We start from the raw sequence: 63,419 nt of genomic DNA on the forward strand, positions 1-63,419 counted from the left end.
AAAGGCCCTGTTCATTCGGTGTGAATACCCCATCGCACTCTCCGCCATTCTCTGCTTTAAGCCTACGAACCCCGATAGCAGTTGCGATCCCGACCGTCTCTCCCCAAAGGTCTCCATAATTAGATCCAGCACCTTATCTGGATCTGATTGGATGGTTTTATCGTGGCATTTGACCTCTGCCCTAACCGTCTCTCCTATACTGCCCATCAGCAGTCTTAATCTTTCCTCTGGTGACATGTGTCTCGAGGCCCAGGCCGCTTTGACCTCTTCACTGAACCTGTTGGTTAAAGCTGGATCACCGTCCCCGTAAAATTTGTTAATGTGGGACTCTCTGGGCAGGACCACAATATGGGTCTGCTTCTCGTCCAGAGTAGACATTTTATTCCTTGAGTAAAAAAAAAAGAGTTCTTTCTTACCGTGTGTGTATGAAAAATTTTCCTCGTTCCTCAATTTTCACTGTTCCTGAATGTCCGAATTCACACACACACGAAACACAGTTATGAACAAGGTTGACTATGGGTGCCTCAAGCGGCAAGTCTCGTTGAATTCATCCTGTCCGCAGCGCCAAATGTAACGAGACTATTTGCCTAAAGCGGCTGGTCTAATTGGATTCCTCTGCCGACGACGCCAAATGTAACGAGTCTATTTGCCTGTAGTGCCAAATGTTAACGAGTCTAACCACTCATTCTATACAACATCGACCACAGTATAGATACTCGAAGATGCAGGTTCACTATTGATCCTTTTATTACATGAATCAAAGAAATGTTTCACAATAATATAATGAATCAAAAGAAATGCTTCACAATAATAGTCGGAATCAACTGACCCCCAACAGTCCTCACTAGTCTTCACATAACTGAATGCACATGTCTATCGTCCTTCTTAACACAATACGGCTAACCCGTTCAATAACCAACTTGATACTGCCACACTGACTGACTGATCGAGAGAGAGAGAGCCAGCTCAGCCGTCGCCTTCCTATATATCCCCTTCGTATTCGTAATCGTATTCGGTTCTATCATAATCGTAATCGTAATCGATTCTAATCGTTGCATCAGAATGTTAATTACGCCGCTTCTGTCGTACAGTCCGATTTAATAAGCCATCTGCATCCTGTCCCATCAAAGTTGACAGACCGTATTGCGTTCTTATCGTATCGCTTCCCAAGATACTACGCCTTGGCTTTCTGATCGTTATCAGCCAACACCTGCGTTATTGCATCAGTCGTGTCAAAGTTGACAGCGCTGTACTGCGTTCTTATGTCTCTGGTAACTTCCCCTAGTTACATCTATATATATATATATATATATATATATATATATATATATATATATATATATATATATATATATATATATATATATATCAGTGGCGTAGCGAGGTCGGGTGTCACCCGGTGCGGCACTTAATGGTGTCACCCCCCAGAGGCGTTGCGACCCTTACCGGGGACAAACTTTCTAGTTTTCGATTTGCACCCCCCCCCTCAAGTTTTTCTCTCTATATTTTGCCATTTTCTGCCTTGGTGTCACCCCCCTAAATGGTGTCACCCGGTGCGGTCCGCACCCCCGCCCCCCCCCCCCCCCCTCGCTACGCCCCTGATATATATATATATATATATATATATATATATATATATATATATATATATATATATATATATATATATATATATATATATATATATATATATATATATATATATATATATATATATATATATATATATATATATATATATATATATATATACATACATATATAAACAGCTGTCCCATAAGGACGGATCGTCCTATAACCCCTCCCCCCCTACCATGCTATATCATCATCATCTCATCAACTTTTACTGTTTGTGCCCAAGACACATTGGGCAGATGAAGTAGAGTTCATCTATTTCAATGACCTCGGTATACAAGGGCTAAAGTACACCTTAATGCCTATTTACTGTTTTAGTAATACTATTACTGTTGTTGTTTATTTAATATATATGGTTATTCGATATTTTAGAAATTTTGTTTTCGATTTAATTTCATTCCTCACAATAGAAATGTGTGTCTTTTATAGGGTCTGCGGTGTGGCACTTTTTGTAGGATGTGTGAGATTAAGTTATAAAGCGGCACCGTCAATTTATTTCTAGAAACTGTTTGTAGAAATGTTTTATATATAGATCTATAATTTATATCTTTATACAGCTTGAATCATCCTCCACCAATGCCGTGGTCGATGACGTCTGAATCTGACGTCACCAATTAGGACTGCATTTGTTGTTTTTAAAAGGTCATGAGCCTCTCCATTGATGACCGTCATGTGATATTCTTCACGTGTCATGTGAACACAAAAAAAAATGTGTGAATCACTTCACTAACATGCCATCAGACGTCACCCACGTAATCAAAATGTGATACCTTTTTATATATCAGTCTTTTTTTAGCATAAATACAAACTCGAGTTACATTTATGAAATCGTCGAGGGTTTATCTAAGCAGGGGGAATAAGCAAAAGACTGAGGGTTATCTAAAAAGGGGGAATAAGCAAAAGAATGAGGGTAATTAAAAAAGGGGAAAAGCAAAAGAATGAGGGTAACTAAAAAGGGGGAAATAAGCAAAAGAATGGGGGTAACTAAAAAGGGGGAATAAGCAAAAGAATGAGGGTAATTAAAAAAGGGGGGAAAGCAAAAGAATGAGGGTAACTAAAAAGGGGGAATAAGCAAAAGAATGGGGGTAACTAAAAAGGGGGAATAAGCAAAAGAATGAGGGTAATTAAAAAAGGGGGAAAAAGCAAAAGAATGAGGGTAACTAAAAAGGGGGAATAAGCAAAAGAATGAAGGTTATCTAAAAAGGGGGGAAAAGGTTGAGGGTTTACTAAGGAGGAGGAACAAGCAAAAGACTGAACGTTTACTAACGGGGGGGGGGGGGGGAATAAGCCAAAGACTCAGGGTTTACTAAGCAGGGGGATAAGCCAAAGACGTATCTATGATGACGCTAATCCCTCTCTTTCTACGCTGAAGTATGCTAACTCTAATTATAAAAATAGCTAATATTACAGTAATAAATAAACTGCTAGACGTCCTTGTGTGGAATAAGGTGGAGATATGTCATTCATTGGGTCTTGTCGATATGGTGACACGGGAAACAAACATGTTTCGGCTTTTATCCAGAGCTGACAGCTGTGCCATTTGTCGGCTTTGTAGAGGGGGGGGGGGGGATAGCGGGGAGGAGGGCTGACAGATTTTGCAGGAATTCGATTTCCAGTCGGTCTCTTAGCTATTGCAAAATACATAACATTGCTGGTCATCTCGATATATATATATATATATATATATATATATATATATATATATATATATATATATATATATATATATATATATATATGTGTGTGTGTGTGTGTGTGTGTGTGTGTGTGTATGTGTGTGTGTGAATGTGTGTGTGTGTGTGTGTGTGTTTGTGTGTGTGTTCATCTCTTATGTCCCGGATAATTTTAGAAGTGGCGAAATTAAGGGTTGTGCGGTGGGGAATGCAAGATTTATCCACCCTTGCAAGAAGAAGAGTGTGATTGTCTATTGAAATTAAACACAAATAAAATTTGATCGCCTTGTTTACTAATTTTCTTAGGCACATACAAAAAGAGTTTTAAAAACTGTCTGTCAAACTATGAAACAAATCATATAATTTCATAACACACGCAGAAAGCCTTTGAGTAATTGAGATGTAATTGGCCCTCGAAAAACAACAGAAAAATATGCATTTAGAATTCACTTAAAATAAAAAACATTAAATTTAGTTTTGAAACCTACACTTGAATTAAATGTATGTCAAATTTGACAACGGGAAAACACAAACACACTGACCAGCATAGGAACATACACACACGGCTATAAATCACCAAATAAGTTAACTAGCAGTTGACAAGAAAATCGATTTTTATCTACTGAAATAATTGAACTCCCAGGGTGTGCATGTGCTGGGGTGTGTGGTTGTGTGGGGGGGGGGGTTGAGGGACGACTAGGATGTCTCACGTTTTGCATCTTTTTTGTGCTAAAGCTAATGGTAGGGGGGAGGAGGGGTGGTTCAAATACACGGTAAATACGTGCCATGCTTAAACAATAAGGATCTCATAGAGTTAATTATCAAAGTAGAAAGAGGGGTAAAGTAAATAGCCAGGAAGAATATTTTCTCCATAGACCTATTTCAGAGCTTGAAGTCAAAAGTGATCAATAAGCAATTAACAAAACAGTGTGACTCCCAGCTCCAATATCAACAGAATTATGAATTAAACACACACACATACACACACTCATATATATATATATATATATATATATATATATATATATATATATATATATATATATATATATATATATATATATATATATATATTCAACCAGTATCAGATGCCTGTGCCCATCTGCAATTTCACATTGCAATAGTCAACTGAACTTACGTTCATGGATGGAAAAAAGGCTATGAAAGAAGGTAGTAGTCGAGATTAACCAGCCCTATTACACTAAATACGTAAGATTTAATTGTGTTGGAGGAAATCACTTCCAACATTACAGTTAAGTTAGGAAAAGAAAAAGAATGTCAGAAGGGTGTCTGTGTTAGTAAATAAAACAAAACAGAATGCCACTAAAGAAAATATTTAAAAAGAAACTATTAATTAAAACGTCATGTTCACTTGTTAACCCAATCTTTACATCGTTTTGAAGGCGTACAAAGAGTCGGAATATAGCTTGGAACCCATCTAGGATAGATAAATCTAAAATCACACAACTGCTGCCTTGAAACTTCACCCCGATAAAACCAAGTCAATGTTTATTACAACTCATCAGAAACACCTTCGTCTTCCATCCACCGCATTAAACATTACTATAGACAATTCAAACATTGAACAGGTAGACAGTTACAAATGCCTAGGATTGTTTATAGATCACAACCTCACTTGGTCTGACCATATTCATTTTCTAAGAATGTCCTTATTAAAGACAACCTTTCAATTAGCAAGGATAAAAAACTTTCTCAACTATAGGAGCAGGCTGGTTTTTTATGAGGCTTTTATTCAATCCAGGTTGGATTATGCTTCTGTAGTGTGGAGCGGCAGCTTTATAACTAAGCAGCGTCCTCTTCTTTCTTTACAAAAAAGGGCTATAAAACTGGTTACTGGCTTGTCTAGTAGTCTGGATTCTTTTCTTACAACTAAAATACTTCCATTAAATAAAAAGATAATATATACTAAATCAATTTTCTTATATAAAATATTCCACGAAACAGCCCCCTCTTACTTATCAGATCTATTTTCTTTTAACATAAAATTAAATCGTCGTCTTAATTTACCATTCCCTTATTCAACCTTTTTCCAAAAACATAGCTTCGCCTACTCTGGTTCTAATTTGTGGAACAATCTTCCTAATAAAATAAAGCTATCTAGATCTGAAAATATATTCAAATCTAAACTAAAACTAAAATTATTTAATGACCTAACTGACTCATTGTAACATTTCTCATTCATCTATATATATAATTCTCCTCTTCGAGCCGTTAGAAAACAAGCTGCAAACGCTCTCCCTACCTCCCCACCCCTACATGGTTTTAGTGAGCTGTGTTCACTCTAAATGTTTACAAGCAGAGCCAACGATTTTAAACGTAGGGGGGGGGGGGGGGGGGGGGGAGGGGGGGGAAAGGAAGGGGGGGGGTTATGAAATATTTTCAGTGTCAGCGTTGGTACTGTCGAATTCACAAATTATGAATTATTGAAAATTAGAAACAACTAAATAGCGGCGTATGTTATGCCGCGGGCCGGCTCGTCTATTATATTCTCTTTTTTATCTCATTATGTATGATAGCTATGTACCATTGTTTCTTTATTCCACATTTTTACTTTCTCGTATATAGGCCCTACGTAGTATAGAGAAAGTATTGTAATCGTGCAAAAAAAAATCGAGATTTTTACAAATCTCGACGTTTTACACCTCACTGATACGGAAAAACATAATTTTGCAATCTTGTCCGTATGTCTGTGTGTGTGTCTGTGTGTCCGTGTGTAAACACGATAACTTGAGTACCGTTACAGCTAGGTTGATGAAATTTCATATATAAGTATTATATCAAAATCGTAGATCCGTATCAACTTTTGAGCGATTTCCGACAACCGGAAGTGGTACTTTTTCTACTTTGAATTTTTCAAAAGCCTATAACTTGAGTACTATTTCAGATAGATAAATGAAATTTCACATGTAAGTAAAAGATCTAATTCTCTACCTTCTGTTAAATTTTGAGTAATTTCCGTTGACCGGAAGTAGTAATTTACGCTACTTCCGATTTCTCAAAAAACTAATGTAAATTTTTAAAGTACTAATAATATTGCGCACTATTATGCGTTTTTTATTTAGCGTTCACTTGGTGTGCAATTAATTTGTCTACGAGATTTTATTCTATTTTTAAAACTTTAAGTATTTAAAATGGATTAAAAATCATTTCTATAGCCCGAGTTCCCATCCCTTGTTATTTTATATAAGAATATTCGAGAAAGTTTAGGGGAGATCACTCCCGGTTTATTAGTGCTATGTGTTACTGCTATGTGTTATTGAATTGTTTTATTTGTTTAAACGGCCAATGTGAAAAAAGGCCTTTGTGCCTACAATTCTAACCGTTGTTTGAATAAATTTGAAATTTGAATAAATTTGAATAAATTTGAATTTGTTCTTGTATAAACAAAGGATATGGTAGCAAATCCAAAAAGAAAAGCAGGCTTGAATAGGGGTCAATGGAACTGGCCATATTGCGCATAACTTGTTGATACGCAATACTTAATTTTGTTGGGGAAATCCCGCCAAAAAAAAAATAATAACGAAGAAAAAAAGAAAGAAGGCGTATAATCGATTGACTCTTGAGATGGCTCTTATAAAAATGATAATACCATATCGGCTTGATAAAAGTGTTAGGAGTGTTAGAGATTGATTAGGTTAGGATAGTGTCATTTGTTTATAGTTTAAGTTAAGAACCATTCTTTTCCACAATGTCTATTGTTATTGATGTTATCTGTTAACAGCTTGTGCAGAAACCGTAAAAAATAATTCGTTAATTATCTAGACTAATTAGCCCACCTGCACCCTTACCACAATACATACCGATACTAGTAACATACTTACACCGAAGCTTATACCAGATAAGCAGAACTTATCTTATTAACATTTTATCTACCACGACTTTTTTAAATATAAATGTCCAAAGTTCGTGTTATTTTTATACTCTGTTGTTTTAGTGATAATAAGCATGGTTGGGTGGGAACTCAAAAGACCTGAGTTCGAGCCCTTGTAGATGAGGAGAGAAAACTCTGAAATAAAACAGGAGTTAATTCCCTTGAAAGAATTACGAACCAAACATTCCTTTTAGCCTGCGCGGTGCGACGCTAAGTTGTATAGGTAGTTCTCTCCCTTAGACCCATCAGCTGTGTGGAGAGAAGGGCCTAATATCATCATGGGCAACAACTGGCACTTCCTATCTTGCTGCACAGTCCTTGCAGGTGCGCCTGGGTTTTCAATCAACCCAATCGTCCATCACAACTATGGGGCCAAGTATTTTATTTTTAATTGTTTGAATCAGTGGCGTAGCCAGGATCGTCTCATGGGGGGGGGGGGGTTCAAATTTTTTCCCGCATTATAAATGTATATATCAGAGGAGTAGCGTCCCCCGAGGACAAACTTTCGATTTTGCACCCCCCGCTCAACCTTTATGTATCTACCGAGGGGTCTATGGGGGGGGGGGGGGGGTCTCCAATAACGTTATTTATCCCACAAATGTTACATGTTTATGTTGTATGTGGGGTGGGCTTCTTTGGGTTTATAAATGTGAAGTGGGTTTGGGTTATGTAGGCTTATATGTGTTAAATTTGGGGTGGGTTTATGTATTCTTATATATGTTAAATTTGGGGTGGGTTTATGTATTCTTATATATGTTAAATTTGGGGTGGGGTTATGTATTCTTATATATGTTAAATTTGGGGTGGGGTTATGTATTCTTATATATGTTAAATTTGGGGTGGGGTTATGTAGGCTTATATATGTTAAATTTGGGGTGGGGTTATGTAGGCTTATATATGTTAAATTTGGGGTGGGGTTATGTAGGCTTATATATGTTAAATTTGGGGTGGGGTTATGTAGGCTTATATATGTTAAATTTGGGGTGGGGTTATGTAGGCTTATATATGTTAAATTTGGGGTGGGGTTATGTAGGCTTATATATGTTAAATTTGGGGTGGGGTTATGTAGGCTTATATATGTTAAATTTGGGGTGGGGTTATGTAGGCTTATATATGTTAAATTTGGGGTGGGGTTATGTAGGCTTATATATGTTAAATTTGGGGTGGGGTTATGTAGGCTTATATATGTTAAATTTGGGGTGGGGTTATGTAGGCTTATATATGTTAAATTTGGGGTGGGGTTATGTAGGCTTATATATGTTAAATTTGGGGTGGGGTTATGTAGGCTTATATATGTTAAATTTGGGGTGGGGTTATGTAGGCTTATATATGTTAAATTTGGGGTGGGGTTATGTAGGCTTATATATGTTAAATTTGGGGTGGGGTTATGTAGGCTTATATATGTTAAATTTGGGGTGGGGTTATGTAGGCTTATATATGTTAAATTTGGGGTGGGGTTATGTAGGCTTATATATGTTAAATTTGGGGTGGGGTTATGTAGGCTTATATATGTTAAATTTGGGGTGGGGTTATGTAGGCTTATATATGTTAAATTTGGGGTGGGGTTATGTAGGCTTATATATGTTAAATTTGGGGTGGGGTTATGTAGGCTTATATATGTTAAATTTGGGGTGGGGTTATGTAGGCTTATATATGTTAAATTTGGGGTGGGGTTATGTAGGCTTATATATGTTAAATTTGGGGTGGGGTTATGTAGGCTTATATATGTTAAATTTGGGGTGGGGTTATGTAGGCTTATATATGTTAAATTTGGGGTGGGGTTATGTAGGCTTATTTATGTTAAATTTGGGGTGGGGTTATGTAGGCTTATTTATGTTAAATTTGGGGTGGGGTTATGTAGGCTTATTTATGTTAAATTTGGGGTGGGGTTATGTAGGCTTATATATGTTAAATTTGGGGTGGGCTTATGTAGGCTTATTTGTGTAAAATTTAGGGTGGGGTTATGTAGGCTTATATGTGTTAAATTTAGGGTGGGGTTATGTAGGCTTATATGTGTTAAATTTAGGGTGGGGTTATGTAGGCTTATATGTGTTAAATTTAGGGTGGGGTTATGTAGGCTTATATGTGTTAAATTTAGGGTGGGGTTATGTAGGCTTATATGTGTTAAATTTAGGGTGGGGTTATGTAGGCTTATATGTGTTAAATTTAGGGTGGGGTTATGTAGGCTTATATGTGTTAAATTTAGGGTGGGGTTATGTAGGCTTATATGTGTTAAATTTAGGGTGGGCTTATGTAGGCTTATATGTGTTAAATTTAGGGTGGGCTTATGTAGGTTTATATGTGTTAAATTTAGGGTGGGCTTATGTAGGCTTATATGTGTTAAATTTAGGGTGGGCTTATGTAGGCTTATATGTGTTAAATTTAGGGTGGGCTTATGTAGGCTTATATATGTGAGATGATGGGGGATCAGTATAGACACATGTTATGTAGTCTGTAATGAAATGTGGTTGGGTTCTGTATACACATGTGAAGTGGGGTTGGGTTCTCTAGGCGTATACTTGTGAAGTGGGTTGGGTTCTGTATATCTACACATGTGAATTGGTGTTGTGTTCTGTAGGCCTATAAATATGAAGTGTGGTAGATTCTCTAAGTCTCTAACATAAAAACTTGATCTCTTAAAATGGGTACAATTGTAATTGTTAGATAAATCAATGTTATCTAGGTTAATTCTAATTTTATTTCTGAAGAATGCATTTTATTTGTGTTAATTCATATATATATATATATATATATATATATATATATATATATATATATATATATATATATATATATATATATATATATATATATATATATATATATATATATATATATATATATATATATATATATATATATATATACGTATTTGTTTCTTATTGTTAAAAATGTTAATCGAAGATGTGATATTGTGAAGTGGTATTAAAATTAAAGCTCCGAATGATGTTAACTTTTGAAAGAAAAGACAAGTGTAAAAAGGGACGCAACCCTTAAATAAATAGTCTCTATAAAATATTTGGATTATTCCCATTTGATACGTGTAAATAGGTCACGGCAGGTATGTCTGGATCATAAAAAAAAAATCGATGACGGCTGGTGACGCTACGCGAGTGTCAACTTGGCCTGGTGTGTGTGTACTTGCTGTGTGAGACTTATAGCACACAACATGGCGGCCAGTGGCTGTGGCGGAGGGGGGAACACGGAAATCGGATCAAAATTGAGTTTGAATTCGTTGGATTTAAGTGAATTCGTGAGGACCTTCGCTCTACCTGAGTGTGTTTGTGTGACGGACGGAAGTTACTTGAGTAAAACCGTGCAGATTTCAAAAGGGGACGTTATCCTTCTCAAGTCCTGCGACCCCGTTAGGAGAGTTACCGTGTCGTACAAGGATGAAGGTTCCCGTTCTTGGACCGAGGTCCGGCTTCCCTTGGACTACCCCCACAAATTTTTGGTCCTACCCCCGAAGGACTCCGGGTCGGATAACCGAGCGGTGTCCATGATCTCCTACCCGACGGTGTCGGATTTACTACTAGACAGCCCGACGTATTTCGAGGCGACGACCCTCTATGAAGATCCTTACCTTCCAGGTCATTCGGTCAAGCCCGGGGATAGGTTTAGGTTTGTGGAGATCGTTAAGGATTTAAAAGACGGTCAAGATGGGTTGAAGGTGAAAGACGAGAATGGACATTACATCACTTTGTCCTCCGAGTGCCGGGGTAATTTTTTCCCTCTGAAAGACGAGCGTGAGTACTCACTCAAGGAGCTGATAGAACTCGCTCCCGTGCAGCGGAGGTTGAGGCTCGTCGAGGGTGATTCACGCGCCGGTGTAAAAATAGCACCGGAAATTTCCGATGAGTACACGGCTGTGATCAAACCAAAAAAACTTTTAGATTCGTCGTTTTCGTCGTCGGTGTCTTCTTTAGGCGAGGGCGGAGATTCCCTCCCCGCCGGGTATACGGGCGTGGTCCATCTCCAGAAACCCGAGCCCATGTTACTCGTGTCCCCGTACAATGACCCCGACACGGTGTGGAACATTCCTATCTCATCCAACCTCTGGGTCAGGCCTTACTCGGAAGACGAGTACGAAGTTCCGGCCCCGAAGAAAATAACCCACCCCCTTGTTCCGTTACCGCTCCCCGCGTCTTCCCATGACCAACCCCCTCCCTTCCAAGCCCCCAGTGACTCACCCGCTCCGCCTAAGCTGGTCCCTTTAAAGATCACCAGCTTCGTTGACGCTCACCTGCCGTCTTTTCCGGTCAAGGCCAAAGTTCTCGACACCACAGAGGCGAGTCCGTTTTTCAGAAAAATTCTGAGAAACGTCGATGACGTCATCGTGTACCGTGTGGACGAAGCGAAACGCCTGTTCGTGAAAGACGCGAAATCTGACAATGTATTCAGCCTTTCACACGATCTAAAACTCTCCTTCATCGAGTATCCGGAAAAATTCAAAACGGTTCTAAATCTGCTCCATCTGCCAGCCGGCACTGAGGTTACAGTTCTAGAAGACATTGCCGCCGATTTCCCCAAACCGTTTTCGTTAAGATTCGGCGATATCTTACGCATCGCTGCCAACAATCCTTACTTCATCAAGATGAAACATGCCGCTCGGGACTGCGAGGTTCTCAAATGTTTCAGATTAGACCCCGACGGCGGAGAACCCACAAAACTAAAACTGCCGTTAGATTTTGAAATCAACATGGCCATCACCACCGACCACAGCAGCAGGAAGATGGTAACACTCCAAGACCTACTTTCCGGCGCGGCGCCTATCCCTAAGCAAGAGGTCGCGTCTTTCCCTGACGCGTCTGAAAGTGACATTCTCAAAGAATTACCAGTTGATGTTCAGATTCTGAAATCGATGAAAGAATTGTTCCTTGTTGTACAATCCAAAAAACCTGTTCATACACCTTCTTCGACTTGGTCGCGAAAAGCAAAAACATCGTTATTTTCACCCAAACAGAAAACTGAAGCTCCGTTGCCCTGTGAAGCAGCGACAAACCCCCTGCCATCTCCAAAAGACGAACTACCGTGCGTGGTTTCAGATAAAGCACCAGAACGACATAAAAACATCGGTCTTCCTGTAAACAGCGGGCTAGTTCTGGGGTATGTGGAGCGTCTGGACATCTTCGAGTTGGACGTGGAGGCGTCCGAGGCAGACTACATCCGGGCGCCCATAGAGAGGATGACCATGGCGGAGTACGAGGAGCGAGAGAGGCTGAGGAAGCTGAACATTGAGTACGAGGATGTGGAGTTCGGATCCAACAGCACGCTTGATGAGACGGGAGAGAGGGGGCATCTACCGAGGGCTGGGTCCACTGGGTAAGACATGTACACATCTGCATTTACACTTTATTTATTTACACCACGATTTACATTTGTACCTGTTTCATTTACACTGCCTGTCTTTATTTACACTACCATTTACACTCTACCTATCTGCATTTGCATCACGTGTCTTTATTTACACTACTGTTTACACTATACATGTCTGCATTTGCATCACCTGTCTTTATTTACACTACCATTTATATTGTACCTGTCTTCATATACATAACCTTTATTAGTTACGTAACCATTGACACCGTACCTGTCTTCATTTACATAGCCTGTCTTTATTTACACTACCATTTACACTCTACATGTCTGCATATACACTGTCTTTATTTGCACTATCATTTAAATTGTACCTGTCTGCATTTACACCGTACCTGTCTTCATTTACATAGACTGTCTTTATTTACGCTACCATATACATTGTAGCTGTCCTTGTTTCCAACATACCTAAGTTCAAGTGCATCGAACCTGTCTTAGTATACACCGAGTCTGTCATGTATTTCTTTCTATAAGTGTGCATACTTTGAACGAAGATGCTGCATGATATATTTTTCTCTTGTATTACTCTACCTGTGTCCCAAGGTTAATCCATGTCTCAGGCTGTCCCAAGGTTAAAACATGTCAGACTGTCCCAAGGTTAATCCATGTCTCATGATGTCCCAAGGTTAATCCATGTCTCAGGCTGTCCCAAGGTTAAAACATGTCAGACTGTCCCAAGGTTAATCCATGTCTCATGCTGTCCCAAGGTTAATCCATGTCTCATGATGTCCCAAGGTTAATCCATGTCTCAGGCTGTCCCAAGGTTAATCCATGTCTCATGATGTCCCAAGGTTGATCCATGTCACAGGCTGTCCCAAGGTTAATCCATGTCTCATGCTGTCCCAAGGTTAATCCATGTCACAGGCTGTCCCAAGGTTAATCCATGTCTCATGCTGTCCCAAGGTTAATCCATGTCTCATGATGTCCCAAGGTTAATCCATGTCTCATGCTGTCCCAAGGTTAATCCATGTCAGGCTGTCCCAAGGTTAATCCATGTCTCATGCTGTCCCAAGGTTAATCCATGTCTCAGGCTGTCCCAAGGTTAATCCATGTCTCAAACTGTCCCAAGGTTAATCCATGTCTCATGCTGTCCCAAGGTTAATCCATGTCTCAGGCTGTCCCAAGGTTAATCCATGTCTCAAACTGTCCCAAGGTTAATCCATGTCTCAGGCTGTCCCAAGGTTAATCCATGTCTCAAACTGTCCCAAGGTTAATCCATGTCTCATGCTGTCCCAAGGTTAATCCATGTCAGGCTGTCCCAAGGTTAATCCATGTCTCAGACTGTCCCAAGGTTAATCTATGTCTCAGGCTGTCCCAAGGTTAATCCATGTCTCAGACTGTCCCAAGGTTAATCCATGTCAGGCTGTCCCAAGGTTAATCTATGTCTCAGACTGTCCCAAAGTTAATCCATGTCAGGCTGTCCCAAGGTTAATCTATGTCTCAGACTGTCCCAAAGTTAATCCATGTCAGGCTGTCCCAAGGTTAATCCATGTCTCAGGATGTCCCAAGGTTAATCCATGTCAGGCTGTCCCAAGGTTAATCCATGTCTCAGGATGTCCCAAGGTTAATCTATGTCTCAGACTGTCCCAAGGTTAATCCATGTCTCAGACTGTCCCAAAGTTAATCCATGTCAGGCTGTCCCAAGGTTAATCTATGTCTCAGACTGTCCCAAAGTTAATCCATGTCAGGCTGTCCCAAGGTTAATCTATGTCTCAGACTGTCCCAAAGTTAATCCATGTCAGGCTGTCCCAAGGTTAATCTATGTCTCAGACTGTCCCAAAGTTAATCCATGTCTCAGTCTGTCCCAAGGTTAATCCATGTCTCAGGATGTCCCAAGGTTAATCCATGTCAGGCTGTCCCAAGGTTAATCTATGTCTCAGACTGTCCCAAAGTTAATCCATGTCTCAGTCTGTCCCAAGGTTAAAACATGTCTTAGACTCTCCCAAAGTTAATCCATGTCAGGCTGTCCCAAGGTTAATCTATGTCTCAGACTGTCCCAAAGTTAATCCATGTCTCAGTCTGTCCCAAGGTTAAAACATGTCTTAGACTCTCCCAAGCATTAATACGTATGAAAGGAAAGAAAACATTACTACAAATTTTAAATTTCAACTGAAATTCCTTAACGGTTAATGTTGGATTTTACCTGAATTTCATAATTGGCAAATTTTGTATTCAAATTTATATTATTTGATACTTATGTAGTAGGCCTACAATTGTAACTTGGATTGGATAAACTAATTTTATGATTAATGTGTTTTAATACAATAAAATTCCCAAATTAAATTTTAAACAAACCAATTAATCATATTAACAAACAGAGGTATTGTTTTAGATAAAATATTAATAATTAGGGTTAGGTTTTGAGCTAGCGTTAGCTTTGGGTCCATGTATAGTTTTCTTTAGTTAGCTGCCACTACGGAAGAATAAAAATCGCGTTTGTTTTTGCCCAGATTCAGCGGGCTTCCAATATTTGGCGGCGTTCAAAAGTTCGTTGTTGCCGATTGGAATGTTTACATAACACGTCTGAAGCGATTGCCAGATTTCTTAAAAGTCGCCAAAGCACACACACACGACCCGCGTCGCCGTGTTTGGGGTCACACGTTTTTCACACACCGCATGTGGACCGTGTCGTGTCACCTGCACCCCCCCCCACACACACACGCCCCCCCCCCCCACCTCTGTAACATAATGTACACAAAAGAAGACCAATGTTGTGTCTACCGAATGGCTGATATAGGGGGGGGGGGGAGTAATGTCACAGTTCATTATATTTTTTTGAGCTGACCTACATCAGCAATGACCTTCAGTCCTATACGTATGGCTGCGTGTATACTAGTGTGTTGGTTGGTGATAATGTGTGTATGCGGTTATGTGTATGTAGTCCAACACTTCAGGCGTATGACTGCTTGTACGCCAGTGTGTTGGCATTGTATGTGCATATTATTGTATGTAGTTCCAAACGGCAGGCGTACGGGTGCTTGTACACCAGTGTGTAAGCCAGCGAGTGTGTGTACATTATGTGTGCATGCACCGTAACATGCTAAATTTAAAACCGTTTCCATGAACAGACATTTTGTGCAGAATGTTCAACGACTCCCCCTCCCCCCCCCCCCCTCCCGTCCCGAGAGGAAACAGTTGACAGGTGCTGACTGCATCAAGCCAGCCCATAGACACGTCGCACTGATTGTTCTGTTAATTTACAGGTCTACAAGCATGTTCAGTGTTACCACGCACAAATCCACGCTGACACTGACGATTCTCCTACATTTTTAATCCCTGTCCTTACAACCTACTATAGTGTGTGTGTATATATATATATATATATATATATATATATATATATATATATATATATATATATATATATATATTGCAGTGCCCGACTTAAGGACACTTTGTAGCTTACTTCACATCCGCATTGTACACTTCTGATTTTATAGTTAGTAGAAGTTCGTAGATTTTTTTTCTTTATCGTTAAACTATTTGTTTCGTTTTACCATGAAAGTGAAAGTAGGAATTTATTTTATTCGATATCCCTATCTCAAGAACTCGGTAAATATATCTAACTACTAAACCTTTACCTATATGCTACAGCCATTTTGCCTATTTATAGCACACAATGGACGCGGTAATATAAGAGAAATGACATTGGATCAGTGACGTGTTGGGGTCACGTGGGATGTGTTCATTGTAAATCAGTTCTTTGTTTCGTCTACTGTGTAGCTGCAGTGTAGCTTCCTCTGGGGCTTGCTTATTGTCGTCTCAGATCTAGTCTGTAGGTAGCAATCGTCAACGTTGTGTCAGTTCCTCCCATATTAAATGTCATGTTGTGTCACCTCCCCCTCCCCTCCTCCCCCATGTCAATGTTGTGTCACTTCCCCTCCCCTCCTCCCCCACACCAATGGTCAATCTTGTGTCCCTCCCCCCCCCCCCCCCCCCCCCACAGCAATGATCAATGTTGTGTCACTCCTCCCCCCCCCCAATGTTCAATGTTGTATCACTCCCCCCTCCCGACCCCCCAGTAGCAATGGTCAATGTTGTATCACTCCCCCTCCCCTCATAGAAATGGTCAATGTTGTTACCCCCCCCCCCCACACACACACACGCACAAACATTTATCTGAAGAAAAGATAACAACAGCAACACTTCGCAATGGGGTGGTCGAGTGGTAGAACTCTAGACCTGAGTCCGGTGATTTTCCTAAAGGATAGGCCTATGGGATTCGAACCGGGGGAAAATAAACAGCAGCTGTGCATGAAGCTGACCACACAACCCCGTCACTCTGGCCATGATCGCGATGGAACCGAGCCAAGTTTGATCCCCCACCCCCCTCCCTCCTACCGCCCGACGGTACATAATCTTACATTCCTCAGCCATCTCCCTCTGACTCTAGCTAACCGAGAACTAGGTTGTAGTTGTAGTTCAGACAATGTCACACCCGTGTTGTTGGAGGTTGGTGTAGTTTGCTCAGTGTTGCTCGGCCCAACATGTTAAGGTTAGTAGAGGCACCTTACCGTTATTTTACGCTAAGACTTGGTGATCTTGATTGTTCTATGTTAGCCGGTAGGGCTATACGGTATTGGTGGTGTCGTTTTTTAGGCAAAGGTTAGAATATGGGTAGGTGCAGTGTTATGCAAGCTTTATCCCCCGACCCTCCTTTCTTTTTCTTAGTAAAAACGGTCGATTTCAATTCAGCCTAACTAGGGGCACACAAACTACTATCTTTAACTTTTTTTTAAAAATTACGAAATGATGTATTTCTGAAGTTGGATTTACGACTCTGGTTTTAGTGCTCCCGTGAAACACGATACTGTAGTTTTATTAACACTACTAACCGAGTTGATCATAGGTAGCATCTTGGGGCGTCCGATGGATATACATATATATATATATATATATATATATATATATATATATATATATATATATATATATATATATATATATATATATATATATATATATATATATATATATATATATATATATATATTTATTTATTTATTTATTTATTTATTTATTTATTTATTTATATAAGCCCAACGGCGTCACGAGGCGGGGGGGGGGGGTACAGACACTACATCGAAAATAAATTTTAAAAATACCTGCAATAGCGATGTTAAAAAAATGGATTATTTCGAGGAGTGTCGCTAAACCGAAAATGTTAAATTGTTGGAGGGCAGAGTGACACCCCCAGTAATCGCACCAGGTGACACACGTCCTAGTGACGCCACTGTATTGACCTACTATACATGTATAATCTTCTTAGCCTAAGCTGTTTATAAAAAAAAATTAAAAAGAAGAAGAAAGTACACCATACTACAGAGTACAAATAAACAGCAACAACATAGTAGTGGACTTTGGCATTTCTCTTAGAGCGTGACGTCACTTGATACCACCCTATGGGTGTCATATTTCAACACGTGGTTTAAAGGGAACAAAAATAGGTGTCTTTTGTTTGGCGTTCTTACAATCTATAGCCAGTGTGTGGAAATAATTATTTTTATAATGACATTACAGCTTTTAAAATAACCTCCTTTACTTATTTAAACAAAATGGTTCTACGTATACTGTTAATTCTTTTAGTTGTATTTTTTTAGGAAGGGGAGAAATAAATTTTAAAATATACACATATTGATCTTTAACTGCACATAGAAGTTCGTTTTAATTACAAACATTCAATTTAATTTCTTATTCTTTAACATATTCTCAAAAAAATAAAATACAAAATAAATTTAAAAATCATTTATAAACTTTTCAGTTTGTCTTTCAAACAACAATCGATTTATTTTATGTATAGGTGTGTGTATGGGTGTGTGTGTGTAGGGTGGGGGGGGGGTTAAGCAACCCTATCCATACACTTAGGTGTCATCCATAAATGACGTCACGGTTTTTGGGACGATTTTTACCTCCCCCCTCCCCTCCGTCACACAATGTCACAAAAAGCCAGACCCCCCCCCCCTCCTCTAAAATGACGTCACACCTCAGCCTACAACCCCCTTCTTAAATTGCAGTTGAATTTTTCTTAAAACATAGATATTTTTCCAAAAACTCTGTCAACATTAAGTATTTTAATCAATTTCTATTACAATTTATTAAAACCGTTTTCTAAAACGCGAAATAACGGCTAAAACTCGTTTAGTAACATTGCTTTTTTTTTTATAACTCAAAAGTGTGACGTCACACCATCTGAACCCCCTCCCCCTCACCACTCACCGTCACAAAATTACGGCTCCCTCCCTCCCCCTACGAATGTGACGTCATTTATGGACGACCCCTAATAGATCCGCCTTTGGTTCTATTTATGTTGTTAATCATTGGTTGATCGATATCTTCCTGATAACATATTGTGATAATCGGGAGACCAAGTAACGCTGGCACATCCCAAAGTTAAAGATTTGGACCAATTATCATGTGAGTTTTGTAGGAACCCCAGCTACAACTCTTGTTTCCAACAGGAATTGAGCTCGGCACCTTAGTAGTTTCAACCGTCATGCAATAGACTTTTTTTTTGCCTAAGGGCGGTCACTCTGTTGTTTTAAACTGGAATACGTATTTGGATAATCGTTACTGAGTTAACCAGTTCATTATCATCTTTTTTTCCCGTTCGTGCGCAGATGAAGTAGAGATTTATCTGTTTTAATTACTTTGGCATTACGAGCGGATAGTGTGGTCAGCACTGGGCCCAATTATAGAGTTACTCCGTTTAAATATCTTATTTGTTTCCAGACCGAATACATTACACGAATCAGTGGCATAGCCAGGATCGTCTCAATGGGGGGGGGGGGGGTCCAATTTTTACCCGGGGACAAACTTTCGATTTGCACACCCCCCCCCCCCCAGACTTTTGATTTGCAACCCCCCTCAAACTTTATATATAAACCGAGGGGTCTATGGGGGGGGGGGGTTATGACCCCTCTAACCACCCCTGCCTACGCCACTGACACGAATACTTTTCACTTGCGTTGACTTGGTGTTTAATTTTTTTGTGTTGAAAACCACGAAGCAGCTGATTGGACCTATTTTAGGGGATTGTGGAAGTTCACCCACGTACAATGTGACTGTAAGTTTCGGTTTACACTTGAAGTTGTTCAAGTTTCGTTATCAAAGCTCTATAGATCTAGTTCTGGTCATTTCGTTCATTATTTCAAAGCTCAATTGCTTTTACTTACTATATGTATTTATGAACACAGTTAAGTTTAGGTCATAATGTTAAGGGGTATGTGATATACCAGTGTCCGATAATGCCAAAATATTTTTTTTTAAATACTTATCCCCCCTGTCATAACTCCCCTCAATGTTAATCACACCCTCTCGAGAATACTGAAATATGTCTATAGAGTAAGAAGCCCAGTATGCTTTAAAATGCCAAAAATGGGCTTGCAGAGTATACAATAAATCGTATTTCGTACATTGGCTAGGCAATCTCAAACCTTAACCCTAACATTAATTTTCGATTAGAGATCCATTTCATATTAGGATTAAGTTTAGGGTTTAAATTCCACGGGCAGGATAATTAACAAAGGGGAAATTAATCGGGGGCATTCGTGTTATATAATGTGCAGGATCCCAAACCCCTGCATTTCTTTACTGTCCGTAACACGTCCCTACATTTGTCCCATTCAAAATGATCTCAAACACAACCCGCTGCGTGGCCACGCGACGTTACGTTTATCAAAAGGATTACGGTAGATACACTTTTCTTGCCCGTGTGAATTCAAAGAAGCAGACGCAACGCTTTCAGTACGACACTCGCGTACAATCAGAGTGGAAAAAAATGAAAAGTTGTAAAACATCTTAACCGACTGCAGTAGATTGTCTTAAGTTGTCATTCATTAAAAAAATTATATTATGTTATTTTAATGAAACAAAAAAATACTTTAGAAAATGTTAGTCTATTATAAAACTACTATCATTCTTGACCAGTTCGTCAAACTGGTGAGGTACTATTTAATACGTGGATAAAGGACCATCACGTTTTGACTGCCTCTATGAATGGGTTGACTCAATTTGCAACGAGGTCGTTTTAAAATCTGGATGTAAAATGTAACGAAAGAAAAAGTTGATCATTTGCAAGTAATACATTGGTCAGTGTGTGTCGTAGTTTTTCGGAGATGGACTGTTACACATTTTTGTGTCAGCAGTTTTTGGATTTTTCAGCTCTGCATAAAAAGTTCTAAAATATATAAATTATAATTTATAAATTAAACATAAATAATACGCAGTCAGTTTTACCATTATTTTTTTCCCGATAAATGTAAGGAGATTGTGAATATCTACTGAAGTGAAATTTGTGTATTCTGCTATGGAAAGGAAAGACGTGATAGTTTTTATTTGTTTTTTGATTACTCTAAGTTTGATACAGTTTACTGTAACGTTTTTTAGTTCATGTTATTTATTTGCCAGATAAATGTTTAAGAAATCGGAACAAAATATTTTAAAAGCAAACTTTTAAAAATCACCTTAGACTGGCTTTTAAATTTTTTTTAATTGAAATTCAAATAAGTCGACGTATTTACGTAAGCTACTTTATAGTAAGGTATTAAGCAGTTAAGGTTGTTAAAATTGCGTGTGAAAATTAAGTTGGTGAAACGGAAAGATGGCGACGGCACCTCCCTTGCCACCGCGGCCGCAGGCGGCTCCCAGACAAAAACTGGCTCGAGTCAGACCAGTGCCCCGACGGGAATCTGTTCGAGTTCTGCTGCCCACACGGGCCAAGCGCTCCATCTACAGGAGTGTCCGAGGCAGGTTAGAGTGAGTCTTACATGCATGTGTATACTAATTATGTTGGTCCACTGGTGGTCAAATGTCAAATGGTCAGCAACACTGGGTTGTTGTTGTTATGTTGTTGTTTTTTTTTTTTTTTTTGTAGTCTTTAAAGTTTATTAATTGTAACTGTAACGTGCCTATCAGCATGGGATGGCTTGGTGAGACGGTAGTGAACACAACTGCTAACCAGAAAGTCTATATTGTTACCCCCCCCCCCTCCCTCCCCATTCTAGAGTCGTTGCTACCCCTCCTGGCGTCAGGAGCAAACTTTCAATGTTGCCCCCCCCCCCCCCCTTTTTAAAAAAAAAAAAAAAATTATATATAGTTATTCAACTCTCGCGTTAGGGGTCGGCGTTGTAGAGTCGGTAAAAGCTCATGGTTGCTAAACCGAAAAGTCTCGAGTTCGAACCCCCGGGCAGATGAGGCTCGTTAGCTGAGGACAGCCTCTCTTCTAGAAGAGACAACTCCAAAATTAAACAACTGCTGTCTTGTAGTTTGTTCTTGGTTGGACAAAGGCTATGGAAGCAATATCCAAAAAGAAAAGTAGGCTAATATCGGAGTCAAGGCCTCAATGGCGCATAACCAGTTGACACGTATCCTTAATTGTGTTGGAGGTGTGGTCGAGTCGGCAAAAAGTTCATGGTTGATAAATTCGAAAAAAAAGTCTCGAGTTCAAACCCTCTGGCAGATAAGGCTCTATCCCTTCCAACACTAAAAATTAAGAACGAAGAAGAAGAAGAACTCTCGCGTTGTAACAGTTACTATCTATCACGTAACCCATTTTTTTGTGTGTCACACGTTAGATTGGGTGTAGAAAACAGTTAAAACAGTCTGTAAATGCAAGTAGCCGTCTATTTTCTTTACTTCGACTTTTTGAGGGTTAGAGTTGTCGCGATTGGAGTAAAAATCAGCTAACATGGTTTAACAACTTATATAGGCTGTAGTGTGACATTTTGTATTGTCATACATCTTATATAACGACGACCCCTAACCCCAAGAACAAAACAACATCGGGCCATCTTAAAAGGTCACCTTATAGAATTCAAACCCAAATCGCTTTTTTTTTTTAATTTTATTTAATATATTCTTTTATGAACCAAACATTATAGAAGATATCCAACAAACCGAGCCTATGCTATAAATATACTGTAACTAAAAATAAAATGTTACGGTATAGTGGCGCCACCTGGGGTCGGCTGCTTATACATTCACTTCAAAGAATCTATGAATTAAACTTTAAGTTCCGGTGTGTCAGGTTGTCGTTGCCCTCTATCCCAGAGGCGTAGCGATGGGGGCAGGGGGTACATATGTCCCCGGGCGCCGACCTTAGGGGGCGCCAAAATGGGTTGTAAAAACAAATTAAAATGTCATTTTAGCTGCATTTTTGCAGTTTGAGGGGTGGGGGTGCAAATCTTAAGTTTGAAGGCGAGGTGCAAATCGAAAGTTTGAGGGGGAAGGGGGTGCAAATTGAAAATTTGTCCCCGGGCGCCGGGAAGGGTCGCTACGCCTCTCCTCTATCCATCAAACTAGTCGATGCTTACAACAGGTTTACGCTGACGTGGTAAAGTTAGATTGCTAGTGCTAGTTTAAGCTTGGGGTAGGGGTATCGATATTCTAGACAACATAATAATGTACGACAAGGAAGGACAAGTTCACAACGGCTCGTCTGTGAATGATGTTACACAATTTGTACCGAATTTACTCCCTCCCTCTCTCCATGCCTAAAGTCACGTGTCAAATAAGGCCCGACAGCCCCTTACCCCTCCCTCTACAGTATTTCTTCAACTTTTTCCCCGGGGGGGCACTTGATATTTTCGAGAGCTAAATTTTCCGGGGGGGGGGGGGGGGAACGACGACGACGGTCGCAGGCAAAAGTATGTTGTTTACTATATAAATTCCATTGTGTTCGGGGGGGGGGGTCAACTTTCTCTGCCCCTCCCCCCCCCCCCCCCCCCCGGAGAGATGCCTGGAAAAAACTCCACCCCCTCTCTAAAGATAATCATCATCATAATGCTGAAATAAAGTGACATTTTAAATAACTTATTTTTCTTAAAAATAACGTTAAAAAAACGACGCATATTTCTGAACCCTCCCCACCTAGCACAACACCACAATGTCTACCCCTCCCCTCCCTTTATCCCCCCCCCCCCCCCCCGTAGATGCGTGACGTCTCTTATAATTAAAATACAGGCGCTAAAACCAAAATAAAGTACACATATGCGTTTACAACCCTTCTTTTCAGTAGCGTAGCGAGGGGGGGGGGGGGGGCGGGCGGGGGGGGGGACATATGTCCCCGGGCGCCGACCTTAGGGGGCGCCAAAATGGGTTGGAAAAATAAATTGAAAGGTTGAGGGTGGTGCAAATTGAAAGGTTGAGGGGGGTGCAAATTGAAAGTTTGAGGGGCGTGCAAATCGAAATCTCGAGGGAGGGGGGGTGCAAATCGAAAGTTTGAGGGGAGGGTGCAAATCGAAATCTCGAGGGGGGGGGGTGCAAATCAAAAAGTTTGTCCCCGGGCGCCGGGAAGGGTCGCTACGCCTCTGCTTCTTTTAGACCGTGTCCTCTCTAATTAGACTAATATTTTTTTGTTGCGCTACAGGTAGGCATAGGGCCTACTGTATTTATAGGCCCTAATCAGAAAGAAAAAAAAATTAGTTATCTAGACCACTCAGTAATATTGAACAGATTAGGGCGAAAAAATAAACAGTGTTTTTCAACGCGTGAGCTCATCTTACAAAAATTGTCTGAATAGCTTTGGCGAACGGGGATTGGTGTTTGTAAATCAAAGTTGTGTCAATAGGTTCACGCATAGCAAGCAGGTGCATCCTGCTCAGGGGATCTTTAGGTCTGTGCTAATAGCCTATTAATTAGCTCTTATCCAATAGGCTATATATCTACACGTTTGCCCGTTTCAACACTCCCACTAATCGAACCGTTGCACGTCGTCCAAAAATAAAAATAAAATTTGAGGCAAAAAAAAAACGAACAACCCCAATAACGAACATTGAAATAAACAATGTATACATGTAAACGTAACATATTTTCTTTTCTTCTTTAAAATAAAATATATATTTTTTAAATTCTACGTCATTTTTTCAGAACTAGGCCCCTACCCCTCTCCATATCATACATAGCAGCAATAATAATTCTTTCCTCCCTTTCCGCTCTATCACGTAATGACAATCATGGATTATCCCTCTCTAGAAAAGTTCATTAACTTACTAAAATAATTAGGCCTAAAATATGATACACCTCTGTTAATTAAGTGGCTTTTGTTATTTTTGTTTAGCACTGTTAGGGAAGGAATGTGTATGGCCCCATCACTGAGTACAGTAGACCCAGTTACTGAGTACAGTAGACCTGAGTACAGTAGACCCCAGTTACTGAGTACAGTAGACCCAGTTACTGAGTACAGTAGACCCAGTCACTGAGTACAGTAGACCCAGTTGCTGAGTACAGTAGACCCAGTTACTGAGTACAGTAGACCCAGTTGCTGAGTACAGTAGACCCAGTTACTGAGTACAGTAGACCCAGTTACTGAGTACAGTAGACCCAGTTACTGAGTACAGTAGACCCAGTCACTGAGTACAGTAGACCCAGTTACTGAGTACAGTAGACCCAGTTGCTGATCCATTAGTATTTTCAGTTTGGGACCATCCATAAATGACGTCACGCTTTTTGGACCATTTTTACCTCTCCCCTCCGTCGCACATCGTCACAAAAAGCCAGACACCCCCCCCCCCTCCCCTAAAATGACCTCACACATCAGCCTACAGCCAGTGGCGTAGCGAGGTCGGGTGTCACCCGGTGCGGCAATTAATGGTGTCACCCCCCCCCCCAGAGGTATAGCGACCCTTCCAGGGGACAAACTTTCAAATTTTCGATTTGCACCCCCCCCCTCAAGTTTTTCTCTATATATTTTGCTAGTTTTTGCCTTGGTGTCATCCCCTAATACATCAAAAGTAGAATACAACAATACTTCTACTTTTGATCTTGTTTCATGAACGCACAGATACCCATTCCTCTACGTTCAGATGTCGAACACTGTTGTCGATCATTGCGTGTATGGATTGCTGACACATCTTTTATACATTTTTGTTCATGTGTTGTCTACTCTAAGCACAATTTAGCAACTATTAAGGGTAATTTGAGCCAATTGCGCAGCTATTAAAGGCATCGCGTTTCAGATCTTCTGCCGGTCATCCCCTTAGGCTGGTTGGTGGGCAGAAGCTTCTTCTGAGTAGTCACTTCGTAACAAAAATTATCGTTCACACACAACGAAAATAACGTATTTCAATATATTGTTTAGTTGTTATTTTACAATTGACTTATGTTGCATTTGAACATGGCTGTCTGATGATTTGATTCCTCAGGCTTTTGGAGAGGAAAGAGAAAAAGACAAAAATGGATAAAGTCCGGAGATTCAGCAAGGCGCTGAACCCGAAACACTGGCGGCAGCCCAAAGCTGAACCCGAGCCTTTGCCCCACCCCTCAGCCATGGGACTCATGGCCCTAGCTTCTCGACTTCAGGAGGGAGAAGGTAACGAGTACCAACACCAGCAGATCGACTCGAGGTCATCCACAATGAGTACATCGTCTGGTAGGGAAATCTCCAGTGGTGAAGGTAAGCAAATGATCAATTTTTAAAAATGTAAAGGGGTATATTGCTTTGTATTATTTAGTCCTTTAAAATATTTTATATAAACATTAGTTTAAAATTTAAAGTAATATTAAAATAGAATTATAATTAAAAAAGAAATAAATTAAGTTTAGCTCAACTGCATTTAAAATAAATGTAGGTAATTCTTTTTTTTTTAAATTTGATTTTAAATTTTCAGAAGTAGAAGAAAACTTTTATGAAGATGTTGAAATAGGCCCAGTGAAAGCTGCTACGTTTGCCGCCCCGCAAGCACGGCAGACTGGTGCATTTTCAAGTGCAACACACAGATCATTACCTATGCCAAAACTTCCACCTCGACTGCTATCCAGTAAAAACTCCAACAGCAGGCACGGTGCTAGAAATCTGGAAGATGCTGACACAGCATCGGGACCACTGCCAGTCACACGAGTGGCCAGTTACGAAGAACAATCAAACCTGACAAAAGCCAAGAATTGGGCGACTAGCCTCACTACCAAATTCAGTATGAAGCCTAAGGTTGAAACACCGGGCAAAACAAAGCATGGGAAAGAAGACATGGAGAAAAACAACCATACACAGTCACTGAGAGAGTCACCCATGTCTAGAAGCTCTACTGCTCAGGCAGAAGGAACTCCATTGAGGTCGACATCAAGAGAACAGGTTAATGACAATGCTTCCACAAAAAAATCTTCCAATGACTCTGTAACAAACAGACATCAGACTTCCAATGAGAAGACTCCCAGTGAGACTGGCGCAATGTCACGCCCTGAAAATAAACAAAAACCTGTTGCCGCAATAGAAAAAGATAATGAACCTGCTCCTATCGCACCTAAAAGAAGAAAAGCGATGAAATTAAATGCAGAAAAAAATGGCTCAGGAAGCGATATTAAAGATTCTGATGTAAAAGTTGAAAATTTAGCTCATGGTAATTCTATTCCGAGCAAGGACGATACAGAAAGCAATAAAGACAAACGTGTTGAACATAGTAAGGCACATGACACCAATGGTTCTAGTCTAGAACCCAAACATGAAAGTGACAAACCAGCCAGCTCCCCTGAGGCCAATGGTAAGGCAGAGCCCCCTAGGCCTAAGCCTCGGAACATAAATAAAACTTTAATGGCAGCGGAGGTGTCCAATCCACCTTTGCCACCTCGCGGGGAACCTGCCCCAAGGATCAAAAAGTTGTTAAAAAGTGTCGACTTACCCAGCAACAACACTGTTGCCAAACCAGTAAACCCAACACGGACAACTGATGCAGATATTTCAAGACCTCCACGACCACCTCCAAAACCTCGTGTCTCACAACACAGTGAAGTTTAGTTTTCTAATAGTGTTTGACAACTGATTATGATGATGTTAAATATTGATTACTAAAAAATTCCATTGATGTTTTTTATTGAATTAGTTATAATCAACCCATGAATGTTTATTAATTGGGCATCACATATTCGTTTCAGAAAAAACGGACTCTTCAATTTCAAATTAAATTATCAAATAAAACTATTGCAGAATAGTTAAAAAATAAATGTTCAAAAATAAGGTTTATAACGGGGTTGCCTGGGAGGAAAATTAGATGTATTATTATAATCTCAGATAATTGTTGTATTAAGTATAGAATTGTTGTCAACTTCTGTGATTTTTGTAATAATGGGATTAATTTTTTTCTCTGCATAATAACTGTTCGATCTAAAAGAATTTCTTTATATTATTTTATTATATTTAAAAATAAAAATCTTAAATGTTTATTCAATTAAAACTTTCCTGGACATAAAATATGGAAGAATAGAATGAATTGACAAATATTTTAAACTGGGATTGTCAAAGTTTTAACAATGTTGAGATCTTGTTGCAAATTTGTGTGTGATTCAAATGTTTTGTTTTATAATTTAATGTGCAAAGAGTAGAAAAAGTTCCCAGTTATACTACTATATCAAATTTAACTTGCAATTAGTGAATATATAGAAAGTAAATAATTTTTTCATTCAATTAAGTAACATTTAAAAAAAATTCTATTACTGTTAAGCTTTCATTTTTTTAAAACTGTAAATAATCTTTAGTTTCACACTTTAATTACTTAAAGAATGTAACTATTTTTTTAGAAATAATCTCAAGTGCAATATCTGATAAAAGAGATTTTAAAACCTGATGTGACTTTTGGGACTTACCCACTGTAGCAGTAGAACTCTGTAGCATCAAGCATATTCCAAAGAAACAATGAACTTGGTAGTGACAGTTTTTATTTTTTTTATAAAAAGATATGATTAGAATTATTTTTAATGGGAAATCCAGCAAATAAAATTTTGTAATCTGAAATGAAAGTTTAGTGGTGTCTATGTTCCATGTTTATTGTGAATGAGGTGTACATAAATAATTATAAATTAAAACAATTTACTTTTTTTAACTTTAAAAGCTTTCATGTGAATGATATTACAGCAAATGATTAACAAACATAACATGCTGTTGCATATGCACACTAATATTTCTTGTCATTCTAAGTCATTCAAGATATTTATCAACCTTTGAAAAATTACAAGATTTTCAAACTGCCAGGATTAACATAGTTAACATTCTCTTTGCACTTAACTATTGAAGAATTGTACTGCAATTTTTGCATACCAGGCACAACAAGTATTAGATCAGTTTGATGTAAATTTTAAAGATGAAACATCTTGTTTAAAAACTGGGACAAATAAGGTTTTCTCCACAGCTACAGTATAGGATTGTGTCCCCTTAGGCTAGTCCCCATGGGGCTAAAGGATAAGAGAAAGCTTACTTTTTCATATGGTTTTGGATAAACAAGTTTCAATTTTTTTTTACCCTTTTTAAAATTTAGTTAATGAAAAATAGTTGTCTGAATTGTTTCTGTATTTTATTGAAGATCCATAAAGAATAACTTGATCTGTTATAAAATAATGGTATCATTGTTAATATGTAATGTTCATACTTAAGTATTCTTGACAAATATAAGCTGTATGTTGATGTATTATTTACCCAATATAATTTAATCTTGTATGATTTAAGTTCAGCAATAAATGTGTGTATTTCAAAGTGATTTTCCACCTCTTTGGAGTATAATTATGTAATATGAGCTTATGTTGGTTCAGCCAATGTTATTTAACTGCCTTTATTGCAGTACAGTTTTGATTAATACTAGTTTTAAAAACAAGATAATGGTGCTTTTATAATTTAGAACAAGTTCACAAACAAACCATGCATGAAATGATCTCAATATTTATAACAGCTAAGAGATTCTATCTATAATATTGCTCATACATCTCCATTAGACAAAGCTCATTAGACAAAAAAAAAAACATTTAAAAAGTCAACTTTTTGTCAAGTCAAGCATTTATTTTAACAACACTGCTTCTCTATGAAAATCATATGAACAAATAGAAAACTTTTTATCACTAATATACATCTGTACTGTTCATTATGGTCAGTGCTTAAACAAATTCAGCCAATTTCACACATTCATCATCTGAAAATAATTGTTATAAATTCATAAAACTAATATACTTAAAAAAAAAAAAATCACTATTTTTTATGTATAAATCAGAGCAAGTGAAAAATCATTTTAATATGATATGAGTAGTGTTTTTTACCGCACTGATTAAGTCATGGCCTCTATTTGAAAAACATTGATTTAACTAATCATTCAGATAACAAGTAATGCACTGATTTATTGGTTTCTGTTTATAACAAACTTCTAAGAATAAACCCCTAAGAGAATCAACACAGAAGAGTGTTCAGATTAAATGTTCTGCAAGATGTTTAGTACAGGTACAACCTATTAATGACAGTATAAATATAGCTTTAGGTGTTTTGTGATCATACAGCAGACAGATCACATAATTCGTTACTAACAATTTAATTTAAAATTAACCAAACGTATTCGTATGAATAAAATTATTAAAATATCTTTGTAAACAAGTAACAATTCATTCATTACCTGTGCTAAAGAATGAAAATGTGTAACATTATTCTGAGCTGTCCTCCAATTCAGGAAACATTGGTACAGCATTCTCAAACAATCCTTTAGCTTTCATTCTAGCAGACATTGCCTTAACGTCTATAGTTCTGAAATATACAAGTTGGTTACAATATAAAAAGTTTACAATGAGCAAAGATGCAATCTAAAAAGAGATGTTACCAGCCATCTAAAGGTGAGAATTTTTTTCTCAAGCGATTTTTTAAAGTAAACCTTTCAAATGAAGCATCAATTGAAATATAAGTTAAAAATCATTGGGGCTTGATAAATGCTTGTAATCAAACTATAGTAGGTTATAGCCGTATTGTTTTGTTAATCTTGTAGTAATCCCCTTTCAAATCTAGAAGTGATCAATTCACAATCAGTAAAACTATGGAAAACAAGTGTCTGAAGTTTTAAAACAAAAAAACTCTGCCCTATTATATAATGCATCATTTAAATTTTTAATATAAATATCCAATTTTGTATCTAAAATTATATAGTAAAGTGCTAGTCACTCAAGAAATAGTTTCTAGACGTAATTAAAAGCTACAATTGTTTACCCCAATTTGATACTAATTTCAAAAAATGTTTTAAAGGTTATCATGCTCTATTTTCTTGTGTTTACTTTTTCCAGTATTGCTGACATGAGTTCAATTTACATTGGCTATAGGTTTGGTATAAATGAACACTGAATTTTTTTTTTTTTAAAATAAGTGTTTTTAGTGGTTTTTTTTAGGGAAAAAAATATTTTATATGTAATAAGTTGTTCTTACCTTTAGCTTATCAGACATAATATAACTACAAACACCAATTGTAAAATTAATACAATATCTACACTGATGCAGATTTTTCAAAATAGACCTTGTTTAAATATAGGCTTAAATTTTTAAATTGATCATAAAAAGATGTAAATAATTCCAAAAAAATAGAGGTTTGATCTTTTAGGTAAAAAAAGGTGGGTCTTTGTTGCACCTTAAGCTAGGAACATTTTAATTATGAGCTAAGTAAATTAGTACCTTTTAGCTTCATCAAACGCTGCTTTTCTTGGCCATGAGACAAAATATTTGTAAGAGAATGCTGCCCCTATTGCCACAGAGAGAGCCACCACAAAGTCTTTTTTAGTTTTATTTAGAAGAAGGTTGCGAAGGGCTGGTTTGGTTGCCATCTGCAAAAACATAGTTATCAAAAAAATATTCCAAATTTGAATTATGTTGTTGAATTTAGGTCTATTTCAATTTGGTTTATCTTTTACAATGGTAGGTATAATAGCATTTCAATAAATACATTATTCAAAACATGTAGGCCTAGAGCACAAAAAAAAATTTAGGCCTGTAAGTAAAAGAAATTGATAAATTTCCATTAGGCCTGACCATCTGAAAGGAGGTTGTTTATATTAATGTTTTGAGTTTATATTTAACTCAATGCAACAAGCCTGCCGGTTGGTTGAGGCCAGGCAAGGGGGAAATTCTGTCCAGGTTTCAAGGGGTTAACTCAAAATATCGTCCCTAATGTTGCATTAAAATATTGGAGATTAAGTGTTTGCATCGACTCAAATTGGACCACATTCATAACCCTACCAACTAAAATTTATAAATTATAAGGTCCAACCTAAATAATAAAATATTCAGGGCCAAAACTGGGATCTTGGTAAAATGTGAGATGCAATGGTGAGGCAGTAAAATAATTTCATAAGTAGGCCTAAGTTATTGAAATCTGCTGAATTACAGGTAAACAGCAAAGGACAAAAATTCATGTAACCAACGGTTGTCACATTAATCTAGCATTTAACCACCTTGACATTTATGATTTAATAATAATTAGATGTCCGTGATTCGCCTTTTAACCTATCCTATAGTATTACTCGCTAACTTGGAGACATGGTCGGTTGCTAACAACAATATGGCGTCCGGACCGGACGCATGACTTCCGACGATTTTTTTGCCAAATTCCAGAGACCTTCTACTAATTACTTTTAAAAGCGTTTACCACGCGCAAAATGGCAGGGTTTTCACGTTATAACAACAAGCTATAGGTGGCAGGGCTATATATCATATATGCCAGAAAAGCATTTCAAAATTTGCGTTGGAGAATGAAGGCTAAATTTAAAAGTTGGTTTCATTAAAAAATACTAGAACTTTTTAAATATAAATTTCCATAGTACAAAATTTATTTCCATACTAAAGCATTATTAGGTTTATCAATCTATGCAAAAATAAATCAAATATTGTCAGCTGTTTTTTTATAAGACTGGCCAGAAAATGACAACTTAATTCCTTTTTTTTGGGGCCCACTATTTGGTGATCACTAGTGAGGAACTCTTGTGCATAGCCAGTTAAAAAGTCAAACCGGACTCATGGCTTTTTGTAGCTTCAAACAAAATGGAGGTTGTCATGAAGAGGTGTGTCGTGCATGGCAGTCAGTGACAATAATTAAGTAATTTAGTTTAAAACGAACTAAAAATTTCAAAATTAGTACCTAATGGATTAAATAAGGATGTCTATCATTCAGTGGTCATGTTTAAATTGAAAATTGGGTAAATTTTTGATTTGGTAAGAAAATCTGTAAAATCATGATATAGCCTCCTTTATTATTCCGGAATTGTACAGCAGTAAAAAAAACCATGCCGTAGTCTGCCGAGCCGTTCCGGAAACCACCGAAAATACTGTAAACCATCATTTATTTGCCGCCATATTATTTTTAATACATAATGTTTAAAAATGTGCATGGATTGATTTTAGTTGCATTTTAAATACTGTTTGCTAATTATTTTGTATTTCTAATTATTTTAAGTGTATATGCTAATTTTTTCTGCTACTAAACATTGTTCTGGTTCTTCTTACTACTTTTAACTTTAGTAAATCTAATCGTCTTATTTTACTAGATCTAGATGATCTAGTTGTCGCAAAACTTCTGCAAGTTTTTTTTCTGTTTCTTAAAAAAGCAATAATTACTACACTCGACTGTATTAATAATATTTAGATTTACTAATTGTTACTAACAGGGTTCGTACTACTTTTTGAAAATGAAATTCCACAGATAATTATACAGATAATGTGTTAGCGAATATTTTATAAAATGATGACCATTTGTACTGTAATTACAATTACTTATACTAAATTGACACTTATTTTAGGCAATTGAGCTATATTTATATTGAAATTTCTCAAACCAAATTGACAGAAAATCACTTTTCTAAATCTGCCTAACTTAACTCCACCTAAAATGTTAATAATTAAAATAGTTGATTAAAATGATGCAGCTATTTTGTTTTAAACATTAGACTTATGTAATCTGTTCATGGTCTAATTGCTTATGTTTTCAATTAAACTATTATTAAAATGGTATAGGCCTAGTGAGAATTAATTTCTTTAAAGATTAATAATGATTAATTTAGGTCTGCTCTTGTTAAGAAGCCTAATATAGGCTACTTGTAAAAAAAAAAACAACCTCTGGAGGCTTTACTGTAACCACATGATTCACTGTCTATGCTTATAGCTGAGAAACAGGTTTGCAATACAAAATTGCCGGTATCCACCCCCCCCCCCCCAAGTCACGGTGAAGGGGTCACTGTGAGGTCATAATAGTCTAGACTTCAGTATGTCTGTTTAACACGTCATACCATGAACTGTGATGTGACTTATACCCCCCACCCATCCTTATTTCCAAGCAGTAGGTACATGCTTGGGGTCACGGTGAGTTCACACAAGTGACCGTAGTTACAAGAAGGGGCGGGGTAGTCTAGCTTTAATCGTCTTGAAATCTGTGCTTGTGTTTTAAAAACCATCCCAGCGTGTAAACAAAACACGGTATTTATATCTACCCTAACATTATTGCAAGAGCGTGTTGTCACACTTTCTGAAACCTCCTACCAACTTTTCAGGAGTGTCACGTCATTTATGGATTACTCCTAAATAAAAATAGTACCTTTTTGGAAAGTGACCGCTGAAGCAAACAGAAATACAGGTATGAACCCAAGGAGGCCTAGAGACTTATTAATCTCATAAATGCTTATATTAATCCAACCTAAGTGAACATGTGTTAACAGGAGGGGGGGGGGGGGGGGGGGGGGGTCTAAAATCTGATATTTTTTGGGGGACGTCATAAATGGATGAACATTACAGACAAATAAATTATATCTAATCTACCATTCATACACTTCCCCCATAACCTTTGTTATGACTGCCTGCATGCAAACTTAACCATTAATGTCCCGTAACGCCCGCTGCCGCCCGACACCGTTAATGTCCCGTAACGCCCGCTGCCGCCCGCTTACAATACGCATAGAAAAATTAAATTTGTTTCATTAAAATTTGGCATACAAATCCTAATTTTTAACTAAACAGGAAGTCGGATGGTTTCAGCATCCTTTTCCGGTCTTGTAATTTCAATGGCGCTTTTGAAAGATAAAAAATAATAGTTTCTTTCTATCTCGAAATTTTCGACTCATCTGTCGTATTTTTAGTAGATTTAATATTAAAAATAAAATAAAATAATGCCTCTAAACGTATCTAGGCATGTATTTTATAAAGTATATATCTTAAACATAACCAAATTGATATTTAACTGTTAAATTCGATGCATAGTTGTTTAGACAAAAATAAATAAAGTTGACTACCGAAAATGACCTGTTTTGAATTTTCTCCGACATTTTTTTTTTTTTTTGCAAATACCTATAAGTTAAATACTGACATATTTGGTATCAGTTTTTAGAGCATTCATTTCTCTACAATATAAGATTTTTTAAAATTTAATTAGTTATTTACTGAAATGAGTTTAATTGATTGCTGTAAAATTAGTCATTTAATCATTTAGAGTTATTCCCCTTACGCTGGGACTCTATGGTTGGTAAACTTGGAGATGCTATGGGAGATTAATGGTTAAACAATGAAAAATAGCGGGTAAAATCGAGAGCCTAACAATTCTGAGGGCGATCATTCTTTCATTAAATGAAAATTTTAAATACTCGTAGCACATTCACAAGGTCAGTCGCACCACAAAATATCTCTGCCCTCCCCTTCTCTCCCAATGACATAGTAACTGAGCATCCGTTGTTTTTTTTTTTTCTGCGAACCAGCGAAAAAGGTCCAACACAATGTAAACCCGCACGAAAGCGAGGGAAAAATTTGTGTAAATTCACTTAAAACTTTTTTTTGTAAGTTGGAAAATATGGACTGCGAAGTTTACGAAACTCAACAAAAATCACCAGATATCGTGATTTTACCAGAAAATCTACTATCCTACTCTACGCCGCCCCCCCCCCATGTAAAAATCATAATTCAAGCCTAGAAGTAGAATCTAGATCAAGATACAATAATTTTTCTTTGGTTGCAAACTGACAGGTCATAATAGTTAGAATACAACCTGGATTCTAGTTGATAGGCATTTTTAAATGTTACCTAGACTCTAGAATGCTAGATCTAGATCTAACAACTAGACTAGACTACAACGACGTAAACAAAAACGTCAGTAGATTCCTAGATATCTAGATTTTCTAGAATCTAAGTCTAGATCTAGATCTAGAATCGGTAATCTATCGTTTTAGGTACGTAAAATCGGCCGCGACTAGTAATGTGAAAAACAGGTGACTCCTTACATTTTAATAATTATTTCACATTTTGAGGAGGATTTATGTTTTGAAAAATACAAAAATGTTTTCTTGTTTCATTTATGTACCTGTTTTTAAACAATTGAATTAAAACTTTTCAGTAATAAATGAACACCAGCGATATTTCCAACAGATGCAACCACGCTCATTTACTATAGCAGCCATCTTGTTAAAGTTTTATTTTTATAGACATATAGCGCAAGATTCAGGCGGAAGTCACTCTATTTTACAAATGGCTGCTGTTTATATAGCAAATCTTGCTTGCAGACACAGCTGTTTAAAGTTAATTTCTGGCCTATATTGATATATTTAGTAGGTTGAATTATGGATTTTTTAAAATAAAATATTCTGTTATTTCAAATACACCATTAAGTTCCTTACCCCTTAAGAGAACATTTGACACCACATTTGAATATCTAGCTTACTCGGTTGACGAGAAAAGAGAGAATTTGAAATTTTTCCGATATTGGAAAATGAAAGACAAAACCGCGTTTTAGCCCCTCGACCGGCATAACATTACGTCGTGGACGTGTGTACACGAGCTATTAATTCCCGCCATGGTAATTGCGTCAGCTTAGGTTATTTACTCACCGGAAAATAACAAAAAGCAACTGAACAAAAAGCAACTGGTTGATAATAAAACTAGATCTAGTTATTTTATTATTTATTAAATTCTACTCTACATGTTATTCATACCATTTTATGAAATAATGAGCACCTGCATAAATCAAATGACCATAATAAATATTTTTATTTCAAATCCTAATTTTAAATAATATATGCATAAAATAATATGATAGTGTAATAGTTAAGATAGTTTATAAATAAAAATACATTTTACACTCAATCACTTTATATTGAGTCAACAGTGTGGCAGCTGAGGTTCATACATGGTATTAGTGTCCTTTTTTTTTTTTTACATTACATTTTTTTTCATCTTGAAAACATGACATATGTGATTTTTTTTTAAAAATAAAATCTCCATTCATCGTCACTCGCTTGATTGCTTGCTTACGTTTACTATCCTGTGGATGAAAAATCCCACCACGGTCGCGGGTCACCGTGAGTTCAGCAGGCCTATAGTACACATCATAGAATGAACACGCGTACACGAGATGGTCGGTGTCTTCACTTCTCTCTCTCTTCCCTCCCCCCCCCTTCTTCAAGCAAATTGAAAAACAGACCTACTTCCCTACTTCTGGACATTTTTTTTAAAGTTCGGTCATTTTTTTAAAAGTTCACATATCATTATCAGGCATGCTAGACAGCCAGCTGTATAAAAATTATTTTTTTAAAAACTAGATCTACGTCTAGCTTAAAAAAAATAAATAAATAAACGTTTAAAATGCCCGTAAACAGATTATTTAGCGCAAAAAAAAGGCCGCTGAACGAGCATTTTTTAATATACGCAGCAATGAAAAAGGCTAACGGCCGATCAATTAAGTCTAAAAATTGCCCGCAATTAGGCCTAGCTTTGAAAAAGGCCACTGAACGAGCATCACTGATTATATAAACGAATAGGCCACGCAGCGTTGACGAGGTTAACCACAGGTCACGAATGCAGCAACTGTCGGCCCACAGTGAAGAAAAAAATCAATATACTAATAAAATTACTAATACAATAATAATGTCCATAATTTTACTTTTTCCGCACATGCTACAATTGAATTATAATTAAAATACTAGTTTAACAGTTCATTCCGCAAAAAACAAAAACTAGTTGTTTCTGTGAGGTAACTAGCGTAACAATGACGTCATGATACTAAAAATAGCGGATAGAAATGTCAGCGGGGGTACCTCATCCTCGAGTGAGATTTTGGAAAAAGTAATCAAAAATACTGTAAATATACATGATAAATATATCAATTATATATTAATGTACAGTTAGTCGAGCAGTTTCCCCCGTTAGTCGGTCGTTTTTGGCGGCGGTTCAGTTTTTACGGAGAGTGCTCCACTGGACATGCTCTCATTATTTACAACCACGAATCTTGCGATTTTTTCTGGCATTCTAAGGCATATTATCCATTTTATTAGCAATTTGCATTAAAATAATGATGAGAATTTGCGATATAAACAGTTTTTTCATTTGTCGTGGATGGGACCCCTAAAATAAACGTAAAACCCGTCAGAAAACGACGCGTGACGTTTCAGGGTCAGAGGTCAATCCTACCATCTAAGCAATGCGCCAGACTAATATTTAGCCATTGATTTAGGTTTATTATTCATTTATCTATAATATTTGACACAAACATATCACAATATACTTCTATTACAGCCTTGACAATGAGGTAACGTTTTCGTACATTAATAGCCGCGGGCGATTTTACGTACCCAAAACGATAGATTACCCTAGAATCTAAATCTAGTCAATACAATTTCATTTTTAAAAAGTCACGTAGGACGGTAAACCACTTCACGACCAGACTAGAGACTAACTCTAACTAAACTAGATTCTTTAAACGGAGCAATTAATTACAGTAGGTATAAAGGCTCATTTTGTATTGGACAGAGACTGCCCAATTGTTATGACTGTATGTGATTTGGAAGATAAACTTACAATTGAAGCGTGTTGCCTTCCGTTAATAACGGCAAAATCTTTGACGACCTTCGCTATGCCAAGCAGCCAGATACAACAAGAATAAATGATGCCAAAAGGTTTGGATTAATGAATTATGTACATGAAATTATCTATTGTCGAGGCCAATTATTAATTATACGCACATTATTTGAGTTCATTTGGCGTGCATTTGTTTTTAGTAATACTATTGTATTATATTAAACATTTTAAAGAAAAATTGCGAGTCACTGTATTATGTATTGTATAACTTTACTAAAATTGAAGAAGTGACCCATGATTTTCTTTAGTTATTTGTATAATATTGCATTATTATTTACCTAAGAAAATAATTTATTTTCTTCTAATTATAGATTTTATTTGAAGGTAGAACTGAATCGTGGCAGAAAGAATATGTCTCTGCCTATCGTTAAATGAAATAAACAATGCAAGTTACTTGTGATAAGACCATGTGGACAACAATTTTTATTTTGTTTGACTTTAAAAAAAATGTGATCGTTATTTTTTCAACATGGCAAACCTAAGAGCGTATTCATGGAGAAACAGAAGTAATCACGTGACATAAAGAAGAATTATAACTCTTAAATAAACAGAGCTGTTCATTTTTGGCAGAGTTATGTACCTTAAAATTGTTAAGAATGTAAAATGGGTACGCCACTAACACAAAAAACGCCAACTTTCGAACAAATCATCATATATTTTTAGAACATCAATGAAATAAGCAACAAACAATTTATACATGTTACTTTATGGGTTGTATCGGTGAGTAAGTCAATGTTTTAGAATAGAATATTATAGATCTAGTCACTAGATGTAATATCTATTCTATATTGTTACTTGTAGGGTTGTCGGCATCCGCCGAGTTCGCGGTAAAAACATGACCCGAAATCGCCCATTACTTTCTGATACCGGACCCACGAGATTTGGTTTTGCATACTAATAAGTTTTTAATTTATGGTAATTAATTAAGTTTAAAAGGTCATTTCCTAAGGTTAATTAAAAAGTAGAGTGGTTGTCCCTTAGTTTTAATGGCTTTGCGACCTGATTGCATGCTGTCTCTGCTTTGGTCTTCCCCCTGTATCAAGGTTAGTTTCAAATACGTTGGAATCTCGATTTTTTAAAAGATTCCTCTAGATGAGAGTAGATTACTGATCAGACATATCTTAAGTAATTGGAAATGAAATTTGTTTTTGGATATTTTGACTCCGACATTAGTTATACCCCTCCGAACGTAGTCACTGTATGTAGGTCACGCTGCCACCATTGTTATATTTTTTCATCCCGATCTTCCTGCCTTTAAGTTTGATCAACTAATAACAGCAATCTTATGGCATGTGCAAACAAATCTAATTTTTTATTTCAAAATATATTTACATACCCATCTTTAATTTTTTCAGCTCTAGTTCTAGTTTTCTAGAATATGTTTTTCCTAAAAATCCAATTTTGTCAGACTAGACTCTAGACTGACAAGAGTCAGACTCTAGATCTAGGTTACCTGTCTGTTGCTATACACTAACATTGTGCTAACTGTAATTTTAAGTATTCAAGTTCTACTTACCCTTAGATATAGTTATATGCTGAAAATCAGAATCCATACACAATTCACACATAAAAACATTGATCTGATAACTTCATTTCACTTATTACAAAATGGCTTTTATATGGACTCTACTTCACCTGCCCAAAATAACAAGGCAGTTATAGACACATTACAGTGTTCATGACATTTACTTTAGATTTCTGACTATGGAGTTCTTTCATTCACTGTATTTATATAAAATATTGCTTTAGAAACATTTTCATATTTGCGCAGCAGTTTTATAACAAAATGGCTTAAAGATGGACTCTACTTCACCTGCCCAAAATAATGAGGCAATTATATGCACATAACAGTGTTCAAGTCATTTACTTTAGATTTCTAACTTTGTAGTTCTTTCATTTGCTGTATTTATATAAAATATGGCTTTAGAAACATTTTCATATTTGCGCAGCACACAGTTTTTTGGGGTTATGGGAGGAAGCCAACACAAAAATATAAGTTCTGTATTATTTTTATTAATTTCAACAGCATTTACAAGTTCTATATATCATTCTAGTTAAACTCTGCAAATATGAACAAAATACAACTGCAAGTAAAATAACTATGCTCAATTTATTCAGGTATACCATGACTTGTCACAATTGGCCAATGCAAAAGCAAGGGGATTCCACCCCTCACAAAAAAATTCGCCAAAAAAAAACTATTTGAGCTAGACAGAAAATCTTTTTTGTTTTGTTTTCATATAGTTGAGCTCTACAAGAATATGTAATTTTTATTTTTATATGATGATTAGTGTTTTTTTACCTAAATCCCTATTACTTGTAGACTAGAGAGAGAGTTAGGCCAAGTTAGGTTAGTTAGAGTTTGTGAGTTTATTAGTTAGTTACTAGATCTAGTTAGAGTTACTAGACTCTAGTAATAGATTCTAGATCTAGTACTAGAATTTCTAGATTAAGTAGATTTTATTATTAGGCCTAATTTTACTAAATTTAGATTAGAATAAAAATTTAAAATAAGATTCTAGGCAGAAAAATAATTTAATAAAAAGAAATAATTTATTTAGAATCTAGATCTAGATCTAGGTTCTAGATCTATCTTAGATCTAATTTTTTTCTAAACAAAATCATGAGAAATATATAATATATATATAGATCTAGATCTATATTTTTTTAAAAAGGCTAGAATCTAGATCACGCATTCCCAAACTGGGGGTCGCGACCCGCGAAGGGCTTTCTGGGGGGTCGCCAATTGGTATACTAAACCTTAGAAATGATAAACAAAACATAAATATTTAGAAGAATATCTGAAATTCGGCTTTACTAACATCACTGGAAATGGAATAGAGAAGAAGCAATGCATACTGTACAAAGTTGTTCTCAGTCTTGAATTTATGAAATCTTCAAAACTAAAACGTCATTTGTGTCGAGTCATTCGGAACACATCAAAAAAAGATATGGAGTTCTCTTGTCGGCATGAAGCTAGTTGCAAACGTCATAGACTTGATCGAACAGGAAGTTTTCACCAAGAAAACACGGCATTAGTGCAAACATCAAATGAAGTTGCGATAGAAAATGCCAAGCAAAAAAACAACAACAAAAAACACAATAGGAGAAAATCTCATAAAACCCTGCATGTTGAAGATGGTGAAGTTAATTCTTGGTGATTCCAGTGCAGTAAAGATGCAACAAATATCTCTGCCTAATAATACTATTCAGCGGTTTATAGCAGACATGTCCATAGATGTTAAATAACACATTTTCAATGAAATCAAGCTTTCACCATTGTTTGCTTTTCAAGTTGATAAATCAACAGACGTGAGTTCGTGTTCGCAGTTGCTGGTCTTTGTCTATATTCATTCAGATGATAGCAAAGAAGAATTGCTATTTTGTGAAGACAGCATGGAGAAAATAATAACATTTTTTAAACTGGATGAATACTGGTGAATCTTGCTGTGGTTAGGGAGCTAAATCTTTTCTGTTTTCTGAAAGACCGATTTTGACCTAAACATAGATGGTGCACCATCCGTTCAAACCCCCACAGCCGTTTTAACCCATTTTAAATCTGGAGCCTTCAAAGAACCAAGCAAAGCCATTAACATAGATCACAAGGTTCTGCTTTTCTACACTTCAGTATGCTGGCTGTCAAACGAAATGTTGTGAATCGTGTTTTTGAATTGAAATCTGAAATCAAATTGTTCTTGGAAGTGCAAGAGAAACAAGACCTTTTGATATAATTTAATGACAAAGAGTGGTTGGACAGAGTAGCATACCTAGCAGATATATTCAAACATCAACAAAAGCTTAACCTGAAGCTTCAGGGAAAATGAACGTATATTATCATTTCCCAGGATGATCTCGGGGCATTTTTATCAAAGCTGCGAAATTGGCGAAGGAAATAAATCTTGGAAATATTGAAAATTTTTTTTAAAATCTGCAGTGTGGTAGATTAATCAAATTGTAAGATAATTAACATTTTGCAAGAAGCTATTTCTGAGCATCTTGAATCTTTTGAAAATGAACTGCAGAGCTATTTCTCTGAGCTTACGCATTACCCATTCTCTTCTTCCCTTGATGTTGCCAACAATCCCGACGAATTACAAGCAGAATTCTTTGACAATGATTTCACGTAAGATGAAAAACTGCACACACAATTTTGGTGTAGTATTCACCATTCATACCCAAACGTGAAATTGATTGCCTTTTCGAGAATAGATTTTCAACACTATTCTCCGATTTAAAAACAAAATTAGAAATAAATTGAATGTTGATAATGACATAGGTTGGCGTTAACAAAAACGTAACCGCAAATGTTTAGTAAATAGCATGCAATTTTACTCATCGTATTAAAACAGTTATTAAGAGTAGTTCATATTGAAAGTCTACTAGAAAATTTTATTTTAGTGCTTATTAAATTTACATACTAATTTTGGCTTCTTTAATTCTATAGGGGTCACGGGTCACTTACTTTTTATAAATGGGAGTCGCCACTCAAAAAAGTTGGGAACCACTGCAGATCTATGTTTTAAAAAAATATTTTATATAATCCTTTTATTAAGTTTATTTATTATTTAAGTTTTAGAATTAAGGTTCTTAGGGCTTAGAGTTAAGAAGTCAAGATTCTAGAAGTGTATTTGAATGAATAGGCCTAGGTCTATAAAATATTATTTTTAATTTCAAAATTTTTATTGGTTTTATATTAGACTATAACTATACTATAGACTAGCCTAGGTAAGAAATACAAAATCTAAATTATTAATTGTATTATTCTAAATATTTTAATTTTTCTTAACATAATATAAATAATACAATAGGTATTATCTTTGTTTCTCTTTTTTTTCAAAGATAGTTTAATTAAAACCATCTTTAGTTTTAGATCTTTACTATATTAAATATACTAGTTAGTAGATCTATAGTTAGTATAGAGTAGATCTATAGACCTACCTAATCAACTTTTTATAATAGTATTAATAGGCCTATTTTGTGATTTGTGGTACCCTTTTAGCAACCATATCAAATATGTTATGTATATTTATTCTGAGGGGCTGTATAGAAATATCTCTCTTGCAGGTTATTTTGTTTAATCTGTATTGCCTATCAACATACATGAGAGATAACTCAGTGGTTGATTTTCAAAAATAAAATAAAATGTTGTTCTCTCCCTTGAGTTAACTGTTCATGATATTTCAAAAGCACCATTGTCATAAATATGAGAAAGCTATCATAAATAAACTACCCATAATAGAAAAGGAACTTATAAATCTATAAGTAGATCTATGACGTTTTGTGATGCGATAGAATTTGATCTGTAATTACCATACGCGTCCGGGGTACTGATTACTGGGAACGAGTTAATCTTTAACAGCTTTCAAACCAATTAGGCCTATGCCACGTTGTTATTCCTTGCTATGCTCTCCCATATAAATCTCATAATGCACATAATAATGTGTTTGAATAAGGTTGCTTTAAAAAATTTAAACGCGTATAACATTTTCAATGTATAGGCCTATTTTGTTGTTCTTTAGGTAATAGCCTAAATCTAAATTGCCGTAAAACATTTTGTGCTTTCCTTGACACCAGTCTCCTGGCTAGATCTAGCTTTTACATATTTTCTCCTTGGCCGAATACCGAATACTCTATTCTAAATGAAAGATACTAATGTAAAATATTACTCTGTTAAGTTCGATTATATGGTATATTCGTCTATTATGCTAAAACTTAATTACAAACAGGGTATTCATAGCTATATTTATATTTTCATTTTAAAACTAACATTAAAATGTGTCAATACTATTCTAAATCTAGACCAATAGTTCGCGATATAGACGGCATGCTCTATTTTGAAATAGTAAAAAAAAAATATGTTCGCTGTTATAAATATAATTATTGTAATCGGGGTTGATGTCAGTTACGCGTGGGTCAGGAATCGATTCTGTTTCCGGTATTGTATCCAGGGCGTTTACGACTACTGGAATGTTTTAAAAATTTATTTGCGTGTCTCCGTGTTTTTTAGTACTGGGTACAGCTACAGGCATTAAAATTTGTACTGTAGGCCTATTACAAACTTATATCAATGTGTTATAATTACATTGCAATTTTATTGTGTCTTTTAAATTACTAATAAATCGCCTAAATTTTAAAATATATTTTTTGTTTTGAATATTGAAAAACGCGATCAGTTTCATACTTGGCATACACTATCTAATCTACGGAGCAGGCAAACCATCTATAATAATTAAATAATTTGTTAACACAGTCGATCCCGTACGCTAACTTAAAATAATATCATTCATTACTTCATAATTATTTACACATTTAATATTTTTAGCATATTTGTTCTTAATTTTTATATTGAAGAACATTTCCACCAACATAATTACGGGTCAACACATTATGCGCCCAATTGACCCGCTGAGTTAGATTTCGGACTGCTTGTCATTCAGGATTTTCTTTCTAGCCTATATCCAACCAAGAACAATCTGCAAGGCATTAGTTGTTTAATCGTGGAATTTTTCTATCCCCCCCCCCCCCCCCCCCCCACAACGAGCCTCACCTGTTCGCAAATTCTTAGCGAAATATTGATAATATTGGCATTATTTTAGTTGTTTTTTTTTACACAGTTCGTGTCCAATATAGAATTTGTTTGAGCTAAATACTCGCCCTATAATAGGTTACAACACCCAGTGTATATAACGATTCCTATATTTTAAGATGTGCTTGAGTTTTACAAAATTGTCTAGATCTAGTGCATTAAGTAGCCTATCATCAGGATGATGCAGGCCACTTGATATAAAGCCTAGGCCTACAGCGTAATGTAGACATAGCCTAATGTTACACCAATACGTAATATTTAATAAATATATTTACTGAAGTTGGAAACTATAAAGCTTAAGTGCTATGTGTTACTGATAAGCAAACAAAAAGAAAAAGCAGCGTTTTATAGAGCCTCCTTGTTTTCTAGAAATTCTAGTATCGAAATGAGTTTGTTGAATATCGATACTGTCCATCCGTAAAATTTCGTCACGGCGTTACAAAGCAGAAATTTGTGTTTATATATTTCATGAGACAGGCTCGAAGCTCCGAGGTAGCACCACACGATCAGGAGTTGAGGCGTCCAGTTCAGCTGAAAAAATGAAAACAGTCGCGACTAAAGTAAGTAGGCCTATTATATTTTTTAAAAGTCGTCTAGCCTAGATCTGGAGGCTAATATCAGCGGTGATGACTTTAACTTTAAATATCTGGGCTCTCAAGGTGTCTAGTGTCTACTAGATCTAGATCTAGATCTAACTAGATTTCTACTTTCTAGATCTAGATCTAGAATCTAACTCTACTGGGTAATCTATCGTTTTAGGTACGTAAAATCGCCCGCGACTAGTAATGTGAAAAACAGGTGACTCCTTACATTTTAATAATTATTTCACATTTTGAGGAGGATTTATGTTTTGAAAAATACAAAAATGTTTCCTTGTTTCATTTATGTACCTGTTTTTAAACAATTGAATTAAAACTTTTCAGTAATAAATGAACACCAGCGATGTTTCCAACAGATGCAACCATGCTCATTTACTATAGCAGCCATCTTGTTAAAGTTTTATTTTTATAGACATATAGCGCAAGATTCAGGCGGAAGTCACTCTATTTTACAAATGGCTGCTGTTTATATAGCAAATCTTGCTTGCAGACACCGCTGTTTAAAGTTAATTTCTGGCCTATATTGATATATTTAGCCATTGATTTAGGTTTATTATTCATTTATCTATAATATTTGATTCTCCTCTTCGAGCCGTTAGAAAACAAGCTGCAAACGCTCTCCCTACCTCCCCACCCCTACATGGTTTTAGTGAGCTGTGTTCACTCTAAATGTTTACAAGCAGAGCAAACGATTTTAAACGTAGGGGGGGGGGGAGGGGGGGGGGGGGGTTATGGTCCTTAACGAGCTACTTATAGTGTTTTAAAGAAATATTTTCAGTGTCAGCGTTGGTACTGTCGAATTCACAAATTATGAATTATTGAAAATTAGAAACAACTAAATAGCGGCGTATGTTATGCCGCGGGCCGGCTCGTCTATAATATTTGACACAAACATATCACAATACACTTCTATTACAGCCTTGACAATGACGTAACGTTTTCGTACATTAATAGCCGCGGGCGATTTTACGTACCCAAAACGATAGATTACCCTCTACTGCACTCGCTAGGCTAGGACAGGGGTAATTTTTTTAGTTCTGCTATAACTGCTAGATTTCTAAGTCTGCCTGCAGGCATCGTTATCTGGTAATCTATAGGTACGTAAAATCGCCCGCGACTAGTAATGTGAAAAACTAAAACAGGTGACTCCTTAAATTTTAATAATTATTTTAGGTAAAACTCCATTTTAGCGTATTTTATCCTCCGTTGCTTGTTTACCTCCAGTTGAGTGTATTTTATTATAACAACCGAAACACACCAAAACATTAGGAAAACACGATTTATTTTTTGTATTGTATTTTTGTTTTAGCAAATGAATAAAAATGAATATTTAAGAAACACGACTTGTTTAATTTCTGACTTAAAAAAAAAATTGATGTGGGGTCGTCCATAAATGACGTCACACTCGTAAGGGAGAGGGGGTCCGCAATTTCGTGACGGTGTGTGATGAGGGGGAGGGGGTGGGGTTTCAGATGGTGTGACGTCACTTTTTTGCATTATAAAAAAGCAATTTTAGAAAAACGAGTTTTAGCAGTTATTTCGCGTTTTAGAAAACAGTTTTAATAAATTGTAATATGAATTGATCACAATACTCTATGTTGACAGAGTTCTGACAAGATATTGGAAAAATTATCGATGTTTTAAGAAAAATTCAACAGAAATTTTGAGGGAAGGGGGGGGGGTTGTAGGCTGAGGTGTGACGTCATTTTAGGGGGGGTCTGACTTTTTGTGACGACGTGTAACGGCGGGGAGGGGGGGGGGAGGTAAAAATCGTAAAAAAAAGCGTGTCGTCACAAAAAGCAAGACACCCCCCCCCCCCCCCCCAAAAAAAATGACGTAGCACCATCTGAACCCCTCCCCTCATAACACACCGTCACAACATTACGGACCCCCTCTCCCCCTACGAGTGTGACGTCATTTATGGACGACCTCTAACATTATTTTTTTTTTAAATGACAACCTGAGTTGTCACACTTTCTCTAACACCTCAAGCCATCCCTCACCAAATTCCACCCCCCCCCCCACCCCCCCGGCCCACTTTCGGCAGCATTATTGTGCCTTTTAATACTTTTATTCAGTTTAGTTGAAATTGGAACACTTAATTGTACAAAGTGTGCATCTCTATTTTTGTAACCAACAAACAAAGCACTTCAGTCAGTCCCTTTGTTGTTTTTTATTTATTTGTTAAAACAAAAATACAATACAAATAAATAAGTCGTGTTTTTTAAACATTCATTTTATTCATTTGTGAAAACAAAAATACAATACAAATAAATAAATCGTGTTTTCCTAATGTTTTGGTGTGTTTCGGTTGTTATAATAAAATACGCTCAACTGGAGGTAAACAAGCAACGGAGAATAAAATACGCTAAAATGGAGTTTTACCTTATTTTATTTAATTTAGCCATTGATTTTGGTTTAGGCCTATTATTCGGTTATCTATAATATTTGACACAAATATTTCACAATATAGGCCTACTTCTATTAAATTAAAGCCTTGACAATGAGGTAACTTTTTCGTACATTACAAGTCGCGGCTGATTTTACGTAGGCCCTACCGAAAGCGATAGATTACCCGTTGTCTTAATTGAGACGCATGTTTTTTCTTGCCTAGACATAGACGATCATAATCACATAGACATCTAGATCTAGATTAGAATCTAGACTTCTAACAGAACTAGATCTAGATCTAACTCAACTTATCAAGCACCAGATCTAGATCAAGGCTTATTTCGTTTTTTATCTAGATCTAGATTCTCCAGATCTAAAATCTAGCGATCTAGAAATTAATCTTTAGCTTGAAAAAATACTTAGTTACTTAGGCTAATACTGTGTTTAGATCTATAGTTAGACAAAAGGTAATAGGCCCTAAATATAAATTGACCACTCAGGTGTGATTATAGATCTAGGCCTATTTACTATTTATAATTTTGGGAATAAAAATAATTTTGTGTTGGGTATTATAATCTTTCCCTACTAACTCCTGCACCACTTGTAGATTATAGATCTATATGTCTAGATATACTAGCTCTTGAACTACTAATCAATTTTTTCTAGGGATACTGTTGAATTTCCAGAATAATGTAAGTCTCACCATTGTAAATAGTAAATACGTCTATCCAACCTGTTACATAAACATTTTTTATTTGTGACCATTGTATAAACAAAGAAAAATGGTGGAATAAAAATCAAGTTTCAATTTAAGAAAATTATGTTGACTTTTTACTTTCTCGTATATACGTAGTATAGAGAAAGTATTGTAATCGTGCAAAAAAAAAAAAATCGAGATTTTTACAAATCTCGACGTTTTACACCTCACTGATACGGAAAAACATAATTTTGCAATCTTGTCCGTATGTCTGTGTGTGTGTGTGTCTGTCTGTCTGTCTGTCTGTCCGTGTATAAACACGATAACTTGAGTACCGTTACAGCTAGGTTGATGAAATTTCATATATAAGTATTTTATCAAAATCGTAGATCCGTATCAACTTTTGAGCGATTTCCGATAACCGGAAGTGGTACTTTTCCTACTTTGAATTTTTCAAAAGCCTATAACTTAAGTACTATTTCAGATAGATAAATGAAATTTCACATGTAAGTAAAAGATCTAATTCTCTACCTTCTGTTAAATTTTGAGTAATTTCCGTTGACTGGAAGTAGTAATTTACGCTACTTCCGATTTCTCAAAAAACTAATGTAAATTTTTAAAGTACTAATAATATTGCGCACTATTATACGCGTTTTTATTCGGCGTTTGCTTGGTGCGCAATGTTTTTTTTATGAGATTCTATTCTATTTTTAAAAGTTTATGTATTTAAAATGGATTAAAAATCATAACTATATCCCCAGTTACCATCCCCTGTTGTTTTATATAAGAATATTCGAGAAAGTTTAGGGGAGATCACTACCGGTTTATGTTCTACGTGTGTTTGTGAAGTTTCTGATTCAACAACGAATCGCAGTCAAGGCTTTTTATAGAGAAAGTCTTGTAATCGTGCAAAAAAAAAATCGAGATTTTTACAAATCTCGACGTTTTACATCTCACTGATACGGAAAAACATAATTTTGCAATCTTGTCCGTATGTCTGTGTGTGTGTGTGTGTGTAAACACGATAACTTGAGTACCGTTACAGCTAGGTTGATGAAATTTCATATATAAGTATTTTATCAAAATCGTAGATCCGTATCAACTTTTGAGCGATTCCCGATAACCGGAAGTGGCACTTTTTCTACTTTGAATTTTTCAAAAGCATATAACTTGAGTACTATTTCAGATAGATAAATGAAATTTCACATGTAAGTAAAAAATCTAATTCTCTTCGTTCTGTCAAATTTTGAGTAATTTCCGTTGACGGGAAGTACTAATTTACGCTATTTCCGATTTCTCAAAAACGCATCTAAATTTATAAAGTACTAATAATATTGCGCACCATTATGAACATCTTTATTCGGCGTTCGCTTGGTGTGCAATACTTTTTTCTATGAGATTCTATTTTATTTTAAAAAGTTTAAGTATTTAAAATGGATTAAAAATCATAACTATATCCCGAGTTCCCATCCCCTGTTGTTTTATATAAGAATATTCGAGAAAGTTTAGGGGAGATCACTCCCGGTTTATTGTATAACGTGATACATTGTAATATAAGACCTAACTGTCAATCTTGTATGTATAAAGGCAAGCCATTATTGTTAATTATTGTCATTTGCTGCGTAGGAATGGTTTCAAATAATTTCATAATTTTTAACTTTTTTTTTACAAAAGTTTTACAATATAATCTTTGTTATGCCATCAACTATAGACTAGTTATTTTTAAAAGCATCTGATGTTGGTATACAATGGAGTTTTTGTGCAAGTAGGCAACAGTGCCCAACAACCAAGCTATTTCTCAGTCAGGCATTAGTGCTCTCCTGAATCAAAGTTTTTTTTTTAATAGATTGTACACTGTATTAAACTGAGTTTGTAAAATCAGTGGTTGATATGTGTGGTTCCTCTCACTGCTATTTATTATTGCTGTTGTTAATTTTTAAATTTCATTGTTTTGTATATTATTTTTTTACAAAAAGTAGTAAAGTGGTATTGATTTATGGACAGTGTATTCTTAATTTGTATATCTTATTATGAATTATGGTTTGAACAGCTCGGTAATATTTCCTAAAGCATTGTCTTGCTAATTTGCTAAGTATATTTAGTTCAGGTAGGCCTAATTACTGAAAGATTACTGAAAGATTACAGAGAAACAAATCTTTATTTCTTTCAAATGATGCTCCTTCAATAATGCAACTAAGGAAGTATATTTCATGATAAATAGGCTAAATGTTGCTTCTGTTTCTGCACATTGTTTTAGCTGCCTGTTTTATGCTAACCGAATTATTTCATATGTAGATGAGATGTTGGTTATTGGTTTCTTATCCATATAGTTTATCATATTCTATAAATTCCCAGAAGTAACTAAAATTTTACATTTACTAAGGAACCATTATATATACATATTTAGGGAATTATTATATATACACATTTAGAAAGAAAATACAGAAGAAGATATGATTAGTGAAGCTCAAAGTCCTGTGGTTAAGAAACGATCTTCCTTGACTACTAAATCTGCCTATTCCAGAAGATTACGAACTAGCCTCTGTTCCACTTCCTCTAACCAACAAAATCCCAAGGTAACCCAAGAAATAAAAATGATTCAGTATTCTAGATTTTAAAGCTATAAATGATCTCAAGCTAGATTAACTAGTAATTATAGATGCAGCATTAGAAAGTTTAAAATACAGTGGGGCCTTGATTCGTAACTCACTCCATCCCAGGTGACATTTGGAGACCTGCCATATTTTTCTCCCATTGTCATGTTTTAAACTTATTCCTGTGCTAAAACATAAGTTTCAAATTCAATGAGGCCTAAAATATTTTGGCAACAGACCTGATAATGTAAATTAGTAAATTAACTTTTTTCATTTATTTTTTTCGGGGGGGGGGGGGGGGGGGGTATAGTCTTTAATTAATTTTAAGAATATTTCTCAGAATTTATTTCTTGGATTAGACCATGCTCTTGTAGTATTGCAAGGCTTACAAAAATTAAAAAGTCCTCTGTGCCATTAAAAAATCTGTATCTCAACCTTTTTTAAAATTTTCATTCGCCACATAATAGATGAATGAGTAGATTTGTTTTGGCAAATTATCATTCTTACCTAATGACCCCTCTGTATTTGAAATATTGTAGAATCAAAAATATAAATCTGCATGATCTTAGGAATAATTATATATGCACATTTAGATAGGTGCAGAAGAAGTAGGTGGTGCTCAGATTTCTAAGAAAAGAGCTTCATTGAGTGCTAAATCTTCCCATTCTTGGAGATCACGATTAACTTTCCGTTCCACTACCTCTAAACAAAGTGTAAAGGTAATCTACCTACTTAAGGAATAAAATGATTTGGTAGTCTAGATGGTTTTTCTTCATCCCAGTGTTAGTTATTGAGAGCTGTTAAAACATTAATAATGACCTGTGGTATGGTGTAGATTGAGGTTAATTAAATAGTTCAAAATGAGCAATACGATTTTAAATTTAACCTCAATTTAAAATTAATTGTGAATGGTTTTTTAAATTCCAAATTTAGCAATATTTAATGAAATTCAAGTTCTCAAACTTGTTTGACTTTGTAACTGACAGTAAATTTAATGTCTTAAGTGGTTTAATTCTGAGGTGTAATTTATGTTCAGTGCTATTTGGGCTCAAACACATGATATAAACAATGTTAACTTACTCAAATTCTGTTTGTTTGTTGAAGTGTGTTATTTCTTGGCATGCCTTGTGGTTAAAAGACATGATCGAACTGTCATAGAAACAAACCTAGTAAAGATCAGGAAATTGTATTTGTTTTATATTTCCTAAAAATAACATTTGACCATCTTAGCAAGCTTACTTTAGCTTGTGATACATTGCTATATATTACATATATTAGAAGTTGTGCCAATAAAAAATACTGGCAAGAAATGTGTGTATTTTGTTTTAAGAAAGGCTCATGTTAAATGTGTTCAAGTAATTACGCTGTTGTGAGATAGCAGTGACATTGTACTTAGGTATCACTTTATATGCCAATTTAGAAATTTCCAGACGAAAGTGCTGCTCTGAGCCAGAAAAGTTCTGTGTTGACCAATAAATCCTCTCTCTCTTGCTGGAGTTCAGAAGTTTCTGAAAGATCTGCTTCATCTAGAGCAAAGAATAAGGTAACCACCTTGTGGAGAAACAGTTGGTTTTGTAAAGAACAAATAAAGATGCATTCATTTGCAAATAATCAACATATAGATACTCATGACTTGAAAAAGTTCATTTTTGAAAAAATTCTTGGTACACTCAAACTGTTGTTTTATACATTTTGTTATTTTAATATACTGGCTGCTTACTTGCTTATGTAGATGTTCACTTTATGAGCGATTTTGTACTATACCACTTGTGGTGATTTACAAAGAAAGAGTTCAAGCATTATTGCTTGAATTACCATGCTTTCAAAAGCATAATTTGCTGTAACTGAATTGTTTTTTTGTTACATCATGAATTTGTAACTTTATAACCTTTTCTGATATTATATTTTTATTTTTTTTTATTCTTGTTGTGTAACACATATATTAAGTTAAGCCGTTTTTTTATTTTCTTAATTTACTTCTACTTTAGTTCTGAAAAAAAATATGTTAACTCTTTTATTTGGATTACCTACTTGTATTCTTTTTTTGTTTTCAATTTAATGCATTATCTTGTATATATACTGCATATTTTTCAACAAAGTTCTGAAAGAATGTATTTTTCCAGGCACTGGATCTTTACTTTCAAATTCACGTTTCATGTCAAAGCTTTGTTTTGATTTTTTACATGCTGTGCTGTTAATAAGATTTTACTATTTATGGTTACTGATTCTTAAACAGTCAAAAATGTAGCTAAATTGTTAAAGGTATTGTATCTACATAAATAAGTGTCCAGTATTATGGTAGCCCAAAGTTCTAGCTTAGAATTAATAGAATGATGAAATGAGGTTATAAAACAAAATCACATGTTTACAATGTCTAAAAGCATGAAAACATCCGGGGTGCTTATTAATTTTTTAGCTAGTTTGTTGACTAAAACTTAATTAACCTCATCTACATACCTAGCAGTTATTTTGCTGGATTTCTCTTAATGCAAATATTTTTAAGTTTGTCTACATTCCTTTTCCTGAGAAAACCTGAAGAATGCATACCATTGTTTTAAAGGAACCTAACCATAAAAGCGTACATGCTTGGCGCCCTCTTACTTAGTACTGAAGTATTGGCGTCAATCTGGTGCCTTCTTTTCCAGCATGTCTCATATTTGAATTGAATGTTATCTTTCAATAATAACTTATATTTTTAAAAGGTACTTCATTTTGTTCACCTCAAAATAAGACATTTTAGTAATAGTTTTTAAACCTTCAGCACTTCATTTTAAACATTGAAATAAGTTCCCAGGTTTAGTTGAAGTATATATTGATGTAGCCTGATTTCTATTTTTCACAATGACTGAAAACAATGTTGGCCTTTCTACATAGGCAGTCTTCTAGTTATTTTCAAATTGCGTGTTGGGTTTCTGTTTGGCTCTTAGGGTTATTTATTTTAACACCACCACCTTACCACGCACAAAATAAAATCCACCTTTGTTGAGGTTTTTTTTTTAAATTTTTAACATAAGTGTAAACCCCTTTTTTTACAGGCTGAGTTTGACCAGTTGATAGCCACTGAAAAAAATTTGATTGTCGTTGATTTCTTTGCAACATGGTGTGGCCCTTGTAAAGCAATAGCTCCTCACCTGGCTGTAAGTATCTATTTCTTTAACTACATTTTTCTTCAATATGTGTTCATGCTGTTAAAGTTAATGGAAAGAGGGACATGTGGTTGGGAGGTAGAGTGCACGACTGCTTGCTGTCTCGAGTCATTAAGACATTCCTGAGTATACCCACCTCAGATAGGTTTTAACTTGGCTAGGGAAAGTAAATGCAGCTGGACGTAGAACTGGCCACATAATCTTATTATTTGTCACAGAAACGGGTGAACTTAACTTCATCTGACCTAAGGGCTACCAGGTCCTAAAGGGTAACTTAAGTGAATGAGTGTTCTTGTATTAAGAATAGTACTCTTTTATTTATAGGAAAGTGATATCAAACAGTTTTGAAAACTTATTTATTATGACTTTTTTTTCCAGAAATGGGCGGAAGAGTATGATGATGTTACTTTTATCAAAATTGATGTAGATGAGAATGAGGTAAGTTTAATATCCAATGTATACATGTGGTGAGGATTTCTTTTAATATTCCAATAGTTTCATATGATATTGGGAAGACTTTTTTTTTAAGTTCTTATTAGCTTGTTAATAAAAATTGTAGATGTTCCAGTTTGACTTCATGCTAGGCTGTTTTACTGTTTTTCAGGATACAGCAGAAGCTTGTGGAATCTCAGCAATGCCTACTTTTCACTTTTATAAAAATGGCAAAAAGGTTAGTATGTAGTGCATTCTTTTTTTTTAATACTAAGGGGGGTGAAAGTTTTTGTTTTTCTTTGTTCAAAATATTTTAGGCTTGTTAATTGCTGACTCCCTGTTTCATGCTTTATATATATATATATATATATATATATATATATATATATATATATATATATATATATATATATATATATATATATTGTACAGTAAGGTATAGATGTGATGAATTCTGCATTAAAACATCTTTAGCATTTATGAAAATATATTACATTTATTCAAACATTAAAAGAAGTTTATAATTTTTTTTTAAAGAACCATTTAACATCTACATAACTCACACAAAGAGGTCTGTTATGCTTATGCAGAAGTAATAAAAGTTACATCTTGAAGATGCTGGTGAATTGGTGTCACTGTTTATCTTTGTCATTAGAATAATGTACAACTGCTAAAATTAGTCTAGCATCCCTATAAGAAAATTCACCTATAGTGGGTGGGCTTACCGCAATAAGTATTGGAACATATTTCCCATTACTGTATTTTTTATTACCTTGTTGAATTCATTTTCCTGTTTTGAGTCCAATCTACTTTACTCTTCTTCAGGTTGATGAAATAGTTGGTGCCAACCATGAAAAGATTAAAGAAAAAATTCTTGCATTGAAGTAGTCTAGGGTGTAGTTTTGTGATAATTTAGAATGCCTTTCTGACACTTGTAAACTGTCCTGTATATTTTGTCTTAGTCAATGATGCCCAGAGTAGCCAATTTTATTCTCCCAAAGAAGTCTGTTCTAAATAACTGAAATATTTGGATTAACGGGTATGTGTATACACCTTGTACCCTTTTTTTCGCTTTTAATTCATACATTTGCTCTTGTAAGTAGTATCCTTAAAGTGGATTAAACAGGACTAACAGTATTGTTAATAACTTAATTTACTATTTATATATTTTTAAAAAAAATTTTTATGTGAAATTAGTTTTTGGGCTCATGGTAAAGTAAAAGTAAAATTGAATTATTAATGTGAGGGCAAAGGTATTACATATATGAAATGTAGTTTAATAAATTAATATATCGCATGAATTTCAAGCTATAGATGATAAGGTCTGTAAGTTACTGGTGTATGTGTGTTTGATTTTTTTGTTACGCATTTATCTAAATTATATATACAGTACCACATACATAATTGTCTAAAGGTTTTTCTTTTTTTTAAATATTTCTTAAAATGAAAGTAAATGTCAGTTTTTTCCCCCAATGGTATACATTTTTATTGCCAGTATACATTACTGACTTCATTGTGATGTTTGCTCAAGTTTTGCAAATTATTCTAAATAATAAAGCAAAAGTAATTCTATGTAACATTTGGGTAATATATAGTTGGCTATTTTAAAACTGGAATGGATTATTCGATGTGTAGATGATATTGATAACAGCTGATTCTTAACAAAAGTGTGTAGTGATTTTATTCATCTTGTTTTTTTTTTTGTTCTGTTTAATTATTAATGACAAAAATTAAAAATAAAGATTCTTTTCTAAGGAAACTAAAATTGTGCTTTTGTTAAATTGTTGGAATAAACTTTTTTTTTAGTGATCATTCTTGCATATAAATTTTAATTAGCAGGCAGTAAAGCAGTGTGCATACTAGTTAAGATTTAGATCCACTAATTTAGAATCATGCACAAGTATAATATACCACACAAATTATTTTCATTTAACAGAATAATGAACAAATTTTGAACACATTAAATATCTGCCCCTTGTGTTAATTTACAGAAAATAATTTATAGTTATAATTATTATTAACTAAACATGCAATTGTTGCATGGCTTTTAGATTAAATAATAGAAGGTTATGTTTCAATTTGGTATTTTTAAAAATGTTAATAAAACTAGCTGTATTATATAGGCCTATAAATAACATAGCTTTCTCCCTCCCCGCAATCTTCACTTTTCACCTTAACTATCGAATTTTATGGAAGTGTTTTTTTTTTACTCTTGAGTTTTATCAATTGTTCATTGTTTGGGTGAATATTTTTAAAATTAGTCACTGATTCATCTATGGAGGTCAAGGTTTTATCTCAAGTTAACGATATTACAAATACTTTGCTTATTTATAATTTCTATACTATAAATTTTAAAAAAATAAGCCTATATGAAAATGCTAATGTTATTCTGCCCTCAATATTTGTAAAAATAAAATTCTATAACTAAGGGTGGATCTCGAGATAAGGAACACGTAGGCTAAAATACCCACACCACCACAAAACATAAATATCTATTTATTATAGGGCTGGTAAGTAGGTCAATAAAGTTCTATGGCTCATGCAGGTTTTATTGAGCCGTAGAACCTACTTACCAACCCTGCACAGGCCTATATTACTAGTTCCCGCCCCGAATAAACTCGAATGCTAGATCCGCTGATGGATTTATTTATTAAACTAATTGGATGGGATTAGAAAATACAGGTGTAAGCAATAGAAAAGTTTTTCAGGTTTAATTTTTTAAAAGCTGAAAAGAAACGAGAGACTTAAAAAAACCAAGCTAGTTTGAGCTGCTTACAAAGTTTGATGCCGTGTATTTTTACCTGTGACCTACTTTGTGTGAACACAACATAAGGAATCGATTAAATCAATCCAGATTTGCACTGAGTGTCGATAGCCGACCGCCATTGCTGTGTGGACGCTTCTCGTTGCTATGACTACCACCACTGTTGCCCGCGATTCTTGATGTATGGTCCTGTAGCTGATGAACACCAAACAACGGCGTTACATTATCTGCTAAAATACTCCAACAAACACGGGAATCTAGTCGTAAAGTTAAACGTCAACTGTGTAAATAGTTTAATGATGTAACGGTAACATATAACATTAATCCTTTAATGGGATTGTTTAATTACATTAAATCATTTAAATTGAGCGAATCGTAATGAATTTTTATTACTCTCTGATAAGATCAAATACATTCTTTCTAAAAGTAAAAAGTTTACACAAAAAAATGTTTAGCTCTAATCAAACTTAAATTATTAGCGAAGTATTATGCCATTTGCTGAATATTTTTTTCCAACACTAAAATTAAGAACGCGGAAGAAGAAGGATCTTGTTAAGACAAAAAACGCCAAAAAGTTCCCCTCCCCACCCCCCAACCACTACCACCACACAAAAAGAGGATATGAAACTTGTACTTTAAGATTTTATAGAAGAGGGTGAATTTGGGACATTTCATTATTTAGGTCTGTGTTTTGTTACCTTTAACCCTAACCTCCATCCTAACCCTAATAATTATTCATAATTGTTAATGTTGACAAAAAGGCGCCCCCAGTTACTGTCCCGTTACAATTTTTATTTGTCACGCAACTGCTGTAGAAAACAGTTAAATCAGTCCGTTAAGGCAAGTAGCAGTCTATTTTCCCTACTTCGACCGTATGTAATGCAGCTCGGAATGAGCTTTTTACTTGTATTACTAGTTTGGCGCCCCTAGAGTCGGCGCCCGGGGCGGTCGTCATATCGCTCACGGAAGTGGTTAAGTCAAGATAAAACTAACATTCCATTAAATTCCCTTCTACGCACAAGTGAATAGGTTTTGTTACGCCCCCCCCCCCCCCCACACACACACACACACGCTACGCGCCCTTCACCCAGAATACAACGCCATCTTTTCTGATCAAAAGCTGTAGGATTCCGCGAATGAGGATACTCCCGATTAGGACTAGGACGTTTTCTAAAACTTTTAAGTCGCTTGTTCAGACCAGTTTAGTGTCTAGAATACGAATCGACAAGAATCATAGCGCCTTGACTAGAATGCTATTTTTAGGCCGACTAACAATAGCGGGTTTCTTTTTACTTTCTCGTATATACGAAGTATAGAGAAAGTCTTGTAATCGTGCAAAAAAAAAAATCGAGATTTTTACAAATCTCGACGTTTTACACCTCACTGATACGGAAAAACATAATTTTGCAATATTGTCCGTATGTCTGTCTGTCTGTCTGTCCGTGTGTAAACACGATAACTTGAGTACCGTTACAGCTAGGTTGATGAAATTTCATATATAAGTATTTTATCAAAATCGTAGATCCGTATCAACTTTTGAGCGATTTCCGATAACAGGAAGTGGTACTTTTCCTACTTTGAATTTTTCAAAAGCCTATAACTTGAATACTATTTCAGATAGATAAATGAAATTTCACATGTAAGTGAAAGATCTAATTCTCTACCTTCTGTCAAATTTTGAGTAATTTCCGTTGACTTCCGATTTCTCAAAAAACAAATGTAAATTTTTAAAGTACTAATACTAATAATATTGCGCACTATTATGCACTTTTTTATTTGGCGTTTACTTGGTGTGCAATTAATTTGTCTACGAGATTTTATTCTATTTTTAAAACTTAAAGTATTTAAAATGGATTAAAAATCATGTCTATAGCCCGAGTTCACATCCCCTGTTATTTTATATAAGAATATTCGAGAAAGTTTAGGGGAGATCACTCCCGGTTTATTTATTTATTTATTTTTTTGACTTGACATTCCATATCTACCATACAGTGTTTCTTCAGACATTTTTTCCCCGGGGGAGGGGGGGGTGACACTGGTAAAAGTTTCTATAATCTGTGTGAATTCTATTTCGTTCGAAGAGATGCCTGAAAGAAACTCTGTGCTCGGCCATGGTTGGGCTGTTTTATTCGACTATTGTGAGTACATTTTTGTGTATGTGGACCATCACGTGACTTTGAGTGGCAAACTTAAGCTTTTTTCTGTGTATATTATTACAATGAACACAATAAACAATTGTTCAACAACACAAGTAATATATATATACTAGGCATGCTGCCCAGCTTTGCTTAGGCTTTCGAAAACATTGAGAATTTGAATGCTTAATTAATTCGCCCGAGGGTCGGTCTACGACCTCAGGAGTTATGAAGAGGTTCCTCCGTGGACATTTTTTTTCGATTTATAGCTCATATAAGGCGCCGGTCAGTCGAGGTCAGTTTTGACCCCATCATCGTAGACTTTTCGGCCAACCGGTCCCCGTGTTCTGTCGCCCCAAGGCAAGATCCTGCCAAATTTGAAGCGCCTGCGGCGCCGTGAAGTGCCCTATCGGACACCCGACAATCTAGATCTAGATCTAGATTCCTAAAAGAATTTTTTTTTTAAGTTTAGCCCGAGCATAATTAAAAAAAATACATTAACCAAGTTGACTTGGTGTGTCTCGAACCCGCACCACCTGCGTGGTTTAATGTACACTAACATCTCCGCTATTTAGGCACCTTATAATATTCGGAGAATGAAACACGTATTTTAAAATCTTAACTTACGCGAATATGCCTATTCTTTCAAATTAATTTTTTTATCTCAAATTAGCCAGTTCCAAACAAAGATTTTGTATAAAATAAATAAGTCTTGAAATAGTTTAGTCCTAATATAGAAATTTATTTTTGGAATTGATTTTAGAGAAGTTAGAGTCTAAATCTAGATCTTAGCGTCTACGTCTAGATCTAGTCTAGTTATTGCGTAGATTTAGATTTAGAATCTAGTCTAGATCTAGAATCCAAATAAATAAAATAAATTTTATGAGTTTAGGCCGGAAAAACTGTATTGTATACATTTCATAGTGTACGTAGATCTAAATCAAATTTGAATGAAATAGTTCATTTCTTTTTATTCAAAACACAGCAGATGACGTCATTAGTTAATGTATAAGCAATAGCGACGTCACAGTTTTATGCGTTCTTTTTCACATGTATTAATGCTTTTCCGGTTGCATAAATAATACTGTTTCTCTACATTCGAATACGCCTTTAATTTTTATTTTTCTTCTTTAAGTAAAATTGTGGTTATACATTTAAAACATCTAGCATATTATTTTCAACAAAAGTCCGTAAAAAGTTCTCGATATATCGCTGCCGATTCTGACGTGATGTCCGGCGAAAATTTTTTGCGGACAGAGAAAGAGAGAGAGAGAGAGAAGAGCGCACATGGCCTTTTATAAATTAGGATATATATATATATATATATATATATATATATATATATATATATATATATATATATATATATATATATGGCCTGTATATAATCTCGTTTGAACCTGCATGTATTATTGAAATTAAAAAAATCGCTTTATTGGTTTACACGTGGGGGCGTGCGAAAATGGTCGTACGTCTATTAAACAGGAAATATGTAAGTCTAGATACGCCACCACCGCCAAGTGAAAAGAATTCACAACACAAGTATGTAGGTGTACGGCGGGTTTAGCTGGCCAGGCGTATCCTCGGATTCATAATTTCACGGTTGGGTTGGCGTGTACACTTGCGTTTGAAAGATGTTTAGTTACGCTGCAATGACAGGGCCAGTTTGTTTTCCTGTCGCGGTGGCAACAAGGTCAAGCACTCTAAACGACTGTCTTTACTTACATACACACACATAGGCCACAAACACGCATGCACACACACACACACACGCACACACTCAGTGTTTCTTCTAGACTTTTTTTCTCCGGGGGACGACGGGGTCGGGGACTTGATATTTTCGAGGGGGGGGGGGCGGACAACATTTTTCGTGGGGCGGACACTGGTAAAAGTATATGATTTCCCCCCCCCCCCCCCCTCTCCCGAAGAGATGCCTGGAAGAAACTCTGCACACACTCTACCGAATACGGACATTTTTTAAATGGATTTTTTTAAAACTCAAACAACTAAAAGACGAGTTCTTATATTTAAGTATAGATTCTCTATTTCATATCTATTTTTTTAAAAATAGGCTAATAAACTTCTTTACTTCTTTATTAATTTATTACTACCAACAAGAGGTGTAATAACGATAATTTAAAAAAAAAAACAGCTTTAGAACCAAATATATCTGTAAAACTAATCATGATAGTAAATAATTTAACAAAACCAGTGACAAAAATATCTGTCCACGAAATGTCCTTGTTAGAATGAATATAGATTTATAAACCGAGGACAAGATTTAATTATGTGAGGCCATTTCTTATAGGCAAACCTATTTCAGGCTAATGGGACTAAGAAGAAATCGATAAAAGGATGAATGGCTATAGACACGGTCTATTATATAGATCTATCGCTAATTAGCAAATACTTAGGTGGGATCGAACTCTCGATGGGGTAAAGGGGCACCCACCTTGAAAACAGAACACTTTTTGTACCGTTTTAAAATTGCTTCTAACATGAGACAATCAATCGAGCAGTAGATGTCGTAGTTTGAAGTCGTGGCCAGTGTTTCTTCCAGACTTTTTCTCCGGGGGGGGGGGGGGGGGGGCACTTGAAAGTTTCGGGGAAAGGGGGGGGCGGACACTGTTAAAATATAAATTTTCTATATAAATACCATTTTGTTCGGGGAGGGGGCGGTAGACTTACTTCGGGGTGTCGGAGCACCCCCCCACCCCCGAAGTGATGCCTGGAAGAAACTGGATGTGGCTACACGATATCTTAATACTTCACGTCTCTATAGACGACACGCATTGCTCTAACTCCACCCACACCCCGCCCCTTTCTTATATGTAGGCTATTTCTCATCATTTACATTTTTATTGTTGTATGCAGAGTTTCTTCCAGGCATCTCTTCGAAGGGGCGAAGCCGCCCCCCCCCCCCCGGAGAAAAAAGTCTGGAAGAAACACTGGTTGTATGCATTTAGTTTGGCAATTGGTTTTTTTTTTTAATATGAACGACTAATTTTTTTTCAACAGGCACTAAACCCAACCCACCCAGAGTTTCTTCCATGCCTACAACATAAAAATGGACCCCCACCCCATAACGTTGTAATTATTACAATCCTTCCTACGACACTACCTGTTTAAATTATACGTATAAAAAAGCCTTGACTGCGATACGTTGTTGAATCAGAAACTTCAAAAACACACGTAGAACACAAGCAAGTATGTTTTAAACTTTTGAACTTATAAAAATTCAAATCAATAAACTATGTTGATCCATTTATTTGTAGCTTAAATTTATTGCAATGCGTAGGCAGACGGTTGTATTAGCTTCCCTTGGTTTTTCACTGGGGTATTTTAATTCAACAAAAATATGATTGATTTTTAATCAATGAACCCCCCCCCCCCCCCACCCCGAACGAAATGGAATTTTATTAGAAAACATACTTTTACAAGTGTCCCCGTCCCCCCTAAATTTAAATGGGTCCTTCATTAAATATGACACCACAAACCAATGTCACGTAAGAGGGAGGTTCACATCTTTTGGTGAGGGGAGGGGACGCTTTTTTTGTAACATTTGACGATATAATGATAACGGGTTTATTAAAAAGTAAAATCTGTCATTTCTGAAGTCATTTACTGTCGTACCTGTTTAGCGTAGCCCTACTCATAGATATCTATAAAAAAAAATAATTAAAAGCATCAACTGATCCCTCATCCAGAGGCGTAGCGACCCTTCCCGGCGCCCGGGAACAAACCTTCAATTTTCAATTTGCCACCCCCCCCCCTCAAACTTTCCATTCGCACCCCCCCCCCCCTTAAACTTTCCATTTGCACCCCCCCCCATATATTTTTTTTATATTTATAATGCAAAACTGCACATAAATTGAGATTTTAATTTGTTTTTCCAACCCATT

At 35.9% G+C, this 63,419-nt stretch overlaps 2 protein-coding genes across 5 annotated transcripts; both read left to right on the forward strand.

Annotated features, from left to right (window-relative positions):
• The first annotated feature begins 10,307 nt into the window (after window positions 1–10,307).
• LOC131949282 (uncharacterized) lies at window positions 10,308–28,075 on the forward strand. Its single transcript, XM_059311099.1, has 3 exons — window positions 10,308–12,522; window positions 25,716–25,966; window positions 26,181–28,075. Exons 1-3 carry the CDS (start codon window positions 10,370–10,372, stop codon window positions 27,299–27,301), a joined length of 3,525 nt encoding a protein of 1,174 aa, XP_059167082.1. The 5' UTR covers window positions 10,308–10,369; the 3' UTR covers window positions 27,302–28,075.
• A 10,667-nt stretch (window positions 28,076–38,742) lies between these two features.
• On the forward strand, window positions 38,743–56,430 carry LOC131949283 (uncharacterized). 4 transcript variants are annotated; one of them, XM_059311101.1, is made up of 7 exons: window positions 38,743–38,893; window positions 45,237–45,319; window positions 52,461–52,583; window positions 54,076–54,177; window positions 54,565–54,624; window positions 54,791–54,856; window positions 55,444–56,430. In XM_059311101.1, the coding sequence occupies exons 1-7, from the start codon at window positions 38,881–38,883 to the stop codon at window positions 55,504–55,506; spliced, it is 510 nt and encodes a 169-aa protein (XP_059167084.1). In that variant the 5' UTR covers window positions 38,743–38,880; the 3' UTR covers window positions 55,507–56,430. The 4 variants fall into 4 exon arrangements, with proteins under 4 accessions (XP_059167084.1, XP_059167087.1, XP_059167085.1 ...); XM_059311102.1 differs by lacking the exon at window positions 38,743–38,893 and adding an exon at window positions 43,811–43,827; XM_059311100.1 differs by lacking the exons at window positions 38,743–38,893; window positions 45,237–45,319 and adding exons at window positions 50,885–51,022; window positions 51,634–51,759.
• Window positions 56,431–63,419: the final 6,989 nt, after the last annotated feature.

The sequence above is a fragment of the Physella acuta genome, unplaced genomic scaffold, assembly GCF_028476545.2.
Source record: "Physella acuta isolate Inbredline_101_S28 unplaced genomic scaffold, ASM2847654v3 ptg000685l, whole genome shotgun sequence".
Classification (NCBI taxonomy): Eukaryota; Metazoa; Mollusca; class Gastropoda; family Physidae; genus Physella; species Physella acuta.

What these genes read in the sequence shown, in the direction of transcription:
- LOC131949282 (XM_059311099.1), top strand. Translation starts at nt 10,370, where the DNA reads ATGGCGGCCAGTGGCTGTGGCGGAGGGGGGAACACGGAAATCGGATCA. An exon ending in CCGAGGGCTGGGTCCACTGG is followed by an intron (nt 12,523 to 25,715) that starts GTAAGACATGTA and finishes TTGATTCCTCAG; the next exon opens with GCTTTTGGAGAGGAAAGAGA. An exon ending in GGAAATCTCCAGTGGTGAAG is followed by an intron (nt 25,967 to 26,180) that starts GTAAGCAAATGA and finishes TTAAATTTTCAG; the next exon opens with AAGTAGAAGAAAACTTTTAT.
- LOC131949283 (XM_059311100.1), top strand. Translation starts at nt 50,900, where the DNA reads ATGATTAGTGAAGCTCAAAGTCCTGTGGTTAAGAAACGATCTTCCTTG. An exon ending in CTAACCAACAAAATCCCAAG is followed by an intron (nt 51,023 to 51,633) that starts GTAACCCAAGAA and finishes ATGCACATTTAG; the next exon opens with ATAGGTGCAGAAGAAGTAGG. An exon ending in CATCTAGAGCAAAGAATAAG is followed by an intron (nt 52,584 to 54,075) that starts GTAACCACCTTG and finishes CTTTTTTTACAG; the next exon opens with GCTGAGTTTGACCAGTTGAT.